The 72,089-nt window shown below is 39.2% G+C and overlaps 5 protein-coding genes across 5 annotated transcripts; all 5 read right to left on the reverse strand.

The window, feature by feature from the left end:
- Positions 1-299: 299 nt before the first annotated feature.
- On the reverse strand, positions 300-8,243 carry LOC117719714 (protocadherin beta-4-like). The gene has a single exon (XM_034517926.2). It carries the CDS (start codon positions 5,129-5,131, stop codon positions 2,738-2,740), a length of 2,394 nt encoding a protein of 797 aa, XP_034373817.1. The 5' UTR covers positions 5,132-8,243; the 3' UTR covers positions 300-2,737.
- A 2,225-nt stretch (positions 8,244-10,468) lies between these two features.
- On the reverse strand, positions 10,469-14,440 carry LOC117719716 (protocadherin beta-6-like). Its single transcript, XM_034517928.2, has one exon. It carries the CDS (start codon positions 13,540-13,542, stop codon positions 11,188-11,190), a length of 2,355 nt encoding a protein of 784 aa, XP_034373819.1. The 5' UTR covers positions 13,543-14,440; the 3' UTR covers positions 10,469-11,187.
- A 2,805-nt stretch (positions 14,441-17,245) lies between these two features.
- LOC117719715 (protocadherin beta-3-like) lies at positions 17,246-23,630 on the reverse strand. Its single transcript, XM_034517927.2, is given in 2 exon segments — positions 17,246-17,911; positions 17,913-23,630. Coding segments are annotated over 2 exon segments (2,394 nt in total). The 5' UTR covers positions 20,259-23,630; the 3' UTR covers positions 17,246-17,863.
- A 29-nt stretch (positions 23,631-23,659) lies between these two features.
- Positions 23,660-27,296, reverse strand: LOC117719717 (protocadherin beta-2-like). Its single transcript, XM_034517929.2, has one exon. It carries the CDS (start codon positions 26,063-26,065, stop codon positions 23,666-23,668), a length of 2,400 nt encoding a protein of 799 aa, XP_034373820.1. The 5' UTR covers positions 26,066-27,296; the 3' UTR covers positions 23,660-23,665.
- Positions 27,297-47,339: 20,043 nt separating this feature from the next.
- Pcdhb1 (protocadherin beta 1) lies at positions 47,340-53,057 on the reverse strand. The gene has a single exon (XM_034517930.2). The coding sequence runs from the start codon at positions 52,870-52,872 to the stop codon at positions 50,416-50,418; it is 2,457 nt and encodes an 818-aa protein (XP_034373821.1). The 5' UTR covers positions 52,873-53,057; the 3' UTR covers positions 47,340-50,415.
- Between the last annotated feature and the right edge of the window lie 19,032 nt (positions 53,058-72,089).

Raw genomic sequence — 72,089 nt, forward strand, 5'->3', positions numbered from 1 at the left:
AGAAAGCTAGAAATAAATTATCATTGAAACCAAATTTATAAATATAACTCTTAGATACTTGTACATCTTTGTTGATTGAAAGACTTCAGGTAAGTTGAGGTTTCATAGATAGAGACAATCGGCTGGCATAATAAAGAGAAATAAAAATTAAAGGGTTATGAAGAATAGACTGAGAACCTCAAAAAATAAAGTTTCTAGAAAGAAATAATAAAGAGAATGGACAAACAAGAAACAGTTCCTTTTTTCTAAAAACAGACTTAATTTCTATATAAAATATCCCTAAGAAATACTTACTGAAATAGGAAAGAGTAACGACATATGTAATATAAGTTTGTGAGCATAATGATATTTCAAAGAAAGGGAAAATCTTAAGAGGCTTCCAAAGGAAAATCAAAGTATCATTTTAAAAAGTGCACGAAATAAAGATCAGAAGAAAAGTGAGTGAGACTAATAGATAATTGTGACAGTCTTTTCTGAGACAGAGTCTCACTATGTAGCCCTCACTGGCCATGTATACACAGTCACTACATAGGTCACATTGACCTAATCAAATCGGCAATCCTCCTGCCTCTGCCGCCTTAGAGCTGCCAAGCCCAGCTTCTTTAATTTTTAAAAGGTTCCACATCTTCTCTCCATTTTCTTTCCATCTGTTCCTCTGCCTTTGCATTATTGTGTTTCCTGAACTTTAAGAAGCCGCCATCCTCACTTTCCACAGACAACACCTGGTCAGTATTCACTTGTAACCTTTATGTTACTTTGTACTTCTCCACACAGTTCTGAAATCCCTTTGGGATTGTTTTTCTTCTGCCTAATAGATTCCACTAAGTATTTCTCTTGGTGCATATGTGATTCAATTACTTCTCTTAGTCTTTGCCCAGCTTTACCTTTGAAGGTTCCATAACCTTCAAATAGATTTATAGTTGGGAATGCATTTTCCAGAAATTTAAAGACATTATCTTTGCTTCCATGATAGGGTTTAAAAATCAGCTCTTGGCTTTACTGATGCCCCTTTAACATCATCTCATGGACTTGCTTTAATATTCCTCCTGCCCTGGACCTTGTGTTGAGCAATGTCCCTATGATACGCCTAAGTGTGGTTTGTTTCTTACAGACTCTGGTTAGGTTTCTCTGAATATTCCTCACATTCAAAGACTCACCAGTGGCACCAAGTGTCAGTCATTATCTCTCCAGATATTGGTTAGCTGCTTCCTACACCCTCAATTCTCCTCTCTCTCATCCCATCCCTCTTCTGCCTAAGCCCCTCTTCCAACAGGTCTCATTCCTACTTTCAGGTCTCTTGTGTGTGGTTCACTGGCATTTGGGGGTTTAGGTATTACATTGTAAAAAATAAACTGATGACTAAAGTCTACATTTGAAGAAAAACTCAAACTGCCCGTAATTTGCCTTTTAACTGTTATTTGGCTTTGGTGGCAGTGGGGTGATTTGGGTACAGTACAACTACTTCATTTCCAGTACAATGACCATAAGATTTAATAATAAATAGTAGAATATAAATGATGTTTTTCAATTGCTTGTTTTTCTGCCAAAAGTTCAAGAAATTTTGATATAGTCTTACCTACATACATATAAGGAGTTAGGTATCAACCAGGTCACCAGGCTTATTAAAACAACAGAATGCCACGATTACAAGTCAATAAATACGCTGCTGCTCCAATGTATTAACAAACAAAATAATATTCACTGTTTCTCATCAGTTCAACTCAAAGTAATTGAAGGGTACACTAAACAACAGAATTAAATGGTTTAACACCAAAATTAGTTTTTGTTGGTTAATACACTCTATCCAAAGACACCAAGTCATGCCAAGTGGAAGGTTTTGAAACCTGCTAATGAACAGAATCAAACAGAATACTTAAACTATGAGAGAAATTTTTTAATTTGAAAGGTGGGAGAAGGTCTGGAACACACACACACACACACACACACACACACACACACACACTACACCATAAATGGTCTTCTTTGTATGGGGAAGAAAGAAAAGGATACATGTGACACACTCAATGATTCTGAATTTTTCTTTCCAGAAGAATGGGACATAATTCTGATTCTGAGATTTTTAAAAGAGATTATGTCAAAGCAATGATTTAACAGTTTTATTTAATAAATGGGATGAGAAACTACACATTCTCTTTATTTTTGTCAAATAAAAATTCAAAACTGTAACAACAGTACTTCTAGAACATGCACAACCAAGTGATAGGACTACTAGCATGCATGGTGCTCACAAACGAAAAGTATCACAACCTTTGTGTAAATTGATACACACTTTAAATCTTACCAGTTGGCTACTCAGGGCACTTAAACTGGAAATGAACATAACACAACACTACTTTCTACCCACACAGAAAAATCCAGGCAACATAAGTAATTTAAACAATCTACTTTTGAAAAAATGAAATTGCATGGAAAGAGATTCGCAATTACATCCAAAAATGCAAGGGTTTTTTGAGATAATTTTATATTCAAAAATTTCATATTATTCGGTTTATATATGCTTGTGGAAGTGTTAATAACTAAGAGATATTCATATGTGGAGAAAAGTATGAAATGTACTTAGTACAACTAAAAGCCTAATATGTTCATACCAATAAAAAAAAAAGAAACTATCAGCACTGTTAAAGGTATAAGCAGATTAAACTAGTGGAAAACTTCATATTAAACAAGACCATTTCTTAAAAGAAAACATTTGTACATTCCTTGAGGAAATACATACTTAGCTGAATAAGAAACTATCCCTGCAGTGAAGATTTTCCGTAATTTCTCTCCCAGTATCCTGAACCATTAGGTTGGGGACCATGGGTTTGAGGAATTTGAACTCACCAATCCCAGAGTCTCCTGTTAGACACACCTCATACTGGTAGCTCTGAGACAGAGTACCAGTTCCGCTAACATCCACCAGGTGGCCAGGAAAGTGGCCCTCAGGCACAGAGCAGCCACCCAGGGAGGCTGCCCTCGCCCTCCTGCACAGCCTTACCCCTATGAACAGCAGCACAGACAACAAAAAGAGAGAAGACACAGAGGCCAAGGCAATGACCAGGTAGAGGGTGAGCAAGTCGCCATCATCCTGCGCAGGGTCGTGAGCCACCTCAGGCAGTGACAGATAGGGCTGCGAGAAGCCATCCACTAGCACCACGTGCAATGTGATGCTGGCAGAACGTGGAGGCTCTCCATTGTCCTTGACCAGCAGCAGCAGCCTGTGCTTGGGCACATCTCGCTCACTTAGCAGCCTAGTTGTACGCACCTCGCCATTGTGCGCCCACACACTGAACAACCCCGGCTCTGTGGCCTTGAGCAGCTGGAACGACAGCCAGGCATTCTGGCCAGAGTCGCAGTCCACAGCCACCATCTTGGTGACCAGGTAGCCAGGCTCTGCTGCTCTGGGCAGTAGTTCGGTGCAGGGTGCTGAGGCATTCTGCAATGGGTAGAGCACAAAGGGAGCATTGTCATTGTCATCGATTACCTGCACATGCACCAGAGCCTGGCTGCTGAGTGCAGGCGAGCCTTCATCTGTGGCAGCCACGTGGAACTTGAAAGACTGCAGGGCTTCATAGTCTAGCGCCCTGAGCAGGAACAGCTGCCCATTGTCAGCATTAATGGAGATGAGCGAGGCGAGAGACAGCTGCTGGTCATGGGACGGCAGCAGCGAGTAGGTGATGTGGGCATTGGAGCCTGAGTCTGAGTCTGTGGCACTGATGGTGCCTATGTGCAGGGCAGGGCTGTTGTTCTCATGGACGAACATGGTGTAGGAGGTTTGGGTGAAGGCGGGGGCGTTGTCGTTGATGTCGGACACCTGCACTGTTATGGTGTGCTGGGTTGTGAGCCTGGGTGTGCCCATGTCTGAGACAGTGATGGTGATGTTGTACTCAGCTCTGCTCTCTCTGTCCAGAGGGCTGTCTGTCACCAGAGTGTAGAAATTCTTGTAAGAGGGTTTTAAAATGAATGGCACATGATCTGAAATAGAACAAATCATCTTCCCGTTCTCTCCTGAATCTCTATCCCGTATTCGAATGATAGCAACCACAGTTTCTGGAGCATTTTCTGGGACTGAGCTTGCCAGTGAAGATATGATCAGCTCTGGGGCGTTGTCGTTCACATCCAACACCTCGACCAATACAGAGCCCTTTCCAGAAAGCCCTCCTCCATCCGTGGCCTCAACTTCTACACGATAAGATTCAGTTTTTTCAAAATCTAATTCCTTTTTCAGTCGTATTTCTCCTGTGACTTCGTTTATCGAGAAAGTTTTCTGGATTTCATCTGATGCTTGGAACAAGCCATAGGAAACTCTTCCAAAGTTGCCAGCATCTGCATCCTGTGCTAAGACAGTCAGGACTGGGGAGTTGGGGGGACTGCTCTCTAGGACCTGCACCTCATAGGGACTGTTCACAAACTCAGGAGCATTGTCATTGATGTCCATGATCAGGATTCGAACCAGGGCTGTTCCTGACCTCGGTGGAAACCCACCATCCAGAGCTGTGAGGGTTAAGCTCAGCTCTGCCTGCTCCTCTCTGTCCAGGGCTCTGTCCTGCACCAACTCTGGGTATTTCTTGCCTTCACTGTTATTTCGAGTGAGGACATGAAAATGAGAGTTGGGGCTGACTGTGTATTGTTGAAGCCCATTGCTGCCCACATCCAAATCCTGGGCTAAGTTCAATGAAAACTGTGTTCCTGGCTGGCTGTTTTCCAGTATTTTCAAGTGTAATTCTTTATCTGGGAATTCTGGCGAGTTGTCATTTATATCCTGGATCAATAATTCTCCTTGAAAAAACTGCACTGGCTTTTCTAGGAACACCTGGAAATGCAGGACACAGGGATCCACAGGGCCACACAGCTCTTCCCTGTCTATTTTCCCCCTCAGAAGCAAATCTCCAGTCTCAGGATCCAGAATCAATTGCTGTTTGTCATAGTCAGACACCACCCATGCAGACCTGGCAGCCAGCTCCCCAGATCCCAGGCCCAGATCCTTGGCCAGGTGGGCTACAAAGGAGCCACTCTCTGATTCCTCCAAGACAGAGTACCGAGTAGGCACCATGAGAACCCGATCCCCAAGCAGCATAAAAAGGAAAAGAATCACTTGCCTGTTTAGATGATTTCTCTCCAGCTTCTCCATGGTGGAAACACGAGTGTGTATATCCAATTGTTCAGCAGCCTCTGAATGCCTTGAATGCTAAATTCTATTTTCTTAGCTGGAGAAATCTTTGTTCATGTAGTATACCCCGGCCCAAACCCATTCAGGGCCCGGTATTCCTTCAGATGTTCCCTGTTTCTGTGTGTTTTTGATTCTGTCTTGCAACACAAAGGACCAGGAAGCTTTTAGCGACAAATCTTAGCCTGCAGCGCCACCCTGCGTTCATATTGAAAATTTGACAGTATTTTCAAATCGGAAACCTTTTGAAAATTTCCAGATGAACAGTTAGAAATGCTTGTACTTACTATGTTTACAGGTGTTGTTCTTGATTTAAGTTGTATAATTGGCAGTTATTTCATCGTTGGGCATGTGCCAGAAGAATTTGTAGGACGAAAGAAGGAAGTTAACTCAATTTTCCACATGGCCAATTGGTGGGAATTGACAATACTTTTGTATTTTGCATAATCTAACCAAATTAATTAAATTCTTAATTTTGAATTCACTTCATAATAGTTAGATGAGTTTGCTTCTGAAGTAAAAACTTTTGACCAATGCGAAACTTTTCAAGTAATCTGTACCACATTATTCCTAAAAAAGACATTATTTTTCTAAATATAGCTTCTATTTTTCTACACTGGTGTGAAAATTGCAGAAATTCATCTTTTGTCTTTCTTATGCAGGACTTTCTGTGCTTTTGGACTTCATTTCCTTAAGTTATTGGATTGATTTGTAATTTATTTTAAATAAGTTTTTCCTAAAATACATCAGTGCTCTCTCATTCTGGAACTGGAAAACAGATTGTAGTAAGCATTGAACAAGCATCAGTTGAATAAATAAATGTATTAAATTAATTCCACTTATACCTGCAGAGGCACCGACTTCAAATACAGTAAAAATATAAAAATAAATATAGAAGAGGATAAGCACAAAGGATCTGTCTTTTTAAAAAACGAAGGGAAGTCTCCTGAGCAAAACAAATAGAAACGTTCCTAACATAGTAGGCAGGTTCTAGTTAGGCTTAAAGAGCTCAGAAAAAAATGACTCCAGTTCTACATGTTGATGAAGAGTTTTTGAGATCACTGATTTCCAGTTCCTTTTTAAATTCAAAAACAAATAGAATCTTAGTAATACTAACAATATACGTCACCATATGGGAAGAATTATTAATATTTTACATATTAATTCATTTCCTCTCCTATCAACTCTGTGAAATTGGTCTTCACATTGTACATGCTTTATAGATGAAGAAATTGAGATTTGGCTTAAATGATTTTCCCAATGTCACATGCCATGTGAAACAGAAAAGTAGAGTTAGAAGTTGCATAGTAGTTACACAATCTCTCATTTGCCCAAGTAGAATTAGAAGGGCAAATAATTTGTACAAGATTGTCAGTAAATCCAAATTTCAGCCTTGTTTTGTGTGTTTGTGTACATGCATGTGAGGGGTAGCATATAGTCTATACTCGTTTTTAGCTATGATTAGATTTTTAAAAATTCTTTATCTGTTATCAGAAGTAATCACCAGCCAGGAGGAATATCGACCAACTTAGAAATCAGTAATTTTGTTGGTAAGACACTACAGTTGATCATTCTCAGTCTTGGTATATTAAAAAAAAATCTATATGTGGGTATTTTTAAATGATATTAGATCCAACAAATGTTCCAAGTTATAATCAAACATCAAGAAACGTTCTCTAACATGTTTGCTCTGGATTATTTCTCTAAGTTTATCAGAAAATATATATTTCTGGAAATTAATATGATGTGTGCCAGCTGTTTTGTATGTCAGCTTGATACAAACTATAGTCATACTAAGAGAAGAGAGCCTCGATTGAGAAAATGCCTTTGTAAGATCTGGTTGTAGACAAGACTGTTAGGACTTTTCTTAATTAGTTATTGATAGGGGTAGAGCCCATTTTGGGTGATGCCACCCCTGGCCTGGTGGTCCTCTTCTCTATAAGAAAGTAGTCCAAGCAAACCAAGAAAAGCAAGGTAGTAAGCAGCATCCCTCCATGGACTCTGCATCAGCTCCTGTGACAGGTTCCTGCCCTGCTTGAGTTCCTGTCTTGACTTCGTTCAATGATGAACAGTGATGTGGAGGTAAATGAACCCTTCTCTTTGCTTGCTTTCGGTCATAATATTTCATCACAGCAACAGAAACCCTAGCTAAGACAATAAGTATAAATCACCTAAAAACTGTTTCTGAGTCCGGTAAGGTATATTGATTGCTACAGTGAAAGATTTTTATGGTCGATTATATCATAAGTGATTAAATAAAAGATGATGCTTGAAATATTTCTGTAACATAAATATACAAAGAGAGATGGACTAGGATTCATGGAGTTAAATGGCACTTTAACTTCTCTCTGGTATTGTGTATGCAAGAGCCTTAAGCATAACTGAGAAGATATAAAGGTCTCTTAACAGTTTTATTAAATAGTGGTATATGCTAGATAAACTGTATTACTTACGTGTGTAATAAGTCACATATTCAAATGTCTAATCCCTACTTTAGAATGTTCTTTAAATCAAGAGTTATGACTTTGTTTTTATATATCAGGATTCCTTTAATTTTCATATGAATTTTAGAGCTGGCTGGCAATTTCTGTAAAACGTTAACTAGAATTTTGTAGTGAGTGTTGATCATTGAACATACAGCCATTTGTGCAGAATTAAATCTTCTGGTCCATGAACACATTGTAATTACTTAAGCCTTTTAACAATCCTTTCAGGAACTCCCTCCAGTGCTTGCTATAACATCTCCTACTTCTTTAGTGAAGTCTGAATTTTTTTTCATTTCATTTTTGGATAATGATCTTTGTCCTGCAAACTTGCTGAGCTTTTAGAGTCTCTCTTTTGTAAATCCCCTGCCATTTTGTTTAAATAAGACAGCATCATATGCGATTATTTGTTCAGCTCTCAACCTGAATAATTTTGTTCCTTTTACTTTCCTATGTGCAATGGCTAGAATTTCCAGTACAGTGTTAAATAGAAGCAGTGAAATCAAACTATTTTGTATTTTGTATTTTTTCACTGTTACAGAGGGCGTTATGTGTGGGGTTTTGTAGCAGCATTTTTAGCAGATGAAGGAGTTTTCATTTTCATTCTGCTCCCACCTCTTGGGTGTGCTTTATTATCATGGAAAAATGCTGCGTTTTCTAAAGAGCTTTTCTCCATCTATCGAAATAGTTGTGGGTTTTATCCATTATTTTGATAAGGTATATTGCATTGATTTAATTTAAATATGAACAGATGATTTAGTCCTAGGGTAATCTTTCTTGAACATGATATATAATCTTGTTATATGCCAATTGAATTAATATCCCAGTATTTAGTTGAGAAGTTTTGAAGACACTCCTAAAGATTAGTATTTCGGGGTTTTTGTGTGTGTGTGTGTGTATTGTATCTGTCTATTTTGTTACAATGGAGTTACTACTGTCTTCGTGAATTGATAAGTAGTTTCTGACCCTCTATTTTATGAAAAATTTTTAAGTATTGGTGTTAATTCCTTAATATTTGGTAGAATTTGCATAAGAAGTTATCTTGTTCTCGAACTTGGTGAAAATTTTTTACTATTAACAAGAACTCATTACAGGTCTGTTCTCACTTCTTTCTATTGTATTCTATTTCTTCTCTAGTCAATTTTAGCAGTGTGTTTCTAGGAATTTTCTTTTTGTTAATCTTGTTTTTATAACTAGTTTCCTTGAAACATAAGAGGATTCTCTTATAATCTCTCTGTTCTGTGTAGGTTACAATGCCCCTCTATTACCCCACATTTTGGTAATTTGAATCTTTTGTTTCTGGGTAATTTGTCAGTTTTCTTGATTGTGGCAGTAAGCTAACCTTTGCTTCGGTTGATTTGCACTTCTGAAGTTTTTTATTTTCTAATTCATTGATTCCATCCACTCTGCTGTTCTTTTGCCATTGGTACTTAGAATGTTATCATTATTCAATGTTTTCTTTTTTTCCTTTATTTGAGACTGGTTCAATATAACCCTTCTGGGTTTCTTTTCCCCACTCTGCTTTTATACCATTTTAATTACATGCGAGTATTAAGGTCAGTTCTAGGTTGAGGAACTAGCAATACAATAGATGCAAATAGTCAAGAAACAAGCAAGAGAATAAACACAAATAGTCAAAGAACAAGCAAGGCAATAAACAAAGTCCCATGAACACTCCTGTGATCACTGTTTCTAAGGGCTTACCAGGATGACCGAAGTATCTGAGCCTACTTCCCTGTCCTAGCCCGAAGTCATTTTTATGTCTGAAGCCCACGTCTTTGTTCCAGCCTGAAATTACTTCTTTGTTCTAGCCTAATGTCAGATTCCTGCCTGAAGCCCATTGCTCTCTTAATTTTGATAGTGTATTTCTTGATAGAAAGCTTTCTTCTTGCCTTGTTCATGGTGTTTTATCACAGCAGTAGAAAACTAAGACACATTTCATTCAAACTGGTCATATTATTTGGAGTTGTGGTTTCTAATAGCTTTAACACCAAGTTGTAGTCAACTTAACCTTTATCAGTGTTGTTGTTCTGTAATTCCAATTTTGTACATTTTTTTAATTACAAAGATGGAGGGAGAATATGGATCAAAGTTATTACCTGAGCAAGATTCTGAGCAATTCTAAATCATGTCAGACCACAATCTGAAGGAACCTTGAAGGAAGCTAAGAAAATATTTCCTCCTAAGTCACCATATATATGAGAAATTGGTATTAGTAAGCAGTAGTACTTAACAGAACACTGTCTTTATTATAGTACTTTTAAAAACTATCCCATGGGTTTTTAAAACTCAAAATTTATAAACTAAAGTAGCATCTAACAATAGACCTCACCAAATAATATGAAAAAACTGCTCAATAGTTTTAAAAGACATATGTTTAATTTATTCCTGTTATTTGAATATGCTTTTTAACAATCCTGAAGACTGAAAGCTTAAAAGTAATCCAGTGAATTTATCAATGTTTTTACCCTTTAGTCTATATTTTAAAAATAAAATATTGAGTATTAATTGCTGTTGGGTGCAGTGGTGCATGCCCTTAATCCCCATACTCAGGACATAGAAGCAGGTGGATCTCTGTGAGACCAACTCAGTCTAAATAGTGAGTTCCAGGACAGCCAGAACTAGTAGAGATCCCTTGTCTCAAAAATGTTAGTAACAAGTGTCAATAAAGAGACAGATTAAGTCTGTTGTTTTTTAAAGTTCAAACTGTTGTATTTCTTAAAGAAAACATCTATAGTTAACATTTTACTTAACTATTGAAGAAACAGTTTAAGATTATTGTAATGGATGAATAAAGAAAATGTACTTATTTGTAAAATGTAGTTGTGGTTTTTTATTGTTTGTTTTTTGTTTTGAAAGACAGAGACTCATATAACACAGATGAGTTTAACTTGCCATGATGCTGGCAGTCAAACACAGGATGTTGTGCATGCTAAGCGAACAGGCTACCAACTGAGCTATACCTACAATCCACACAGTGTAATTTTACTAATCCATTAAGAAGAATGAAACTAAATTGTTTGCAGGAAAATGAATGGAACAATAGCCACACAGAATGACAATAGAAAATCATTTTCACTTCTAGGTGGTATTGTGAAACTACAGGGAGAGGCTGACAGTCAGGGCTGAGTAGGAACAAGGTACACTATCTACATGTATGCAAACATCACAGCAAACCCACCACATTGTATAGTTAGTATATGTCCTAAGAAAATCAAAAAAAAATCTGTTACAGATAAATTTTGAAAAATGTTTGGCATTCTGCATTGCTTGTCAAATACACTACATTAGATTAGATTTTAAAACTATTTCAGTTATCACCAGTAAAGTGAAGATTCTATATACAGTTGAGTGACAGAATGTATACCCTAAGATTGCAGTTGAAGAAAAGAGGCAGTTGAAGCATTAACTGATTATGTGAAAAATAAAAGCACATAGAAATAAAATGTAATCTCAAGGAAATATTACTAACTACCAGAAAAATATCGACATCCAACTTACCCTTCTTTTAATGACACCTAAGAATTTTCTGTAATTTTAACTACTCAACATATAATTGTCTGAAATCAGACTGTTGGGAATGCTGGGCTTCAGGAACTTAAAATCTGTTGTCCCAGATTCTCCCATCAGACACACCTCATACTGGTAGCTCTGGGACAGTGTTCCCATACCGCTGACGTCCACTAAGTGGCCAGGAAAGTGTCCCTCAGGCACAGAGCAGCCTCCCAGAGAGGCCGCCCTGGCCCTCCTGCACAGTCTCACCCCCACAAACAGCAGCACAGAAAAGAGGAAGAGAGAAGACACAGATGCCAAGGCAATGACAAGATACAATGTGAGATTATCTTCGTCCTGTGTAGGATCCAGCGCCACCTCTGGCAGAGGAAGGTAAGGCTGAGAGAAGCCATCCACCAGCAGCACCTGCAGAGTGACACTGGCAGAGCGCTGAGGCTCTCCATTGTCCTTGACCAGTAACAACAGCCTGTGATTGGGTACATCGCGCTCACTCAGTAGCCTGGTGGTGCGCACCTCGCCATTGTGCGCCCACACTATAAACAGCCCGGGCTCTGTGGCCTTGAGCAGCTGGAACGACAGCCAGGCGTTCTGGCCAGAGTCAGAGTCCACTGCCACCACCTTGGTGACCAGGTATCCAGGCTCTGCCGCCCTGGGCACCAGCTCAGTGCAGGGTGCAGAGGCGTTCTGAAGTGGGTAGAGCACGAAGGGCGCATTGTCATTGTCATCCAGCACCACCACGCGCACCAGAGCCTGGCTGCTGAGCGTGGGCGAGCCTCCATCTGTGGCTCCCACGCGGAACTCAAAGGCCTGCAGGGCCTCATAGTCTAATGCCCTGAGCGCAAACAGTTGCCCATTTTCAGCATTAATGGAGATGAGCGAGGCGAGAGCCAGTAGCGGGTCTTGGGATGGCAGCAACGAGTAGGTGATGTGGGCATTGGAGCCTGAGTCTGAGTCTATGGCACTAATGGTGCCTATGTGCAGGGCAGGGCTGTTGTTCTCGTGGACAAACAGGGTGTAGGAGGTTTGGGTGAAGGCAGGAGCGTTATCGTTGATGTCAGAGACCTGCACTGTTATGGTGTGCTGGGTTGTGAGCCTGGGTGTGCCCATGTCTGAGACAGTGATGGTGATGTTGTACTCAGCTTTGCTCTCTCTGTCCAGTGGCCTCTCTGTCGCTAAAGTATAATAGTTCTCAAATGTGGACTTTAAAAGAAATGGAAGTTCATTCTGAATAGAGCACACCATCCTTCCATTGTCCCCGGAATCTGGATCAAAAATACCAAAAACAGCAACTACAGTCTCTGGGGAGTTTTCAGGGATAGGGCTTGAGAGCGTGGAGATGGCCAACTCTGGGGCGTTATCATTCACATCCAACACCTGTACAGCCACAATACATTTTCCTGAAAGGCCCCCTCCATCCTTGGCTGCGATTTCCATATTATAGTATGGAGTTACCTCAAAATCCAACTTTTTGCTTAGGCGGATTTCTCCTGTGATTTCATCTATTACAAATGGTTGAGAATCTCCATCACCTTGAAACAGAGAGTAGGCTATATTTCCATATATTCCAGCATCTAAATCCCTGGCAGAGACCGTGACAACTAAGGCATCAAGGGGGATATTCTCAGGAATCTGCACCTCATAGAGCGATTGTACAAACTGGGGAGCATTATCGTTGATGTCCACGACTTCAATTCGAACCGTGGTAGTCCCAGATCTGTGTGGAGCACCCCCATCCAGAGCAGTGAGGATTAAAGTGAGCTCAGGCTGCTCCTCCCTGTCCAGGGCTCTGTCCAGCACCAGCTCTGGGTATTTCCTGCCATCTGAGCGACTGTTAGTAACGACATGGAAATGAAGGTTGGAACTGACTGTGTAGTTCTGAACAGCGTTGCTCCCTATGTCAGGGTCCTGAGCTGCCTTCAGAGGAAACACAGTCCCTGGCTGGGCACTCTCAGGGATTGTTAAAAGCATTTCTGTGTCAAGGAACTCTGGAGAGTGGTCGTTTATATCTGTGAGCTGCAGTTCAGTTTGGAAGAACTGCACAGGGTTTTTCAGTATGATCTGGAAGTGCAGCACACAGGGCTCTGTCGCCCCGCACAGCACCTCACGGTCTAGTTTTTCCTTCAGGAACAGATTTCCTTTCTCTGCATCCAGCTGCAAGAGCTCTTTGTTTTCTCTGTGATGGATTCCTGCCCCTCTAGTGGCCAGTTCTCCGACCCTGAGCCTCAGATCTTTTGCTAGGTTTGCCACCAAGTAGCCACTCTCTGTTTCTTCTGGCACAGAGTATCTAATTGCCTCAGAACCAGACTCCCACAAAAGCAACAACATAGTAAGAAAAACAACTTGCCTTTGCTGTGCCGTTTTTGTTAGCGCTGTCTCCATTGTTCACCCTAGATCCAGAAAGTTCTGTGTCTTTAAAGTGTTAGAATCCACACACGTGTTTCAATGAAATAGCAGAACTAAATTTTACTCTCTGGCTTCCTGCTGGAGCTATGCGTTCTCTGGAGATTGCTTCCTTAGATCCAAAGTGAACGATACCTTCTTTTAGGGAGTGGTGTAAGTTCTGATTCTCAGTTATGGCTTCCAGGGCATCTGCAGAGCTCCTTGTTATTCATACACTTAGCCTGCAGCGCCACCAAGCGTCCTTATTCACTATTGCATGTACCTTTTTCCATTATGTTCGTTTTTCATTCCCTTGTTAAAATCCATTTATTTCACTTTTTATTTGTTTTAACAGCTGATATTCAAAGTGTTAGAGACCTCCTTGAAAAAATACTAAAACTTCTCATTTGGGGGCTCTACTTCCAAAGAACATACAAAAGTTATTGTGACTGTTATCTTAAATTCGATTACTAACTCGCCTGACTTCAAAAATTACAATACCAATTTTGTTAAAATATAAATTTACTTTGTAATATTTGTGGATCTAACTGACAAATTCATTCATCTTTGCCAATAGCCATAGGAACAGATAGATACTGATGGCCTAGTCACAACAAAATGTGACCTTCAAAAAATGTTAGGTGAATCACAACAAAAGTATAGATTTCTCATCCACTTGTTCCAGGAAAGAGGAAGAAATGAAGCTCTTTTTTGACGTTGGTTCCTCAGTGGAAATGAAAAAGGACTTTAAAGCATTTTGAAATAGTGAGAGTTCTTGGTAAGTAATATGTGCACTGAGCAGATCTAATGAAGTGTCCTGGGATTGTTCTCTGTCTTGATTATTTTGGTGAGATAATTCCCAGGCTTATATTTCTTTCAAAAGATTTGTTTGTTTTTGTTTGTTTGAGACAGTTTTCTCTGTAGCCCCAGGTGTCCTGGAATTCACTGTGTAGACCAGGCTGGCCTCAAACTCAAAAAAAGAAAAAAAAACCTTTCAGTCTATGATACCAAGTTCTGGAGATTAAAGACATACATCAGACACTCAGCCAGAAGATCTCTTATGATGTTAGAACTGGAATTACTTATGAATCAGATTGCTGAGAGGAGAATATCAATACAACTAGGACAACCATTGATCTCTAGAGCGCTGACTGCTGGGGGAGAGGAGAGTCAAGCTTTGATTAAGCAAAGTGCCTTGTTACCACGACCACATCTGGGAAGTCCATGTTCCCAACTTCTTGTTCTATGTGCACTGATAACATGTACAATGATAGCTTCTCTGTGGGTTCATCTGTGTCATTACTTCGGCTTTTGATATTCTTCCAGTTTTCTTTCTACAATTCCTTCTGGTCCTTTTTTGGTAAATGTTACCTATTTTCCTTTCAATCTGTTCCTTTGTAAAAGCCATGATGTTTTCATTGTGTCTCCTTACTTTGAGGCACATTTTGGTCTTCTCCATGTTTTTAGTGTATTGCAGTATTTCGGCAGCTGATTTGAGGTGCAAAGCATCACTTTGGGCATGGCACATGTGTACATGTTCCTGCTGCCTTTGAACTATCTGCTGCTTGTTTTCCTGAAGAGATAACCCTTACCAGTTTAGCTTTTCCTTTAAATCAGTCAGAAAGTGAGTTTTACACAGGTTGGTGCAGCAGCTTCCTTTTATGGGCAGAACTAGGGCTCCTTTTCTAGATGCATATGGAAGAGACTTTCAGTAATCCTTATAAACAGGATGAGTCCATGTAGCATCCAGTTTCAGGATAGATATAAGAGGAGACACAGGATGGTTTGCATCTAAGGAACCAGAAACCATCTTTGCTACAAAATATGTCTCTTTAGCCTCTGCAGAAGTGCTTGGCTCTATTTGGGGGTTGAATTTCCTGTCATTTTACTTTACCAACAACTCTGATAAAGACCCCTGACAAGAAATGTGTCCATTTAACCTGTTCCTTGATTAACAGGAAGAGTGTTTGATGACTTTAGCAGCAGGTACAGGTGGTGACTCTAAAACTGCCCATGGAGAATGTGTGCAACATGCATGCTTTTCACTGGTCTACAAAGTGGCTATTTCTCAAGTCTGGTTTTGTGATTGCCATACAACAGGTCATTGCCTTTCTATCTAATGAATTACACAAAAACCATTTCTTTTGGTGCTGATTAAAATTGCTTAATTCTCTGTTGAAAAACATTCTTGAAGGATGCATGCACTGATAATATAATTATAGGTTTAAAATAACTTATGAGACTTTAAAGACTTGATCTTTAGCTTCATAATTTATGCTTAAAACAGCTGCCCATTTTGTAGAATCTCTTTTAAAAATAATTTTATCATATTCATGCGGTTGCTTTAAGATATTTTTCCCTATTTGACTTGGTATTTAACAACCTTCCTGTGACACAGCTACTCGCTTTGTCCTTTATTTATTCTGTCTCTCACTAATATTCTCTAATGATGCAGGACTTTTTTTTCTACCAGTTTAGTAATTGTTGCTCATTGTCCTTTTTTAAATTCTCTCATCCTCTCTAGGATTACAGTCGTGTGATTACAACTTGTTGTATTACAATTTGTACGATCACAATTCTACAGTGGTAGGATTACAGTTAGAGGACTTCATTATGTCCCAAATGTTACCAATGTTCTTTTCTATATTTTAATCATGTTTTCTTTCTATTTCTATTTGGATGTTTCATCTGGAGTCATCTTGCATCCACTTTCCCTACATTTTATAGCTATTGTATTAAACAGCTTAGTTCTTTGTCATTTTTTTTCAGCTGCAGAATCTACAGTTTGAGATTTTGATTTGATGGTAAAATTCCCTTTTATCTATTTTATACACTTTCTTATTTTAACATAATAGATATACATTAAAAACTATTTGGCATTTTAATTTCTAATATCTGGATCTTTTGGCCATATGTTTTTATTTTTGTTTTAGATTTTGGATTTTTGTTTTGTGGACATATGCCTTAAATTTTCTATGGAAATTTGTAAAATTATATAAAAGCTATTTTGAATCATGATTCTATTGTCTTTCTCTAAGAGAAAAAGATAGCTTCATAATATTTTAAAATCAATATTAGTTTATAAAGGTTTTAAATGGCTCATTTTTTCTGTCAAAAATATTCAAGGCATTTTATAGTCAGAACAATATAAGTTTACTTATAAATTACATAACAGCTTCACTAGGCTTGCTGAACATGACAAACAATTATTATTCAGACAAGTGAGATATTGTTCTTGGGTATTCATGCTCAAAATAAAATATACTTCATACAAATAAAACTTTTCTAATCTAAAAACTAAGGTAATTTATAATAACTGAAGGCTACATTAGGCAACAAAAGTGAAATTAAACACCAAAAATTATTTTAATGATCAAAAAACTTACCATCACTATCAAGCACTATAAAGTAAAAATCTGAGATTAGCCAATAATCAGTATCAAACATGAGAGCCAAACATCAGAAGGAATTTCCTTTTTTGAAAGGAAGAAACAAAGAGATCCCAAGAAAATACAGTCTGTTAACTATACTTAGACTTCCACCCATGTGGTAAAAGAATGAAGGAGAAAGTTGATACCCTCAAGAGTCCTCAACTAACTTACAGAAAGTTGGTTCATAATTCTGTTTCTGATATGTTTTTGAAAGGATTGTGTCCAACCAATGGTTTAACAGACTGGCTTCACAAAAAAGATCAAGCATATCATATTTTCTCCTTAACTTTTATTGTATAATAATTATTTGAGGAGTTTAATCTTACTACTTATGGCATGCCTTTGAACAAATGCACGTAACAATCTTTTGGATACACAGTGCTCAGAACAGAAGAGGACACAACTTCCATGCACTGATGCTTTAATAAAGTATGTGTTTGCATACAATTAGGAGAAAGAAGTGTAGTAGATTTTACAGCTTTCAGATTGCTTAACCTAAAAAGGCCAAGAACTCAATAAACTCCAAACAACATAGCCTAAAAATACATAAAGCTATATGGTAAAGATATGTACCACAAACACACATAATTTTAATTATTCTTAAGTGCATTGAAAAGTTCCATACTGTTGTAAAGACATTCATTTAATTAACTGTTATGATAATAATCACTCAGACATGCCTAAACATATAGAAAACGGATATATAAGTAGGCACAACTACAAAATCCTAAAAAATTAGTATTAATAAGAATGTAACAAGTTTAAAGCTATTTGAGATACCATGGGTTAAATTACTGGTAAAGAAAATTTATAGATAGTACAACATCTTAAAAGAATAATTAGAATAAGAAGTTTACCAGAACTGAGAGATGATGAGCCATTTACAGTCCTTAGCTGACTACAAAGCTACTCCTACAGTAGGGACTTTCCTCAACTTCTCTCAGATTCTTCCAGAAACAGGTTTGGAACCACTGGATTCAGGAATTTGAACTCACCGGTCCTAGAATCTCCTGTCAGACACACCTCATACTGGTAGCTCTGAGACAGGGTCCCCATACCGCCGACGTCTACCAGGTGGCCAGGAAAGTGTCCCTCAGACACAGAGCAGCCACTCATAGAAGCTGCCCTGGCCCTCCTGCACAGTCTCACCCCAACAAACAGCACCACAGACAAGAGGAAGAGCGAAGACACAGATGCCAAGGCGATGACTAAGTACAATGTGAGCAAGTCCACGTCGTTTTGCATGGAGTCTCGCGCCACTTCAGGCAAGGGCAGATAGGGTTGAGAGAAGCCGTCTACCAGCAGCACATTAAGAGTGACACTGGCAGAGCGTGGAGGATCACCATTGTCCTTGACCAGCAGCAGTAGCCTGTGCTTGGGCACATCGCGCTCACTCAGTAGCCTGGTGGTGCGCACTTCGCCATTGTGTGCCCATACACTGAACAGCCCGGGCTCCGTGGCCTTGAGCAGCTGGAACGACAGCCAGGCATTCTGGCCAGAGTCGCGGTCCACTGCCACCACCTTGGTGACCAGGTAGCCAGGTTCCGCAGCCCTGGGCAGCAGCTCAGTGCAGGGCGCAGAGGCGTTCTGCAGCGGGTAGAGTACAAAGGGCGAATTGTCATTGTCATCCAGCACCACCACACGCACCAGAGCCTGGCTGCTGAGCGCGGGTGAGCCTCGGTCCGTGGCGCCCACGCGGAACTCGAAAGCCTGCAGGGTCTCATAGTCCAGTGCCCTGAGCGCAAACAACTGTCCGTTGTCGGAGTTGATGGAGACCAGCGAGTCGAGGGCCAGATGTGGGTCGTGAGGCGGCAGCAGCGAGTAGGTGATGAGGGCATTGGAGCCTGAGTCTGAGTCTGTGGCACTGATGGTGCCTATGTGCAGGGCAGGGCTGTTGTTCTCGCGGATGAACATGGTGTAGGAGGTTTGGGTGAAGACAGGGGCGTTGTCGTTGATGTCAGACACCTGCACTGTTATGGTGTGCTGGGTTGTGAGTCTGGGTGTGCCCAGGTCTGAGACCGTGATGGTGATGTTGTACTCAGCTCTGCTCTCTCTGTCCAAAACTCCTTCAGATGCTAGAGTATAGAAGTTCTCTACAGACGGCTTCAGGATGAAGGGGAGATCGTTCTGGATGAAACATATCACTCTTCCATTATCTCCAGAGTCTGAATCGGAAACACTGAATACAGCCACCACAGTCTCTGCCGAATTCTCGGGGATAAGACTGTTAACTGATGACAGTGTCAGTTCTGGTGGGTTATCGTTCACATCAAGTACCTGAACTATAACTGTGCATTTCCCTGAAAGGCCTCCACCATCCTTGGCCTCTATGTCAACCTCATAAGTATTAATTGTTTCATAATCCAAACCCTTAAGTAGTTGTATATTACCAGTAGTGGGGTTTAGTTGAAACGTTTTGAGAATTTCTTCAGAAGCATGAAAAAATTCGTATGATATCGCACCAAAATTTTCCATATCTAAGTCAGAAGCAGAGACAGTGGTAATGACAGAGCCAACAGGGCTTTTCTCTAAAATTTGAACCTCATAGAGTGACTGTGTAAACTCTGGGGCATTATCATTGATGTCTAAGACCAGGATGTGGACCTGGGTAGTTCCAGAACGAGGCGGGGATCCTCCATCCAGCGCTGTGAGAGTTAAGCTGAGCTCCGGCTGCTCTTCCCGATCCAGAGCTCTGTCTAGAACTAGCTCTGGATACTTTCTTCCATCTCTACGATGACGGGTGTGAACACGAAAATGTGACTTGGGAAAGATCGTGTAGTTCTGGAGTCCGTTTCTTCCCACATCCAAGTCTACAGCATTTCCCAAAGGAATCACTGTCCCAGGCGGGGAGCTTTCTAGGACTTTCAGCTGCATTGCGTTTTCAAAGAACTCCGGGGCATGGTCATTTACATCTATGACCTCGAGCTCATTTGTAATAAACTGCAAAGGATTATGCAGCAATATCTGAAAGTGCAGCACACAAGGCTCTGTCGAGCCGCAAAGCTCCTCCCTGTCCAATCTCTCAACCAAGAGCAAATCTCCAGTCTGATGACTGAGCTGAAAATACTGTATGTTCCCTTTGGAGATAGCTTGAGCTCTCCTTTTAGCCAGTTCTTCTACACTAAGCCCCAGATCCTTCTCTAGATTGGCTATTACAAAGCCCCTCTCTTTTTCCTCGGCCACAGAATAGCGCTTAGACCCGGACCCAGCAAGAGACCCACCCAGAAAAACAAAGAGAAGCAAGACTTGCCTTTGTTTAAGAAAGCGTTCTTCTCTGGCCTCCATTGTATTTCTGCGCTGTATTTCCAAGGGCTTGTAACCAAGAAAGGCCTTTGCTTTGAAAAGCAAAGTCTTTTGGAGACAGCGAATCAACTAATGTTTTTCAGGGATTCCGATTTTCGTGCTTAAAAATCTACCCAGGTTTACACAAGCAGTGGTTTTACGTCATCAAATTGCTCTGTGAGTCTCTTGAGTATTGAGTTCACAACATCTTAGTCAACAGCGCCACCATGCGTTCGTTCGCAGTTTTAAATTCTTAGAAAAGATAAGTTCTGTTCTGGTTCTGTTACTGGTTTTGATTTATGTGGGGTTTTTTTTCCCCCTTATCAAATCTCTTGACCCCGCTGAAGGAGATTCTTGTGCCACACAAATTAAACATAAACTAGGCCAGTATAAGGCACTAAATGGACTTACTGACTCCAGTAAAACTCCTTATTTACATGATTTACATTACAAGTGCACACATGTTAGGGTACTACCCTCATCCGTAATTACTACCTACAAGTTTTAAAAGAATTTAAGTGATAACATACTTATTTCTCCTTTTATGTTTTTTATTTTACATTATTTGTAAAATGTTTGAGTTGCAGTAATAGTAGGAGAAACATTATGAAAAGGGAAGGCAGTAAAATGTGGCACTTTATCAGATGGCTGAGAATGCATAATTGCTTCCATATTTTCATGCCCATGAAATACTTAAGAATGTTTCTTCTTCTTCCACAGAAACATAATAACTATTAGCTTACCCTGTATTAGCTTATTACTAGACAGTTATTTAATCTGTAGAAGTTATGCATATAATGGTTGCAAGATTGGATCTACAAATTTTATAGGTCCGCATCTAATAGGGTGTGCAATTTTTAAACACTCTCACACAGTGTGAAATGTACTGTGCGCCAAACTTAACGGGGAGTAGTTATGAAAATCCTTGCCTTGAATGTGGACTGTGAAGGATCAAAGCATAACAGATGACACAACCATCTGAAGAGCCTGAGAGAGTAAGTATAGGTAATTTAGATAATAAAGGACAGTCTACCAGGGTGTAGTGTCTCAAGAGCTACAGAGATCAGTAAAGTAAAACCCAGGAGAAATGACAAGTACTTGTATTTTATTCTAAGAGCAAAGAGAGGCTATTGTAAGGCTGAAGCAATGCAGATAAGATGTGTTCAATCTAGCTCTCTATGTGAGTATAATGAGTATTGTACACCGGCTCATTACTGAGTTTATTCTGAATATGAGTGACATTAAAACAAATAGGAGCAATATTTCTATAATGCTATGTTATGCTATTTGACTTGATAATAACAGCAAGATAGTTGATAGTCATTAAAACAGTTGATGTCACTAGAGGTCACTTAACCAAGATCCCATATGTGATGAAATGATTAACTAGAGATTTTTGATACTAAGATGGTCCTTTCTGCCAGTGCCAATCTCAAAACAAGATATTCAAATTCCATAAGTTTAAAAGTATATTTCACTCAAATATACAAAAAATTATGCAAAAATAAATAATATGTTGGAAAACATTAAGAATTAAATTTTCTACATGAGGTGTGTCCAAAATTCAACTACAAGAAGTGAAGGAAGTTAGGTGAGTAACTTCAAAAACATAGAAGCATATTTAAATTATAAAATTAAATACCAGAAATTCTGCATTCATTAAGCCAGTGGACAATAGAGAAAACTTGAATTAAGCATTAAGAGAAAAAAAAGGAAAGATGTGTTGAAAAATAGTGATAACTGAATAATTTTTAATAACTATAGCAAGATCAGATTACTCAGTGTATGTCAGAGTATTTGGTTCCAGCAAAAGTTCTGTTCATTAAGCATCTTGCCATATTTAATTATCAGTATGTCACAACTAAAACAACTCTTCAATTTGTCAAAAAATATTAGGAACTTAATATATCCTGGTGTCTATGCTAATCATGAAATAAGTGGAAGCTACCTGTAAACATAACTCAAAAACTTAAATTTTTAAACACTGCTTGTGTGTGAGTGTGTGTGTGTTTTTAAATCAGAGCACAGCTTTGAGGAGTTGGTTTTATACCTCCATCATGTGTGTCTAGGGATGAAACTCAGTTTTCTGATTTGTTGACCAACTCATTTAGCCCATAACAACCTTTTAAAAAAAATAATAAGCATTGAAAAGTCTATGGTACAAAAGAGAGGGAAATAGAACAAGTCTGTCCAGAAAATTAATAAAAAGAATAATGGACACTGCTTGTGGACTTCTGGGTACACACACATTGTTCATCCATGGACTTATGGAGACACATACATTTCTCATGGACTTATTCCCAATTGAATCTTTAATTCCCCCCAAAATTTTTGAGAATGGAAAGCCTAGCTACATAAAAAAGTACTAAGTTGGTAAAAGATAAAAGCATAGGCTCTTTTGTATAGTGTATAGATAGTTCACTTATAGTGAAGTTCCCAGCAGGTTAATTAACTAGGAATGCCTGTGCAATGCCTATGATCCCAGCACTCTGGATGTGGGAAGAACCTGTCACAAGTTCAAGACTATAAGATCTTGTCTCAATAAAATCCCTAAGAAGTATTGAGTTTCAGCAGAAGAATTTTGAAAAATTATTTGAAATAAAACATTAAAAAATCACCATGCCCTTGAAAACCACTATGCATGTATTCATTGGCTACCCTTTCAATACCAATATATGATTTTATCTGAATTTGTTTTGCATTTATAATTTGAAGAATTTATTAAATCCAGCAATTAGGATTTCCACAATCTTTAAAGGAACATGGGTTTTGTCTGCTGACACTTTGAAATATGCAGGTAGATAAACATGGGAAGAGCGCTATGCTACTCACACTCATGTAAAAATTTACCATCAGCTCCCAAGATAAAAGTTACATTATCAAGAGACTAAATAAACACAAATAGTTTTGCCTGCAAAATATTACAGCTCGAGTAATGAGATGAATTATTTTTAGACAGCATTTAAGAATAATCCAGAACTAAAGAAGTTAAACTTAGGTGATGATGCACTAACTTATTTTTGCAGGGCATAGTGCCAGCAAAATCCAGCCCTCTGGAAGCAGAGGCAGGGGGATCTTTGTGAGTTAGAGACCAGCCTGGTCTGCATAGTGAGTTCCAGGACAGCCAGGGATACAAAGTGAGGACCCCCCCCACCCAAATTCTTTTTGAAAAGACAATTTTCACCTTCACATTATAAGTCAAATAAAATTACAAGATTAAAATTGGAATTCAAGCACCATTTATATTCCTTCTTCCACATACCTTACTATTTTTAAAAATACCAGAAACATGCAAAAGATTGGAGTAAGATCGTTACTCTTAAAGAAGAGAAACCTTCAGTTGTTAAAGTAGTACAATCAGACCTCTCAGGGTTTAGCTGAGACTAGACTCAGTATTTACTCACCAATATTTAACTGAATTCAAAACTATTCCTGTAACTAGGGTTTGTATCATTCTCTCTCTCTGAATTCTGAAGAAGAAAATTGGGGATAATTGGTTTCAAGAACTTGAAATCTGGGGTCCCAGTATCTCCATTCAAGCACACCTCATATTGGTAACTGTGGGATAAGGTCCCCGCGCCGCCAACATCCACTAGGTGGCCAGGAAAGTGGCCTTCAGGCATAGAGCAGTCACCCAGCGAGGTGGTTCTGGCTCTCCTGCACAACCTCACCCCCACGAACAGCAGTACAGACAGGAGGAAGAGAGAAGACACAGAGGCCAAGGCGATGACCAGGTAGAGTGTTAGCATGTCCTCATCCTGCGAAGAGTCGCGTGCCACCTCTGGTAGAGGCAGGTAGGGCTGAGAGAAGCCATCCACCAGCAGCACCTGCAGCGTGACGCTGGCAGAGCGCGGAGGATCACCATTGTCCTTGACCAGCAGCAGTAGCCTGTGCTTGGGCACATCGCGCTCGTTCAGCAGCCTGGTGGTGCGCACCTCGCCATTGTGAGCCCACAGGCTGAACAGCCCGGGTTCCGTGGCTTTGAGCAACTGGAATGACAGCCAGGCATTTTGGCCAGAGTCGCGGTCCACTGCCACCACCTTGGTGACCAGGTAGCCAGGTTCCGCAGCCCTGGGCAGCAGCTCAGTGCAGGGCGCAGAGGCGTTCTGCAGCGGGTAGAGCACGAAGGGCGAATTGTCATTGTCATCCAGCACCACCACACGCACCAGAGCCTGGCTGCTGAGCGCGGGTGAGCCTCGGTCCGTGGCGCCCACGCGGAACTCGAAAGCCTGCAGGGTCTCATAGTCCAGTGCCCTGAGCGCAAACAACTGTCCGTTGTCGGAGTTGATGGAGACCAGCGAGTCGAGGGCCAGCTGTGGGTCGTGGGGCAGCAGCAACGAGTAGGTGATGTGGGCATTGGAGCCAGAGTCTGAGTCTGTGGCACTGATGGTGCCTATGTGCAGGGCAGGGCTGTTGTTCTCGCGGATGAGCATGGTGTAGGAGGTTTGGGTGAAGGCGGGAGCATTGTCGTTGACGTCAGACACCTGTACTGTTATGGTGTGCTGGGTTGTGAGCCTGGGTGTGCCCAGGTCTGAGACAGTGATGGTGATGTTGTATTGTGATCTGGTCTCTCGATCCAGAGCTGTGTTTGTCATAAGCGTGTAAAAGTTCTCAACTGAGGGTTTTAGAATAAAAGGAAGATGTTCTTGGATGGAGCAAACCATTTTTCCATTGTCTCCAGAGTCAGGATCTGCAACACTGAACACAGCAATTACAGTTTCCGGGGCGTTTTCTGGGATGTGATTGGTAAATGTGGACATAGTCAGTTCTGGAGGGTTATCATTCAAATCCATTACTTGAACAAACACCACGCTGCTTCCAGAAAGTCCCCCACCATCTGTAGCCTGAACATATACTGTATACGTCTGGATGGATTCAAAATCCAGTGTCTTTACTAAAAGGATTTCTCCGGATGTTGCATTCATTCGAAACGTTTTCCGAATGTCTTCAGAGGCTTGAGAAATCGAATAAGCTATTTGTCCATGGTCCCCAATGTCTAAATCCCTAGCAAAGACAGTAGCAACCCGGGATCCAACAGGACTGTTCTCTGGAACCTGAACCTCATAGCGAAGCTTTGAAAACGCGGGGGCATTGTCATTGATGTCTAAGACTTCAATAAGGATTTGGACTGTGCCAGACCTGGGTGGATTCCCACCATCTATCGCTGTGAGTATTAATCTGATTTCAGATCGTTCCTCCCTATCCAGAACTTTGTCCAGAACCAGCTGTGGAAATACTGTGCCATCAGGACTGTCTTGTAGATTAAGATGGAAATAGACATTGGGGCTGATTGTGTAAGTTTGGAGACTGTTGCTTCCTACATCTAAGTCTTGAGCACGTTCTATTAGGAAAGTGGCACCGGAAGCAGTACTTTCTGAAATTTTCAAAATGATTTCTTTGTCCAGAAAAATGGGAGAATGATCATTTATGTCCCTAATCTGTAGCTCAGCCTGAAAAATCTGCAAAGGATTTCCCAGTAACACCTGGAAAGGTACTACACAGGGTTCAGCAGGGCCACACAGCTCCTCCCGGTCCAGTTTCTCCTTTAACAACAAATCTCCTGTTTGCCTATTGAATTCTAAGTTCAATTTTTTCCCTTTGGAAATGACTTGCGGTCCCCGCGCAGCGAGTTCCTCTACCTCCAGCCCCAGGTCCTTTAACAAATTTGCCACAAAAAAACCGTATTCTGCTTCCTCCTCCACTGAATAGCGCCTAATTGTGGACCCAGCCTGAGCTATGCCCAGCAAAACAAAGAACAGGAGGACTTGCCTTTTTTTCAGGATTTGCTCCATTTCTTCTCCAGCCTCCATCACTTTCTGCGCTCCCAACAAACTCGCTCCAGTCTTGGTTCACGTTGTCACTGACTCGCTCTGCAAATACCTTGCAGACACTGGGACAAGTCCACAACCCCCAGGCCTAAGACTTTCCGGAACAAATGCCTTAGAAGGCTTCCTCACCCCAACTCCTCCCTTTAGTGGTCTGGCTTCTGGAAGGGCTGCGCTCCGGTTCCTTCTATTTCTGAGTCTGAAGCGCCACCCTGCGGTCTTTCCAGGCATTGTTTTCTCCAAAGCATTAAGAATTAGCGTTCATGTTTAATGGCCATCTAAATAGCAGATTTTCAATATATCAATGTCTTCTTCGTGATTTAAAAGCTTTCATTGCTTCTACAGCGGTATGTAAGGCGTGGGCAAGGTACTTAATTTTTTTTCATAGGAGGGTTTGGGGGAAATCAACTTTATGCCTGAGAGGGTGAGTAGAGTGCCATAGATTTTAACTAGAACGTTCCCAGTATTTCTTCAGAACTTGAGTATGTCCACATTTAAATTGTGCTTAGGTTACTACTCTCACATCAAACTCAGCTGTAAAGACTCAACAGAAGACCAAGAAAAACACAGAACTTAATGAGAATGTCCTAGTGGGCATAGACGTATCCTCGTGTATGCTTCCTCTGTGCACTGCTTGCTTGAGACCCACATTTCCCCGAAATGGGATGTGACCAAGTCTCACAAAACACTCCGTGATCAGCTCATTTCTACTTGTCAGTGTCTGTGTTTTTTATTTTCTTTTCTAGCAGATAAGAAGACTTTGATACATCTATAATTAAAGTGCTGCATCTATCAAAGTTAATAAGCTCACAATCACAAATGCATAGTAAATATTTTAAAATCCTTAATTATCTTTTTAAAAGTCTTTAAGAGATGATTTATTAAGCCAGAATTCGAAGTTTGTAAGTTGAAACTTATTGCTAAGTTTAAAAGTTCAGTTAGAGAGAAGTGAACATTCTAGCCTGGATTGCAAGCGGGTCATGAGTTCCCCATCTCTCCGAAGCTATGGGCAGTTGATGGCTTCTGGGGAGAGAGAGTCGGTTTTCTTTAAGAGTGTAGCTCCTGGTAGCCAGATAATGCTTCAGTGGATGGATCACAAGCAGGTGTGGATGTGCAGCACAAATTGGAGTGGATGGGTTATTGAATACGAACAACAGTGTGCAAAGTTGAAGAAGGTAAGGAGATGGGGATGGATCTGGGAAAGGTTACAGAGAGGAGTGAGGTTGAATATGATAAAAAATACACTGCATAAAATTCTCAAAAGAATAAACATGTTTTAAAAAAGAAAGACAATATTGTTTAACTGTATAATATTCTGGAAAAACAAAATTATAAAAACATTGAAAATATGCTGGTTACCAGGGGAAGAGGAAAATGAGTATAAACAGCTAAAACAGAGAACTGTTCAGGCAATAAAAATTTCCTTAATTATACTATAATGGTAGATACATGACAGTATGCATTTGTAAAAAAAATAATAATAATAGATTTCTACAACAAAAGTCAACCTTAATGTGAACTTTGAACTTTAGTGAACAAGAATGTATCAATAGTAGGACAGCAGTGTTACCAAATGTACTATGCTAAAGGATGATATTAATAATGGAGGATATGGTGGAAAGAGAGAGTAGAAGACAACTCTAGGTACTGTCTAACTTTCTGTAAGAGCTAGAATTGCTGCAAAAAATAAAGTTTATTACAGTAATTACAGCAATCTTTGCTTTAGTCATGCAAGTATCTGTGACAGGAAATTAGAAGTCTAATTAGAAAAAGGAGTAGAAGGAAATTAATAATAATAATATCAAAAGTAAAAGGAAAGGATTTGAATGGAGATGTGGAAGAATATGCTTCAAATGGATTATATATGTATTAAAATTGTCCTTATGAAACCTACTACCAGATCAGGCAGTGGTAGTGCACACCCTTAATCCCAGCACTTGGGAGGCAGAAGCAGAGGCAGAGAGATCTTTATCAATTAAGGCCAGCCTGGTATACAGCATGAGTTCTTGGAGATCCAAGTCTACATGAAAAAAAACCTGTCTCAAAAAACAGAGGGCAAATGAAAGAAATAAGAAAGAAAGAAAGAGAGAGAGAGAGAGAGAGAGAGAGAGAGAGAGAGAGAGAGAGAGAAAGATGGAAAGAACCCCACCATCATATACAGTGATCACATTATAGAAAAAAAGAAAAACTACTTATATAAAGAAAATACTTATGTGTAAAAGGTTAAAAGAAATATACAATAATCACAACTTTACCTTCCATCAAAGCAAAATAGCTGTTTTCATGTGACAAGTTATATACACATTGTCCTTGTTAGTTTTATGTCAACTTGGAACAAGCCAGAGTCCTTTAGGAAGAGGGAACTTCAACTGATACCAGAATCAAGTAAAGTCTAAGGATGGAGAAAATTATGTGCCATCTCAGTGCCCTAATTAATAATCATAACCTTATCTAAATTACTATCTCTAACAAAAAAAAATTGTTCTGAAACTTTCCTGTCTATAGATAACATGCTTTAAAAACAGGTTGAATAAAATCTTTGAGTACCTGATAGAACATGAAGGCCTTTAAAATCCTAGTCTCCTCCCACAGCATGTACTGCTTTCTGCATCAGATATAGTAGGAAGGATGGGTTACTATACTCAAAACCCAGCACTCATGCTAATACCACACCACTTTTGTCAGTGCAGTGGCTCCATGTTTTCTTCACATGGAACTGGACATTTATTTGTAGCCTTTCAAGTCATGGATTTAAGGACAAGCAATTTCTTTGTTAGTTTTGATTGGAGTCTTGCATCTGTTGGGACACAAGTGGTGAGCGCATTACTTAAACAGTTATCCAAGTCTCTGCCCATAGCAGTATACTGCTGAAGTATGTGTACCCTGAAGCTACCTTCTTATTAGGGACAAACAGAAGATAATTTGGTGAGAGTGAAGACACGGTTATATCATGTTTTATTTACATCTTGGAGAAAGTCCATTTTTTTTTTTTTACTGTGGTGATAGTATATTTAGCTCAAAAATTGTCTATTTCTATAAAAATTTTAAGAGATTTGGTACTATAAAAACCATCATTATACTGGCTATTTTTTGTCAATTTTATACAAAGTAGGGTCACTTGGGGAGAGGGAGCCTCAGCTGAGAAAATATCTCCATTGTTCTGTCCCAGAGACAACTACGTGGGAGCATTTCTTATTTTATTGATTGATGTTGGAGGGTCCTGATGGACCTAATCCACTTTAGGTAGTGATATCCTTGGGTAATCCCTAGGTCCCGAGCTGTATTTTAGAAAGCAAAGCAAGCAAGCCAGGAATAGCAAGTCAGTAAGCAACATCCCTCAATGGCCTATGGTTCAATTTCTGTCTCAAGGTGTCATGTATGACTTCCCTTTGAGGGACTGTAAGCTGTTAGCTGAAATAAACCCCTTCCTCTTGAGTTAGCTTTGTTTTTGCTGTTTTACAAGATAAAAAGTAAACTAGAAGGACCACGAAGCAAGCAGTTTTTGTTTACCATATGCTCCCGTAATAAAATTCAGCCTCGCCTCAAGATCACAACAAAGAGGCCAGCTGACCACGAATCACAATTTCTGGAACCATGAGCTTAATGAATCCTACTTCTGTAAGTTAAGCCAGTCATTTGGTCACAGTAATGATTGAAGTAAATTTTTCTGGTTGTGTCATGTGATGCAGACTCACATGATGTTTTGTTGAAGCAGGTTCACATGATGTTTTGCTGAAGCAGACTCAACAGACACTGGTTGTGTGCTTGCAGAGCTAGCCTTGCAATGCTTCGTTTGTCTTGCATCTTCACTGATCTTCACTTCATTGAGAGAGGCACAACAGAGAACTCCTGGCATTCCAGCTGGTCCTGATCACCCCCACTGACTCTTGACTATCTGATGGAGGCCTGGCAGTTTCTACTGGATCATGCTGTTGGTGATTCATGTTTGATGACACTTTTGAACTAGACTATTGGTATCCTGACACTACTGAACTGAACTGCTAGTAATTTAACAATGGATATTGGCATTGTCTCCAAAGAACTACTTCTAAACAGGTCTACATTACCTTGTCCTATTTACCACCTTTTCTCCATTACCTTTGGACGGTGGCCTAGAAGGGGTTTCAAAGCAATTGAGAACTCTTATTAAAGTGCGCTTTGAAAAATCTAAGCTTACAGGTGGTGACTAATATGGGTTAGGCATAATGGGTAATTCTGCTTTGAATATGGTAGAAGAAAGGTCAGGTTATGAGGGATTAGAAATATTCTTTAAGGAGAATGACAAAATAGCAAATACAGCTCCTAAATAGTTTTCTACCTTGTTCCCAGAAGGGGTTTTGTTTTTGTTTTGTGGCTTTCATGTACACTCTTTTGAAAAATATTGGAGGTGCCAGGCGGTGGTGGTGCACACCTTTAATCCCAGCATTTGGGAGGCAGAGGCAGGCAGATTTCTGAGTTCGAGGCCAGCCTGGTCTACAGAGTGAGCTCTAGGACAGCCAGGGCTACACACAGAAACCCTGTCTCAAAAAAACAAAAAACAAAAAAAAGAAAGAAAGAAAGAAAAAAGAAAAAGAAAAAAATATTGGAGGTAAAGCTGACAATTCTCTTTTGTTAGAGAAGATTCCAGAGTTGGCTAAGCATGTAGAGAGTTTGTGAATAGAGGTAGAAGTGCTTGGGGAGCAATAAGAGCCAGGGGTGGGAGAACAACAGGGATCAGGATTGATGTCTGAGACCAGGAATGTACTGCACGATGAAAAGGGGAAGCACAATAGGCTGGATAGTTAATTGCCGCCTTGCCCTGTTCCATGCACTTTTACTGCCAGATACCCAGAGCACCTCTGTGAAGCTAGGGATTGGGAAGAGCAGCAGATGGTACAAGTAGAACCAGATAGTGTTCATCTGAGTGCACCACCAGAGGATTTGCTTGGGTCTACACAGCCATCTTCAGCTTTCCCAATCTTTGTGCAGCATATGCCTGCTAATGATGGTGGTCCTACCTAAAATGAGTTGACTTTGAGTCTGATAGAAATGCTAGATCTAAAGTATTTTTAAAAGGCTATCATGTTGTATGGCTTGTACTCTCCATTTGTTAATGAAATGTTACACACTTAGGCTACACAGAATTGGACAGCAAATAGCAAATAAGGGGAGATAAGTTCTTGGGGAAAGTATTGATAATGGACAAAGCTGTGTCCATTGCCCAAACACAGAACATCACAGGAATTGTATTTCAAAATTTATAAGAGTGACCACTGCTGACATACCAACAGCTTGTCCCCAAAATGGTTATCAAACAAACCTGTATGGCAAGAGCAGTGGCCCATAATGAAAGAAAAGTTGCAGGCACTTGAACAACTGGTAAAGAACAGCTGGAGTCTCAACATATAAAAGAGTCTACCTGCCCATGGAATTCCTCTGTGTTTGATGTAAAAAAGAAATCAGAAAAATGGATGATAATAGATTTAAGAGCAGTTAACAAATTAATTCAGCCAATGGGTCTTTACAGCCTGAATTTTCTTTGCCAAATGTTACCGAAATCGTGCCCTATAATAATAATAATAATATTATTATAATATAATCTTAAAAGATTGCTTAAGGTTGCTTTTTCACAATACCCTTGCATGAGCATGATAGGGGAAGGTTTGCTTTCTTAATAACTATTCTGAAAAAAGTCCATCCACTAAAAAGATACCACTGGAAGATACTTCCAGAGGGAATGTTAAATAGTCCAACGTTATGTCAGTATTTTGTGCAACAACCATTAGAAATCATTTGGAAGCAATTGCCTCAATCTATCATTTATCCTTATATGGATGATACCTTGTTGGTTGATTCTGACAAAAAAGTTTAGAGAACATGTTTAAGGTAATACAAAGAACTCTATCATGCTAAGAATTACAGGTTACTCCAGAAAAAAATACAAAGAGGAGATTCACTGAGTTATTTGAGTTATTCAATCAACAAAAATTCAACCAAAAAAGGTACCATAGGGACTAATTGAAAACACTTAATGATTTTCAAAAATTAATGGGAGATATTAACTGGCTGAGGCCTACAATTGGATTAAGTATATATGAGTTAAACAATTTGTTTCAAACATTACAATGAGATTTAAATTTAAGCAGTCCAAGATGTCTAACAGATGAAGCAGAAAAGAGTTAATTCTTGTAGAACAAAGACTGCAAGATGCATATGTGGGTTAAATTAATCCTAAACTTGATTGTATTTTGGTCATTTTGCCTTAAACTAATTCTCCTACTGGGCTCATTAACCAAAAGGAAGATAGTACCATGGAATTGATTTTTTTTTAGCTCATAAACAAAATACAAATTTGAAGATTATATATAGAAAAAATTTCTGAATTAAGACTGCTGAATTTGTACCTGATAAATCAGAATTAACTTTATTATTTATACAGTTGCAACAGGCCATCAGAAATAAAAACCATTCATTATGTATTACTCATATTCATTCTCATACAGGTTTGCCATGTTCGTTAGCTCAAGAGAATGATGAAATTGGCTAATTACTAATAGGAAATGTGTTAGAAGCCTCAATTTTCATGAAAACATCATATTAATAGAAGAGGTTTAAAGAAAAAATCTATCTCTTGAGAACAAGCCAAAGGGAAAAAATGTCTTATGTTTTCTCTAAACAACTAAATTCAGTTACCTTCTAGTAGTGACCCTAGGGATACCAAAAGAAATGATATCTGGCAGATGGATGTTTTCCATTTTGCTGAATTTGGAAAACAAAGGTATATATACCATCCTATTGTTATATACATGTACTCAGTGTTTCAATGGGTAACCTCTTTATGTTCTGAAAATTAAGTTCTGTAATTCACTGTGTAATTACACACTTAAGGACAAATACCCCTTACCTTTGTCCCTTCTCTCTTTTCTCTTCTCTCCCTCGTTCCCTTCCCCTTCCCATTCTCTCTCTTCCTCTATCTCTCATCTTTGTCCTTTATCCCAGCCCCATGTCCTTCTGAGACAAATAAATCTCCTTTGTGCTGAGAACCTAGTCTTAGGGTGTTTTGAGATGACTTTGAGGTCCCCTACAGTCATAAAGAAAAATAAACCAAACAAAACAAAACAAAACCAAATAAAACAAACCTTCCATCTATCTCACCATTTAGGGAAAGGAGAAGGGAGGTTTTATCTCTGAAGTCCCAAAGGAAGATCTTTACATTTCTGAACACCAGTACCCTCACCCACGGTTATTTTTCTTTGGTTAAAAATTGTTTGTGCATACATGTGTATGCATGCATGAAGTGCTGGGAATCTAACTCTGTAAAATTAGTAATCTAAAAAAATCAAAGCAATATACTCACCCTGCTGAAATCACTACAGTGACTCCTTTTTGCTTTACTTTGTTTGTTTGTTTGTTTGTTTGTTTGAGATAGGATCTCACTGTGTAGTTCAAGATTGCCTCAAAGTCAAGATTGTCTTGTCTTCCCTATGGAATGCAGGTATTACAGGCATATACCACACTTCAAATGCCATTGCTTTTGTCTAATTTTACACATTCCATTTAGACTTCTAAACAAATGGCGTCTATCCACATTAAACTTCTCTTTAGTTTTCAGAGCTTTCTGAATTCCTAATGGTTCAGGTGTTGTTGTTTTGTTGTTTTTACATGACTGTGTTTTCATGTTATCAACTCTTGATTTCCCTTGAACACCAGTTTGACTACTGATTTTCCACTAACATGTTATATTATGTAGACATACATGTATATATGATTGATATATTGCCTTTTCCAGGATAATGTAAATAGGTACTGTGATATTCTCCTAATTCATATTCCCATAATTCAGTCTCAGAAAGTTTTAGAAAAAAGATAACTATATTTTACTTATAGAAATCTGAGTCACAGAGATCAGACTGATATCTCTCTATATACACTGCATTATTTCCAACTTCACTTTTAATCTGCAAATTTTGCAGTAATCTATAGCCCTTACCCTTTGAAGTATCAGCATTTTCCAACATTCATTTATTTAACAAACCTACTGAGAGCTTTCTCCACATAAGAAACTGAGGAAGCCTTTGAGGAGAAGAAATTACAAACAAACCAAATAGTGTCTCATCTTCAGTAGCTGGGAGTGAGAAGAAAAAATTTAATAATACTTCTTCAAATTGCTGAAGTATCCTAAGAGTTTGTCTAAATACCACAAGTAAATAATCCAATGGCTCCTTGACTCTAAAAAATAGATTTTGGGGTATGGAGAGATGGCTTGGTGAGGACCATGTTTCAGTACCCAGCACCCACATGGCAGTTACCAACTGTCAGTAAGTGTGGTTCCAAGAGATTCAAGACCCTCTCTGAGCTCTACTAGGGCACCTGCACCCATGAGCTGCACATAAACTCATGCAGGCACACACACACACATACACATAAATAAGATAAATCTTAAAAACTGGAGTTTTATCTAGTTACAGTAGTTAGGAAAGACTTCTCTGATTAAATTATAAGAATGCACTGGCAAAGAAAGAACAAACAGCGATTATAAGTATGCACTGTGTAGTAAGTTATTTTTTAAAACAGAACTTTTTATATATAATATATGCATCATTCTCTCTCCTCTTTCTCCCTCTCTCCCTCCCTCCCTGCCTGCCTGCCTTTCCCTTTCTTCTTTTCCCTCCCTCTCCCTCCCTAGCTTTTTTCCTAAGGACTATATTTGTTCATAATTCTCCTAGACAAGGGAATAGTACTTAGGGTTCTACAGCCATAGGGTAGAATTATTTATAAATAAATATAGAAATATTTATATATTTATTTTATTATGTATATAAAAATAAAATTAATTTTTGCGATCATTTCTTTCTTAATTTTGGAAACAAGTGTCTAGTACAAGTAACTCCTAAAAATGTTATTTATTTATTTTAGAAACAGTGTCTCACTTTCCAATCAACACCAACGCTGATCTTGCAAGGCAAGATAGTGATTCAGAGGCTAAATTCCGTCCTCTAAAATCACATGACTTAAAGCGAGACGTCACTCCTGCAAACAGGAACTCCCGAATCCTCCGCAGTCTACCAGCTTCACTTCCGCTTTCTCCGGGTAGGACCGATTTTACTGACGGTCCGGAAGTGTTCGCCACAGCCACTTCCTGTTCTCTTGGTTCTTGTGCCTCTTTGGCTACTTAAAAAAAAAAAAAAAAAAAAAAAAAAAAGCAAACAGTTTACACCTAAATTAAGCTGATCTTTTAATCGAACTGAAATTGTTTTTTGCGCAATTGCGCTTCAGAAGGTGTTTTTGAAAGGGACCGAACATTTACCGTCTGAATTTCACAAGAAGTCGGAATTGTTTTTAAGTCAGCAAACCAGAACTTAAACGGAACGGAACTGGGAAAAGGAGCTTGTAAAGATTGGGCAATTTACCGACTTTAGGATTGAATTTTGCTTTGTGATTTCTGGCAAGTTACCAGGATAGATCGCTACATCGCTTTTTCTAGTGTTCTCTAGCTTTGATTTTTTTTCTTTTTATTAATTTTTTTTAATTGTCTGACCTCACTGGGAGAGGATGTGCCTAGTCCTGCAGTGATTTGACGGGGGGCGGGGGGGGGGAGCAGGGGGTGGACCCAAGGGAGCTCTTCCTTCTCAGAGGATAAGAGGAAGGGGAAGTAAAGGGAGGTTCTGAGTGATGGGGTACTGGGAAGGGGTGCTGATATTGGGATGTAAGGTGAATAAGTAAATATATAAATTTAAAAGAATAGACTGGAAGAGACTGGCATCAAACACTAAAGAGATATGAGAAGTATAGTGATAGAGGCGTATACTGACTTTAAGTTTGGGTGTAATACCAGCAGGGTGGGTCAGGTATTAACAGAATGCATTGTCACTTAGAGGTTTTTAAAGGGAACACCAATGATGGCTCTCCTTGGCTGGAAGTCTCTTTTCAGAAGAAGATTAATTCTCTTAAATCTATTTGGAGACTTGTTAAGGACATAAACACTTCTGTTACAGTTAAGACCGTGTTCACAGTTTGATGACTTAGTATGAACTGAAGTGTCTTTCTATTAGTATATCAGTAGAAATAGGAATGTTTGGAAGTAAAGGAAAAAGTACAGACATAAAAGTAAAGAAAGAAACCAAAATTGGCGAGAACAAATCTGGATCACATGCTTATGTATTATTTGGATGCCAAAAGTGTAGCCCAATGAAATGAAGGCTGATGCTAAAGGTACAATCATTCTTAAGCAGGGTATAAGGCTCCATCCAATGAAAGCAGGCCCTCCTGATTGTAAATCGTGAACTGATTCTTCCAGCATGATTGAGAACATAAGGATCAGGGTTAAAAGATTGGGATAAGAAACAGCAACTTGTATCCTCAGAAGATCATAGTAGATAAAAGAATCCTCCACATCGGACATCATCCAGTGTGAAAATGGGTACAATTGACACATGTGCTGGAACAATTCAGAATAAAGTTTGTCTGAGGGGAGCCTAGCATATCTGTACCTCCTGAGAGGCTTCACCTAACAGCAGATAGAAACAGAGGCTGAGACCCATAGACAAACATCAGGGGAATCTGGGGAATCCCGTTTAAGAGTGGGGTACAGGGATTAAGAGAGCCAAAGAGGTCAAAGGATACCAAAAGAAGACATATAGTCAACTAACCTGGGACCATGGAGGCTCTCAGAGACAGAACCACCAACGAAACAGTGAGCAGGGGCTGGACCTAGACCCCCTACACATTTGTACAGCTTGGTCTGTGTTGGTTCCCTAACAACTGGAACAGGGAATATCTCTGACTGTGTTGCCTGCCATTGGGTCCCCTTTCTCTAGCTGGACTGGCTGGTCAGGCCTCAGTGGGAGAGAATTTGCTTAGTCCTGCTGTAACTTGATGGCCCAGGGCTGATGGTTAGCAAAGAGGGGCATACCATTATCTGAAGAGAAGAGGAAGGGTTAGTGGGGGAAGGGATTCGTGAGTGTGGGGCTGGGAGGAGAAGGAAGGGGTGCTACTGGGATGTAAAGTGAATAAATTAATAAATGAAAAAAGCATTGAAAAAACCAACTAAAACCAAACTATAACTAAATAAATGGATAAATGAATGAATATTAAAATGCACAGAAACAAACCAAACTATACAACTCAATGAACTTTTATACAGTTCTCTATAGGTAGAGTAGCCCTGAAAGCTGTGAACCTTCACATTGGATCATGTACTTTGGGGGGGGGCAGGGCTTCAGCTTATTTTTGAACAAAAGCAATCTTCAGATTTAAAAAAAAAGACCCATTTTTAATAATGACATTCAGTTTCTAAAGGACTGGGGGAAGAAAGGGACCCCAGAAACCAGATCAGGGCTCAGTGCTCAAGTTCTCATAGAGTACACTGGGTACTATATTAGGCAGCTGTCAAAAAACCATATATAATTAGGAAAGAGTTTGAATTCTCACATATCTGCTCACACGTGTTTGTATTATTTCAATTCTACTCCTGCAGTAGGCAAAATTATCCTCCACTTTAATGACTGGCAGCAGTCCATTTACAGACACACTACATAGTAGGGGTTTTTTTTTTGGAGCACTGCCTGGCACGTCCAGTACCTATACTCAGGGAGTTCAAGTGCTTCTGGCAGCCAATGCTTCTTAAGTCCTGCAGTTCAGTTCCACTCCTGCCTTTCTGAACTACACTGTAGCACACAGGAAGAACAGGTCTAGGCAGAATGCTCGAAGTTAATATTAGTTAATATTGTTCTAACTTAAGAGGTGGAAGAGCTCATTGATTCTTCTTATGTAGACTCTGAAGGAAGGAGGGGCTGGGGGGATAATCACACTTGCTGACCCCACCTCAGCCTTTGGCAATTACTTACTTCCTCAGCTGGATCCTAATACTAGCCCTTCAAGATCAAGCCAGGACAGCTAACTAAAAGCCTCAAATTATTTAATCAACCTATTGGAAGATGGCAAATTGTTTAAAAGACTTTCAAACCTAGAAGAGCAATTTCTTTTCTCATTTTGTATTTTTTGTTGTTGCTTGAGCCAAGTTCTTGCTATGCAAACCTGGTTGTCCTGAAACTCGCTATGTAGACTGGGCTGGTCTTGAACTTGTGGTAATCCTTTGCCAGGAACTCCCAAGTTCTGGAATTACAGGTATGTGCCACAATGTTCAGTCTAGTAGTTTCTTTTTTAAGAAAATAAAAACAGGAGATAGGAAGATGGCTTGGTGAATAAGAGCACTTGCTGTGAAGGCAAGTGAATCTGAGTTAAAATTCCCAGCACCCACCTTAAAGATTGCTGTATTGTTACTAAAATTAACGTTATTAAAATTTCTAATGGATGATATTGGAAGAGTCCTATGGAGTTAGCTATTTACTAGATTGACATAGAGATGCCACCTTAATTCATAAACATCAATGAGCACTTATTCAGCATGTGCCACATGGTGGAACTTAGCTAAGACACATTTTGTTTTGCCTATGTGATACCTCACTGTATTAATTGTGAAGCCAGGAATTCCTCACTGCCTGCACTCTTGATCTTGGACTTCCAACCCTCAGCACTTAATGGTTCTTCTTTCTGGACTTCCCTCCATGGGAATTCCTGAAGTAGACATGTGGTCTCTATTTACAAGGTCAGGTTCTAGCCAGTATGCACTTGATAATGTGAGCAGTCTTTTCAAGATGGGTTATCATCCAATGAGGTCTAGGTGTGCAATATTAGAAGCACAACAGAGTCAAGCATTAAGAGAACTCTGCTAATGACATACAAAGCTGACAAAAGAAGGCCTGATCTCACAGTCTGAGAATTACCAGAAGGAGAAACTAGAGGCTCAAGAGAGGGAGGAAGATGAATTAATTAATGAAAACCCAGTATCACAGAAGGAAAAACAAGAAAGATTAATGAATGAGGGAGGGAAAAGGGGAGAGGAAGAAAGGAGAGAGAGAAAAAGAGACACACAAAGACAGAGAGACAGAGGTGAGAGAGAGGGAGGAGAGAGAGAGAAAGAGAGAGAGAAGAGAGAGAGAGAGAGAGAGAGAGAGAGAGAGAGAGAGAGAGAGAGAGAGAGCTCACTGCGTTTCTAGATCTAATTTGGTTCCATGATTTAAGTAGTGCTTCAGTGAACATTTATGATTAGAGCTTCAGTGAACATTGATATCCAAGTATTTGTGTGATATTGGGGATATTCTGTGTCTTTGGAGTAAATACCAAGGAGTGATATACCAGGGTCATATAAAAGATCTACTTTTTAGTTTCTAAGACCTTGTATTGTGACTTGCCCAGTGACTGGACTATTTATATTCTAACCACCAGCATATAATTCCTTTTTGTCTACATCCTTACCAACATCTGTTGTCATTTATTTTCTTGATGAGTGGCTTTATGGGTGCTCTAAGATGGAATCTCATTGTCATTTATATTTGTATTTTTCTGATACCTAGTGTATTGTCCAGCTTGATGTCAACTTGACACAAGCTACAGTTACCTGGAAGGAGGGAACCTCAAATGAGAAAATGTTAAGATCCAGTTATAGAACATTTTCTTAATCAATGATTGATGGAGGAGGGTATAGCCCAATGTGGATGGTGCCATTATGGGCTCTGCATTGGTTCCTGCCTCAAGGTTCCTGTACTGTTTGCCTCCCTGTCCTATCTTTCTTGGATGATAAATAGTAACATGAGAGTGTAAGTCAAATAAACCTTTTCCTCCCCAAGTTGTTTTGTTCATGGTGTTTCATCACAGCAATAGTAACTCCAACTAAGATATTTATAGTTGTTGAACATTTTTCATAAGTTTATCAGCCACTTATACTTCATCTTTTTATTTATTATTGTTGTGGGAAGTGGCATATTCCATAGTATATTGTGAAGATCAGGAGAAGACACTGTGGACATGGTTCTCTGCGTTCACCTTTACAATGGTTTCTGGAGATGAAACCCCAATTGTCCAGCCTGGATGGTAAGCACCTTTGCCCCACTGAGTTATCTCACTTGCCCCCAGTGTACTTCATTCTGGAGAACTGTCTGCTCATTTAATTATTCACTTATAGATTGGGTTTTTTGATCAAGGCAGCTTTAATTTGTATTTTCTCTTATAGCTAAGGATATTTAATACTTCTCACATTTACTGGGCATTTGTGTTTCTTATAGGAGCTGTTAATTTCAGTTATTAGCCTATTTATTAGCTAGATGATCTTAGAGATATTTAATTTTCGCAGTTCTTTTAAAAACCCTTGAGATTAAACTCATTTTTGACATGTGGTTGGTAAAATTTTTTATCAGTCTGGAGGCTACTTGTATGCTTATAGTTTTCAAACCCTATATTTAATAAGGATTTTACATTGCTTTAACCTCCCTCCTAGCCCACCACCCACCAGAGGTAGTGGAAAGGAAAGGTTAATAGGGCAAAGGAGGATGCGGACCTGTTAAGAAATAGTTCTTTTGAGAGAATCTAATCTGTGTTGCCAGGTTATCAGCAGCTCAGTTTACATGAATCAGCAACAGTAACTCTTGCTAACACCATTCATGAATCAGCAATGACAATTTGATCCAGAAGTAACTGAGAGACTCTGCCAATCTGCCTAAGTCAACAGAAGTGTCAAAAAGCTGACAGAACACCATCAGAAATTGTTTGGTGTGTTTCTATGAATCCACAACAAATGATGACCCTCAAAGGATGGTAAGGCAAACCAATACTATCCAGTGTTGTCAGCAAAGACCAACATTAGTGAAGCCCAAGGATGACCAACAATAATAGTAAGGCACATCAGTACCACACAGCATCATCCACTGCCTGTTGGGTTATGTTTATAACTTTTCCAAACATCATGTGTTGCTCAAGTTCCCACCTTAATAAAACATCACACGACCTTTATCAAGGCTACTTCCAGAAAAACACCATGAATTTGTTCTCAGCAAAACATCCTCCCACATGTCTGTTTCAGCAAAAACATCCTCTCATAAGACAGTTTCCAGAAAAACATCACATGAAACAACTGAGTCTCCAAAGAAACCAGAAATTTCCACTTCAGCTATTTCCTTCCTTTAGTAATTATTTCCTTTACTGTGCAGAAACTTCTAACTCTTCTTCAGCTTTCTGACTCTTCTTCAGAAAATTATTACCTATACTTATATCTTGAAATGTTTTTATCTAGCAGTTTCAAAGTCTTGGATTTTACATTTAATATTTTTGACACATTTTGAATTAATCTTTATTCAGTGTGAAAGACATGGGTGTGGTTTCATTCTACTTAAGGAAATCCAATTTTCCTATTTATTGAAAAGGCCATTTTTTTACAGTAAATTTTTGACAGATTTGTCAAAAATTGGGTCTCTTTAAGCTGTGTGGCTTATTTTAGGGCCATCTATTTTATTCCATTTGTGTACATGTCTTGTTCTGCCAGAACTATGCTATTTTATCACTATGTTTCCATATTTAAGATCATTGCTCTTTCTACTTTAGTTATTTGAAGTCTTGTATGCTTCTAAATGAATCTTAGGCTTTTTTTAGTTCTGTGAAGAATGTCATTATTATTTCAATGTGTATTGTGTTGATTCTGTAGGTTACTTTTTGTAATATAACTATTTTCATGCTGTTAATTCTCCAGCTCATGAGCATGGCACATCTTTCCACCCACTAGGTCTTCAATTTCTTTCTTTGGTGTCTTAATTTTTTACTGTAGAGGTCTTTTGCATCCTTGGTTACATTTATTGCTAGGTATTTTTAAAATTTGCCTTTAGGTTTTGAGACAAGATTTCATGTAGCCAGGATAGAGTCCTGTGGTTGCAGGAATGCACCACAATACCTGGATTTTTATGTGATGCCGAAGATTGGAGCCAGGTCTTAGTGTGTTCTATGTGAACACTATACCGAAGGAGAGACATCTGCTGCTCAGCCTTTTAGTTTTTTAAAGCTACTACCAATGAGATTTCACCACTGTGACCACCCAATTTCTTCCTTTCTTAATACATTTAGTTTGGGTATATATACAAGCTACTATTTTGTGTTCGTTATTATGTTAGTTTGCTTACAGAATTTGGTTAGGTTTAACAGCTTTTGAGTGAGGTCTTTTGGCATTTATTTACTTATTTACTTATTTATTTAGGTTTTTAAGACAGGGTCATTCTATACAGTTCTGGATGTCTTAGAACTATGTAAACCAAGCTGGCATCACACTCAATGAAATCTGCTTGCTTCTCCCCCCCCCCCCAAGTGCTGGATTTAAAGGTATGTCCTACCACACCTGGCCTATCTTTAGGGTCTTTAAAGTATGAAGCCAAATCATCTGAAAATTGGGACAATTTGACTTCTATCCTATTTATGTACCCTTTATTGCTTTCTTTTGTTACTCTAGCTAACACTTCAATTACTGCATTGAGTAAATGCATAGACTGGGCATTTTTTCTCTCATTCTCGGTTTTGTTTTTGTTGGTGGTGGTGGTTGTAATTTGTTTTTTCCGTTTGTTTTGTGTTTTGTGTCTTCTTGGCTTGACTGGGTTGTTGGTTATTTTTTACTACCATTATCCTTTATTATCGTTAAAGGTTTGTTGGTTTATTGTGTAGAACACAATAAGGTCTTTACTGGTTCTCCTTTTCAGCTTCTCCTTTCATGAAATTTATCCGTGAATTTATCAGTTTGGAGAATTCTATGGAAATTGTAGGTTTCTTTTGCTAAGTTAGCCTATATCACTTATCAGGTTTACAGTTTTCTCCAAAATGATTCTATGACTATTTTGTTTATTCTATTCTATAGATTTTGTTACTGTGAGGTATATTACTTTACATACTATTATTTAGCTGGACATTACTGTTGATTCTAATGAATTTCTTCAAAATGATTATTTTATCCTCATATACCATTGTTCTTATTTTTTCCACACCTTACACAACTAAGGTTTTTTCCACTGAGGGACATCTGGGTTGTTTCCAGATTCTGGCTACTAAAAATAACACTGCTATGTACATAGTAGAGCACATGTCCCTGCTATATGTTGGAGTATCTTTTGGGTATATGCCCAGTAGTGGTATAGCTGGGTTTTCAGGTAGAACTATTTCCAATTTTCTGAGGAACTACCAGATTGAATTTCAAAGTGGTTGTACCAGATTACAATTCCGCCAGCAAGGAAGGAGTGTTCCTCTTTTCTCCAAATCCTTGCCAGTATCTGCTGTTACCTGAGTTTTTGATCTTAACCATTCTGATTGGTATAAGATGGCATCTCAGGGTTGTTTTCATTTGTATTTCCCTGATGACTGAGGATGTTGAGCATTTCTTTAGGTGCTTCTTGGCCAATTGAGATTCCTCAGTTGATAATTCTTTGTTTGGCTCTGTACCCCATTTTTAAATGGGGTTATTTGGATTTTTGTAATCTAACTTCTTGAGTTCTTTGCATATTTTGGACATTGTCCCTCTATCGGATGTACTGTTGGTAAAGATCTTTTCCCAATCTTTGTGTTGCCATTTTGACCTATTGACAGTGTCCTTTGCCTTATAGAAGCTTTTCAGTATCATGAGGTCCCATTTGTCAATTGTTGATCTTACAGTCTGAGTCATTGGTGTTCTGTTCAGGAAAATTTCCCTGTGCTGATGTGTTCAAGGTTCTTTACCACTTTCTCTTCTATTAGATTCAGCACACCTGGTCTTTTGTGGGGGTCCTTGATCCACTTGGAATTGGGCTTTGTACAAAGTGATAAAAATAGATAATTTTGCATTCGTCTACATACAGACTGCCATTGTATTGGGTATTAGAATGGCTACTACAGCTTGTTTCTTGGGAGCATTTGCTTGGAAGCTTTTTTCCCAGCCTTTTAGTCTGAGGTAGTGTCTGTCTTTGTCACTGCTGTGTACTTCCTGTATACAGCAAAATGCTGGGCCCTGTTTATGGATCCAGTCTATTAGCCTATGTCTTTTCATTAGTGAATTGAGTCCATTGATTTTGAGAGATATTAAAGACCAATGGTTGTTGATTCCTGTTATTTTTGTTGTTAGTTGTGTGGTTCTCTTTTTGGGGGTTGTTGTGAGAAAATTAATTTTTTTTTTTTTTTTGTGTAGTTCCCTTCTTGTATTGGAGTTTCACTTCTAATATCCTCTGTAGGGCTGGATTAATGGAAAGGTACTGTTTAAATTTGGTTTTGCCATGGAATGTCTTGGTTTCTCCATCTATGGTGATTGAGAATTTTGCTAGTTATAGTACCTGGACTGGCATTTCCGTTCTCTTTGGGTCTGCATGACATCTGTCTGAGATCTTCTGTCTTTTAGAGTCTCTATTAAGAAGTCTGGTATAATTCTAATAGGTCTACCTTTATATGTTACTTGGCCTTTTTCCGTACTGCTTTTAATATTCTTTCTTTGTTCTGGTTACTTAGTGTTTTGATTATTATATGATGGGGTAATTTCTTCTATGGTCCTATCTATTTGGTGTTCTATAGGCTTCTTGTATGTTTATGATCATTTATTTCTTTGGGTTAGAGAGGTTTTCTTCTATGACTTTGTTGAAGATGTTTCCTGGCCCTTTGCATTGGGAATTTTTACTCTGTTCTATACTTATTATTCTTAGGTTTGGATTTCTCATTTTGTGTCCTGATTTCCTGGATGTTTTGGGTTAGGAGCATTTGCACTTTGTATTTTCTTTGGCTGTTGTGTCAATATCTTCTATGGTCTCTTCTACGCCTGATATTCTCTCTTCTATCTCTTGTATTCTGTTGGTGATCTTGCATCTATGACTCCTGATCTCTTTCCTAGGTTTTCTATCTCCAGATAGATTTCTTTATTGTTTCTATTTCCATTTTTAGATCCTTGATGGTTTTGTTCAATTCCTTCACCTGTTTGATTGTGTTTTCTTATATTTCTTTAAGGGAGTTATTTACATCTTTCTTGAGGTTCTCTATCATCTTCATGAGATGAGATTTTAGGTCCAAATATTGCTTTTCAGGTGTGTCAGGGTATCCAGGGTTTTCTGTGGTGGGAGTACTGGGTTCTGATGGTGCCAAGTGGTGTTGGTTTCTGTTGCTTATATTCTTGGACTTATGTCTCGACGTCTGTTTATGTCAGGTGTTAACTGGCCTCACTGTCTCTCACTGTCCTGTGCCTCCTGTGAGCCTGGTTATGATGGACCTCCCTGAGTTAGGCTGTCTCTGTGAGCATGGTTATGATGGACCTCATGGGATTCAAGCTGTCTCTGGGTGTGGCATAGGGGAATGTGGGTATGTGGGTGTGTGGGTGTGGGGAGTGGGCTGGAGCACCTGATCTGCTTCTGGCTGCAGTTAGCTAGAAGGAAGATATGTCTCTGGCAGGGCAGGGCAGGGCAGATAGGGGTGGGGGCCCCAGTTAGGCCAGGTATTAGGGCAGGGGTGTCTCACCTGTGAACCTGGTTGTGACAGACCTTTTGGGAGTCAAACTGTCTTTGAGTGTGGGAGAGGGCTGGAATGCCAGCTCTGCCGCAGGCTGAGTTGCAGCCCAGAAGGAAGGTCACATTTCTGTTTTCTAAGCATCTATTTATCTCATTATCTTGATGGAAGAATGCTTTGTTTGTCACTTCTTTTGTGATTTTTTTGTTTTAGTTTTTTAAAAAGATTTATTTTATTTATATGAGTACACTGTAGCTGTTTACAGACACACCAGAAGAGTGGCATCAAATCTCTTTACAGATGGCTGTGAACCACCAAGTGATTGCTAGAAATTGAACTCAGGACCTCTGGAAGAGCAATCAGTACTCTAAACCTCTGAGTCATCTCTCTAACCCTGTTTTGTCACTTCTTTACATATTTCAATGCTTCAACATAACTAATAATAACATAGTGTTTTCAGAAAGCAATACACAGATTGGGAAATTAAGTTAAACTTTTGATTGAAGAATATGCAAATTAGTCACATGCTTTGAAGATATTAATTTTACAGAGGACATTTATATGAGAAGTTATATGTAGTTGGTTCTATGTCTAGAAAGGAGACAAATTTCATTCTTACAGAAAAAAAACAAAAACAAAAAACACACAGACATGAGGAAGTCATTTATTTATTAATTTAGTTTTAAAAGCAGTACACAAAACTATATGAAACAATTTCTTTTATATATGTATGTTTCATTTCAGCATATAAACCTATTTTAAATTATACATCTATTATATAGCTTATAAATATATAGATGAATATATATAATAAATGTTATGCTTAATATCTATTTTATATGTATAATTAAAACTTTAAATAATGTCAATGTATTTCCTTTATAGTTAAAATACTCTTCACAAATAAACCTGCAAGGTAAAAGAAGTTAATGCTTGATTAAAAGAATCTAATATATAGGAGTAAAATACTAATTTTAGTCAAAATGTGTTCTGTATGGGTAATTCCATTGTTAAATACTAACCAAAGCCAGCTTGTTAAACAAAAGAATAGATAATGATGTCATTGAGTTTTAATTTATTAATGTAAGTATTCATAACAAAAATAAGTATATAGAAGTAACAAGTATTTCTTATCAAGACTAAAAGAATTGTAGAAATAGAAAGTAATTTGGAATACCATGATATTGTCTCTGCAAATATCCAGCATGGGATACTAAAGTTAATTGAAGCTGAAGCATGACATGTATAATTTCAAAGTATCCTTCTCTAAGTATTAGTTATAAATGAAAAAATGCTTTAAATGGAGACACTTGGCTAACACAATAAGGATCACCATCACCTTGACACCACTGAACTGTGTGCACTGCTTAGTGACAAATGTAGTAAATTTTACATTTTGTATCCTTAACAGTAGTGTCATGACATCTACATCATGTGCTTGCTGATACCCTGATGCCCTGGAGAGTGAGCGGCAGCATTTCTGTGGTTTTCTTCTCAACTGATGAATAACCTCAATCTAATCATGAAAAATAAGAACAATCTCAAATGCAGAGGTTTCTTCCTAACTGGAACCCTTCAAAATGTCAAAGCCATGAGACATTGGCAAAGGCTAAGGAACCACCACACATATTAGGGATAAAGAACACATAACAACTAAATGCATATTGGGATCCTGTGTTAGATTTTCCTCTGTGACTTAAAGCTTAATGCAGATTTATAAATGCAAAATTAAAGAGATAACAGAAGCAGTTTGCCTAAATCAGCTACATAGTTTTAATTTCTAAGGTATGTACTAAGACCTTTTTGCACATGACACACTTTAAAGTTTTTGAGTTACATCTACAAATGCATGTGAGTGTTTTTGAAATTAATGTGTTGGAAAGAGAAATTGTCTTAATTATTTACATTCTTTATCTTTCTTTCTTTTTTAAGTTTTTGTTTTGTTTTGGTTTGGGTTTTTTTTTTTTTAGCCCTGGCTGTCCTGGAACTCACTCTGTAGACCAGGCTGGCCTTGAACTCAGAAATCCTCCTGCCTCTGCCTCCCAAGGTCTGGGATCAAAGGCGTGCACCACCACTGCCCCGCTTTATCTTACTTCCTGACAGAACCTTAGACTTAATCTCAACTGATGTACAAATTCTGTTTAAATATAGATAGTTTGCAGCCTGGGATAATAAAAAAAATGTCCTTAGTTTTTAATTTACCAGGTACAGCTGGCATTCTCATGAGAACTTGAAGCCAAACTAAAAAATAGAGTAAATAATCATTTAATCCAGCAGGTCATAAACCAGCAGTTAGTAACAATATTTTCACTGGCCTAAGACAAAAATAAGGAAGTTAACATCTTCAAACCCATTTACTGTAGCACTACTTACAATAACCAAGTTATAGCATTACCCTAAGAACCTACCAGAGGATGAATAGATAAAAAAATTTGGCATAAATCTACAATGAGACTTTATTAAGCCATCAAGAAGAACAAAATTATATTATTTGTAGGATAGTAGATAAAACTGGAGGTCATCATATTAAATAGAAAAACTAGTCTCACAAAGATGAGTTATCATGTGTTTTCTCATACATGGGGAAATTAGTGGGGAAAGGCATGAAAATAAAGAGGAATGTGGAAGGAAAAGTGGGAAGGAGGATGATTAAGGGTAACAGAGAGTGGTGACAATGATCCAATATATTATATGCATGCTGAGAAAAAAACAGTCTCATTACTTTGTACAATGAATGGGCATTAATCTTTAAAAAGGGAGAGGGTCTGAGGCGGACCTGTCACTCAGTCCCACAGACAATCCCAGACTTCTTATGGTTCAAACTAACAGTTCTTTTACTTTATGATGGAATATAAAGCAATATCAAAAGAAAATTGTTTACAAATTCCCCATTAAACCATATTTTAACTTGAAAAGTAGTTTCTTTCAAGACCTTGACTCGCCATTTTTTATCAAAATATCTTTTCCCTTGTGAAATAATCATGATACAAAGTGGTAGGTTTTTCTTTCATTTAATGCAGAACCAAGTTGACAAATCTAGGTCTCCTCTCCATTGTCTCTGTTCATGTGTGTAGGCAAATGTGAATATTGTGAAATATACTGAAGAATCTTCTTATTTGTGCAAAAAAGATATGTACCTCAAATAATAACTCAACTCATGGAACATATTTAGTATAATAAAGGAATTCATTATTTATATTTACTTTATTCTCAAAATAGGAGATAATATATTGAAGACCCTCATGAGTTATAACAGCTCAACTCAGAGCATTTTAAAAGCACCGTTAAGGTTTAGTATATTTCTTGGCCACTTTTAGCATCAAGATGGCATCACAAGGTATCAGTCAGAAAAGAATCTATCAGTAAATAGGATATGGTATACTAAGAAGTATTTTTGAGAACTACTCCTCTACGCTTACAATTCCAGAAATAAGTGTTGTGCCTCAGCCAGGTGTGGTGGCACACACCTTTAATTCCAGTACTAAGACTGAGACATGTGGATCTCTGATTTAGAGGCCAACCTGATCCACAGAGCAAGTTCCAGGATAGACAAGGCTATACAGAGAAATTCTGTCTCAAAGACAAACGTTGTGCCTCTTGTATAAAAGGAATTAGGAGGACTTCAGTGAGTCTAAATTGAGACACATTTGTTTTAAAAAGGGGGGAACTGTTACAGCCTCATTAAAGCAAACTGACTTCAAAGGTATAGTTAGTAGTTTTATTGGCTTCCACAAACTAAAATTATGTTTCAGAGTCAGTTTTCTTTTTAACTTTAAAATAAGAGCACCTAGAAAAGCTTGTGAGGGTTAAGAATTATCTTTAAGTAATCTAATTTGGTTCCCCACCCCAACTCATTTTATGCCTGATTTATTTGAAATAGAACTTCTCTTATACTTACAATGCTATAGTAATAGCTTGGGACACTCAGAGAGGAGGGGCTTACCACCAAATCAAGTACTACCTGAATGTGCATCTCTTTCGGAAATTTAACTGATATTAATGGGCATCTTTATTTGGTGCCTTATTTTATAGTTGTTCTACAAATTACAAAATTGTTTAAAAGTGTAAAATTTCTACAGCATTTAGCACAAAATAATTTAAATTAAGTATTCTATAACTAATTAACGATAGCAAAAATACTCTATTTGTATCCTATCACGCCCTTAATTCACTATATTCACTAACTACTGTTTGATAAGGCAAGGGTATCTATATATGAGAAACAGTTGAGATATGCATAAGATCCCAAATAAGGCTTAAGAAGCTATATCTAACAATTCTGGAAAATATTTCTTTGCTGAACTCTAGCTATATATATGCTTTTACATTTAAAAATAAATAAAATCATTTTCTTATCTTAATCTCCATCTGCCACCATGAGTAAGAATCATCACTTTTACTGGGCATTTTCATGATTATAAATGATGGCATGCAAGTTGATTCAGAGATGATTCCTATTTGTAAGGTACAAAATATAAAATTTCTGAATAATAAACTAAACAGGGTCTCACTATTTCTGGCTTGCCTGGACCTCAAAGAGATCCACCTCTACCTCCTGAGTGTTGGGGTTAGAGGAATTCACCATTACGCTCAGGCAAACTTAATTTTTAATCAGAGAGCTGAGAGTCAGTTCTCTTTCCTATGCAGGAATAACTTTCTACTGGGAAATTATTTAGAGGTAAAATAAACAGCTTTCTCTCTCTATGAAACTAAGTACTTCTCAGGTCAGGACCAGTGAAATGCCATGGGAAACATGGGGAAAAGGTGGCTTGTTCGTTTCTTGCTTAGCATACAAGAGAGAGGAAAGCAGAATTATACATAGTAACATTTCTTTAAAAGAATTACAGATGCATATATAACCTAGGGATTCAGATACTCTGATTTACACTAAGCCAAGCCTCAGTCTGAGTGTCCTATTTTCATCAAACTACATACTCCTGTTTCCATCAGAATTGCAGTCTACTGCTTCCATGAGGATGACTCTTTGAAGATGGACTCTAACATCCTGTTTCTTTTCTCATGAGAGATGGTAGCCAGAATTACATATACTCATCTCCTATCCGGGCATGACCTTCTGAACCCCGAGACCGATTTCTATTAGAACCTGGGGGCAAACTGGACTCATCCTCTGTTTTCACCTCGCCAGTAGCATGGGGGAATGGAAAATTGGGCATAAATCGCTTAAGAAAACGGAACTCACTATTCCCAGTTCCAGTGGCTGAGCACATATCATATGGACAAGGCTGGGATAAAGAACCATTGCCTCTTCCTTGCACCAAGTTGTTAGGGAAATTACAGTCATCATAGAAGTGCTCTTGAACTGTGAATTTGTCTCTATGTTTAATCTTCTGGTAGAGGTGTATAATAAAGATCACAGTGACAGACAGGAGAAAAAGAAAAGAAAGCACAGCCAGAGAAATGACCAAATATTTTGTGGTTGGATTTACCTTTCTAGAGTGCTTAGATGGATCCTGGAATTGCAAGTAAGGCTCTGAAAAGCCATCTACCAGCAGGATGTTAAGTGAGGCAGTAGTGGAGAGAGCTGGTTGGCCATGATCCTGAACAAGAATGACCAGTTTCTGCATCATAGGGTCTCTCTCAGATATCTGCCTCAGTGTACGTATTTCCCCATTTTGTCTTTGAACAGAAAATAACCCAAGATCTGTGGCTTTAAGAAGATGGTATGAAAGCCAAGAATTCTGCCCAGAGTCACCATCAACAGCCACTACTTTGGTCACCAGGTATCCTGCCTCTGCAGACCTTGGCACTAGGTCATTGCAGGGAAAAGTACCATTCTGCAGTGGGTACAAGATCATTGGACGATTGTCATTGTCATCCAGGACAACCACTCTGACAGTAACTTGGCTACTCAATGACAGAAAACCACCATCAGTTGCCTTTACTACAAACTGAAAGTCCTGAATGGCCTCATAATCCATGGTTCTTAGTGCATAGAGCTTTCCATTATCTGAATTTATGGAGATATAAGCAAAGACTGACAGATCGCCACTCTTTGGAGGCAGCAGGGAGTATGTTACTTGGGCATTTTCACCCAAATCTAGATCCTCGGCGTGGACTTTGCCAATAAAAACTGCAGGACTGTTGTTTTCACGAACAGTCAAAAGGTAGGAATCCTCCTGAAAGACTGGAGCATTGTCATTTATATCAGATATTACCACTTCAATCACAGTCTCTGTGGACAGATTGGGTGGTCCAGTATCCATGGCAACAAGGGTGATATTATAGTTGGAGACATCCTCCCTATCCAAGCTTCTGTCAGTAACCAGCGAGTAAGAATTCCGAAATGTGTGTTTGACTACAAAGGGCAAATCTTCTTTGAGGAAACAGGTAATTTTCCCACCAACTCGCACATCCCGGTCTCGGATAGTGAAGAGAGCCACTACAGTCTGGAGTGGAGAGTCCTCGGGAAGAGGGCTAGACACCGAAGAGATTGTCACTTCCGGAGGATTGTCATTTACATCCACCACTTCCACTAAGACTTTGCTGTGGGCAGAAAGACCCCCTCCATCTGTAGCTTGAATGTCAATGTCGTATGTTTCTATTGTTTCAAAATCTAGGGGCCCACGGAGTCGAACTTCTCCAGTTTGTGGGTCAACAAGAAATGTCCGCAGAACGGCTTCTGGATTTTCAGCTAAAGAGTAAGTTATCTGCTTGTTGGTGCCCTCATCAAGGTCAGTCGCAGTCACCACCACCACCAAAGAGCCATTGTCGCTGTTCTCAGGCACCTGAGCACGGTACACCAAGCGAGAGAACTGGGGCACGTGGTCATTGACATCCAGGACAACCACTCGAATGTTGGCGGTGCCAGACTTGGGAGGGGACCCACCATCCACCGCTGTAATGGTCAAGTTGACTTCAGGTTGCGCCTCTCTATCAAGGGGATTATCCAGCACAAGTTCTGCGTATTTGGGACCGTGGCTTCGGAAGCGTGTGTGCAGGTGGAAATAGGTGTTTGCACTCAGGCTGTAGTTTTGGAGACCATTGAGTCCCACGTCCAGATCCTGAGCACTCTGCAGTGGAAAGCGTGAGCCCAAGGGGGTGCTCTCTGGAATCTTTAAAAGAGGCTCTTTGTTTAGAAAAACTGGTGCATTGTCATTGATATCAAATACTCTGACTTCCACCCGGAAGGACTGCAGCGGCTCGGCCAGAATGATTTCAAAGTGCAGCACGCATGGGTCCAATTTGCCACAAAGTGCCTCGCGATCTAGTTTCTCTTTGACGAATAAATCTCCAGTCTTGCGGTGGAGCCGGAAATGCAACCTGTTGCCCTCGGCAACGAGCCGAGCCCCACGCTCTGCCAGCTTCCCCACCTCTAGCCCTAGGTCCTTAGCCACATTAGCCACAAACGAACCGCTCTCCATCTCCTCTGCCACTGAATAGCGGATAGTGGCCGCACCTCCCACAGACACACACCAGAGAAGGAGAAGGGAGCCCACCTGTCTGTTCTGCAAAGGCTTCCTGCGTGCCGCTCCCATGCTTCCTCAAAAATGCACTCCCTTCTGCTGTCGCCAGCTCTAGGGGCACACTGGTTTTCACTTTTGCCAATAGGTTGCACAAACACCAGCCTCTCCTATTACAACCTCAGTGCTGCCAGAGGCTGGCTCCTCCAGCCAGGTAAGCTGTTTTTGCACTTGAAAGAAAATCTGCATTGAGTAACTTAATTCCCCAGGCTATTGAACGTATTAATAGGTATGTGCTCATTCCTTAGAGTTGAGCAGAGGTTGGAAGTTTGTTGCTACAGCAACCGTAGGCTCCCTGTTAATTCCCTTTCAAGAAAAAAGTCCTTGGGAATTGAGCAACGGTGAGGATATGCGCTCATGCTGAGGTCCGTCTGTTTGTGGGCTACTGCAGCCATGAACAAACAATACGAATTAAAGCTACATTTTCACCATTCACCTAGTGTCCAAGGGAAAAGGAGAATGGATTCTGCATTGTCTTTCGAAGCCCAAATGAAACACATGGGGTGAAAATGAGGTGGGAAGAGCAGGTGGAAGGATTGAAGGATAGGTAACAGAAGAAAAGTGAGCAGACAGATATTCTTCAAGCACATGGGTTCCTATAGAAACACACATCTTGGTTTGCACAAAACCATTGTGTGACCTAGAGGAAGCACTCGACTGCTTGTCTCTTATGACTCTTACGACTGCTGTGTCAGAAAGCAACATTGAGCTGGCATCCCTTCTATGAACTGACACTGTGATAAGTGATTTGCATGCATTATCCAATGTAAGCTTGCAGCAACCTTATGAGAAAGACAATTTTTCTGTCTTAAAAGATGAGGAGACCTAACAGATTTTTTTTCACACTTTCAAGTTTCCCTACCTGGTAAACAGAAATATTTGTTATGCACTGTAGTTTTGCCTGACCCAAAATCTATGCACTTAGTTAATATATTGTTCTGTTTCTGGGTCATATAGTGGATAAATCAAGCAAAGATTAATTTAGGATTTTAGATTTCAAAATAGGAAGATGAGATCTGTTCCTCCTACATTTTTTTTATACAGATGAAACTAAAGTTCTGGGCTCTGAGGTTGGAGTTCAGTGGTACAGCCTTGCCTAGCATACACAAGGCCCTAGGTTCAATCCCCAGTGCTGCAAACAAGCAAACAAACAAACAGAAAGACAAATGTTCCAAATGGTGGAATATAAAATTAAACCTGTCCCTTGCTGATTACCATAAGTATTTGATTTTCCATTTGTGCTTAGCATTTTAAAACCTAGATGCGATAATAATGATGGCTATCATTTAAAAGAAGCCTAAACCATATTTTTCAGTGGGGACAAAGTGAATTAAAGCAGAAAGTATACAAACTATTAAGCTGAGCATTGAGTGGGGTATAACTGTAATTCTAGCTTTTGGGTGGCAGAGGCAAGAGGATCAGGACAACAAAGCCACCATTGACTGCTGTACATAGGGATTTCAAGGTCATACTGGGGTACATAAAAGCTTGTCTCAAAAAAATAAAACATATACAAAATGCTAATATCTTGGGACCATTAACAGTCCCTTCTATCTCTATTAAGTACCTCAACACCTGGTCCAAATGCACACACCGACCCCAAATTGTTTGTTTTCTCCTCCCCTTAAAACTATATCTAAAGTATATACTAGATAGTCCTCTGACTCTAGTTTTTTTACTATTTACCTGAATGTGAAATCAATGATATTTATTGACTTCCATTATCCCTTTATAAAAATCTAGTACTGTTGGTAGCAACAGAAATTCTGCTGTTGCTAAATAAAGTTGCATTTACTGACTTATTGCAACAGTGAAAATTGAGCAGCCTTGGAGATATGGAGAATATCAGTAAAAAGTTATTACAAAGGACACATGATATGTAGCTTTGTATTGAGTAATTAGGAGAGATTTCAAGTAGGAATTTGATCTGAATTGGATGCTGTCATAGGTGAAGTTAATTACATGATGAGCAAATTAATAATTTCATGTGGAATATAAGAAATGTGTGAGGCTAATACTGTCATATTAGTAAACCAGTTACTAATATTTGCAGTCTAGAGAGGCATTTAGTCATTTTTTAAATGGACTGACTAATGTTCTTTTCTATCTGTGTGTATACTGGCTGTATTGCACTCTTTCCCCGACCAATCTCCATCACAGAGTAACCTTGTCTAAGTGTTCTATAAAATTGTTTTTATTCAACAAATTGTTATTATTCAATATCTCTAATTGTTCTCATGTATACACAAGGTATTTTCTTTCAGCAGTAGACCCATTTTTTGACACTGTGCAATAAAATACCAAGACTTTTTTCTTCTAGCTCACTGCCTAGAAAATAACCTTTCTACACCCCTCTTTGACATCTTATTTCATTAGTGTATGATGACACACTGTGGGAGGAGGAAAAGAAGAGTGAAAAGGGGGGACAGGATCAGGTATGAGGATGAGACAGGAGATTGGTCCAGAGGACCAGGGGAATGACTACAAACATGCAGCTGTCAGGGGTGGCATGTGGGGAGTGAGGGAAACCTCTGGAAAGTCCCAGAGACCTGAAATGAGAGAGGATACCAGGACCCAATGTTGGTGACCTTAGCTAAAATGCCCAATAGTAAGGATGTGGAACTTGAAGAGATTACCTCCAGTAGATAGACATGTCCCCGGTGGAGGGATAAGTATACAAACCCACCTATAAAACTTTCCACCCCAAAATGCTCCTGTCTAAAAGAAATGCAGGGACAAAAATGGAGCAGAGACTGAAGAAATGGCTGACCAGTGACTGACCCAACTAGGGATCCATCCCATGGACGTGCACCAAACTCTGACACTATTACTGATCCTATGCTGTGATTGCAGACACAGGCCTAGCATGACTGTCTTCTGAGAGGCTCTACCAGCAGCTGACTGAGACAGATGCAGGTACTCACAGACAAAAATTGGATAGAGGTTAGGGACCCCTATGGAAATTAGGGGATGGTTTGAAGGAACTGAAGGGGATAGCAACCTCATAGGAAGACCAACAGTGTCAACCAACCTGGACCCCCAGGAGCTCCAGAGACTGAGATACCAGCCAAAGAGCATACACAGGTTGGTCTGAGGCCTAGGTACATATGCACCAAATGACTGCCTTATCTGGCCTCAGAGGGAGAGGGTGTGCTGAATCCTGTGGAGACTTGATGTCCCAGTGTGGGAGAGTACCAGAAGGGCACCCTCTCAGAGGTGAAGAGGAAAGGGAGAAGAACTCTGAGAGGGTGGACTAAAAGGGGGACAACAGTTGAAGTGTAAATAGATAAAATAATTAATTTATGAAAGAAAACATTAAAAAAGAAACAAGACAATCATTTTCCCCCCAGAAACCCCTTATGCCATCTCCCCTCCTTCTGCCTCTATGAGGGTGTGTCCCCACTCATCCACCCACTCTTGCCTGCCCACCCTCAAATTCCCCCACACTGGGGCATCCAGCCTTTATGGGACCAAAGACCTCCTCTCCCACCGGTGCCCAACAAGACCATCCTCCACTACATATACAGCTGGAGCCATGGGTCCCTTCTTGTGTGTTCCCAGGCTGGTGGTTTAGACCCTGGGAGCTCTGGTTGGTTGGTATTGTTGCTATCCCATGGGGTGGCAAGCTCCTTTAGCTCCTCCAGTCTTCTCTCCAACTCCTCCACTGGGAACCCTGTGATCAGTTCAATGGTTAGCTTCGAGCATCCACCTCTGTATATGTCAGGCTCTGGCAGAGCCTCTCAGGAGACAGCTATATCAGCTCCATATTTGCTCCTGTATTTTGTTACTCCTTCTAAGAAAAACTGAAGCACCGACACTTTGGGTCTTTGTGTGGTTTATGTATGTGCATAATTGTGACTTCATAGAACAAATTTGGTAGTGTTTCTTCTGTTTTTATTTTGTGGAATAGTTTGAAGAGAATTGGTATTAGAGCTTCTTGGAAGGTCTGATAGAATTCTGCACTAAAACCATCTGGTCCTGGGATATTTTAGTGGGGAGACTTTTAATGACTGTTGCTATTTCTTTGGGGGTTATAGAACTGTTGGAGATGGTTTATCTGATCCTGATTTAACTTTGGTACCTGTTAGCTGTCTAGAAAATTGTCCATTGCATCCAGATTTTCCAGTTCTGTTGAGTATAGGCTTTTGTGTTAGGATCTGATGATGATTTTTTGAATTTCCTTGGTTTCTGTTGTTATGTCTCCCTTTTCAGTTCTGATTTTATTAATTTGGATGCTGTCTCTGTGCACTCTGGTTAGTCTGGCTAAGGGTTTATCAATCTTGGTAAAGAACCATCTCCTGGTTTTGTTGATTCTTTGTATAGTTCTTTTTGTTTCTACTTGGTTGATTTCAGGCTTGAGTTTGATTATTTCCTACTGTCTAACCTCTTAAGAGTATTTGCTTCTTTTCGTTCTAGAGCTTTCATGTGTACTGTCATGCTGCTAGTGTTTGCTCTCTCCAGTTTCTTATTGTAGGCAGTTAGAGCTGTGAGTTTTCCTCTTAGCACTGCTTTCATTGTGTCCCACAAGTTTTGGAATGATGTGCCTACATTTTCATCAAATTCTAAAAAGTCTTTAATTTCTTTCTTTATTTATTCCTTGACCAAGTTATCATTGAGTAGAGCACTGTTCAATTTTCACGTGTATATGGGCTTTCTATTGTTTTTTGTTGTTATTGAAGACGAGCCTTAGTCTGTGGTGATCTGATAGGATGCATGGGATTATTTCAATCTTCTTGTATTTACTGAGGCCTGTTTGGTGACCAATTATATTGTCTATTTTGCAGAAGGTACCATGAGGTGCTGAGAAGAAGGCACATTCTTTTGTTTTAGGATGAAATGTTCTATAGATAACTGTTAAATCCATTTGGTTCACAACTTCTGTTAGTTTCACTGTCTCTGTTTAATTTCTGTTTCAATAATCCATCCATTGGTGAGAGTGTGGTGTTAAAGTCTCCCACTATTATTGTGTGAAGTCCAATGTGTGCTTTGAGCTATAGTAAAGTTTCTTTTATGAATGTGGGTGTCCTTGCATTTGGAGCATAGATATTTAGAATTGGGAATTCATCCTGGTAGATTTTTCCTTTGACAAGAATGAAGTGTCCTTCCTTATCTTTTTGATAACTTTTGGTTGAAAGTCGATTTTATTCGATATTAGAATGGCTAGTCCAGCTTGTTTCTTGGGATCAATTTCTTGGAAAACTGTTTTCCAGCCTTTTACTCTGAGGTAGTGTCTGTCTTTGTCACTGAGGTGCATTTCCTGTATGCAGCAAAATCCTGGATCCTGTTTACATATTCAATCTGTTAGTCTATGTCTTTTTATTGGGGAATTGAGTTCGTTGATGTTAAGAGATATTAAGGAAAAGTGATTGTTGCTTTCTGTTGTTTTTGTTATTAGAGGTGGAATTATGTTTGTGTGGCTATTTTTTTGTGTTTGTTGAAAGAAGATTACTTTCTTGCCTTTTCTAGGGTGTAGTCTCTTTCCTTGTGTTGGAATTTTTCATCTATTATCCTTTGTAGGGCTGGGTTTCTGAAAAGATATTGTGTAAGTTTGGTTTTGTCATAAAATATCTTGGTTTTTCCATCTATGTTAATTGAGATTTTTGCTGCCTGGGCTTGGTAGCCTGAGGGTTTAGTAGCCTGGGCTGGCATTTGTGTTCTCTTAGAGTCTGTATGACATCTGTCCAGGATCTTCTGGCTTTTATAGTCTCTGGTGAGAAGTCTGGTGTAATTCTTATAGATCTGCCTTTAAATGTTACTTGACCTTTTTCCTCTACTGCTTTTAATATTCTTTCTTTGTTTTGTGCATTTGGTATTTTGATTATTATGTGATGGGAGGAATTTCTTTTCTGGTCTAGTCTATTTGGAGTTCTGTAGGCTTCTTTTATGTTCATTGGCATCTTTTTCTTTAGGTTAGGGAAGTTTCCTTTTGTAATTTTGTTAAAGATATTTACTTGCCCTTTAAGTTGGAATCATCCCTCTCTTCTATACCTATTTTCCTTATGTTTGGTCTTCTCATTGTGTCCTGAATTTCCTGGATGTTTTTGGATTAGGAGCTTTTTGCATTTTGCAGTTTCTTTGATTGTTGTGTCAATGTTTTCTATGGTCTCTTCTGCACCTGAGATTCTTCTATCTTTTGTATTCTGTTGGTGATCTTTCATCTAAGTCTCCTGATCTCTTTTTTAGGTTTTCCATCTCCAGGGTAGTCTCCCTTTGTGATTTCTTAATTATTTCTACTTCCATTTTTAGATCCTAGATGGTTATGTTCAATTTCTTCACCTGTTTGGTTGTATTTCCTTGTAATTTTAAAGGGATTTTTGTGTTTCCTCTTTAAGGGCTTCTACCTGTTTACCTGTGTTCTCCTGTATTTCTTTTTATTTTTTATTTTTTATTTTTATTTTTTATTAGATATTTTATTTACACTTCAGATGCCATCCCCTTACCCCATTCCCCCCCTTAGAAAACCCCTACCCCATGCCCCCTTTTCCTTTTTGCATTTATACATTTTTTTAAAATAATGTTAATCATAAGCTTTATAAGTTTGGAATTGTTCAATCAGAGGTGTAACCCACTGACCAACCTAGATGTAACAACTATCTTTGACTGGTGGAGATACATGAATATCTGCCTCCCTGTCTCCCCCCTCTTTCTCTCTTTCATCACCTAGCTTCTCCTATCCTTCTTCTCCTCCTCTTCTTACTCCTTTTCTTCCTCTCAGTACTCCTCCTACCTTAGCTCCTCCTACACATCACCCTTCCTGTTAAAATGAAACTTTTCTCTCAAAATACAATTAGAGCATAATTATGCCAATTTGTACCAGTGAGGTCCAAGATAGTCCTAATACCCAGCCCATCATTTTGTTGACTAACCAGCACCTCTGTCATCTATCCTAACTAAAACATTTAGTTCTAAACCTGGCTTTAGGATGAATGTCAGCTGATGACCATCCACTCAAATCTTTTCTCTTATGGTAAATAGCTATAAGTTTTCAACCCCGTCAGAAATCCAGAATGACTGAGTTAACTATAATTGTGGGAAGCACAAAGCATAGCTTCTAAAACTTAGCCAATTTATAGAGACCTCTGAACACCTGAAAAGCCCCTATACTACTGAACGTTGGAGCATCAAATCTTCAGCCTTCTGGCCCAGAATCATCTGACAGACCTTGGTGATGCAGGATTATTAAGGACTGATTACTCTGTCTAGGCAGATATAATCAGTCGACTATTCTGCATGTGTGTCCTTTTCTGGACAGTAATTTGTCTGTAGATGGAGAGAGGCAATTCTTGCCTAGTGGCTGTTACCACACAACTGGAGTAACTCCAAGGATGCTCAATTTCTTCTTAGAATCCATGACAGGAAGCTGTCAGGAGCAGACAGGTCTCTAATCAATATGAACATTAATATATAAATATTTGTAGCATCAGTTCTATGGACTTCTGATGTTTTGAAAACCAACTATCCATGTAAGGTAACCTGGACTGTTTTCCGTTAACTCCTCTCAGCTATTTCTAAGTAAAATATGGAAAACACCCTAACAATAAACTCAAAAATATGAATTTGCTATAGTCCCTTAACTCATAGGTTAACCGTCCCAAGTCAGTTAAAAAAGTTAAAAAAGGGCTGGGTCTAGGCATTGTATTTCTAAATGTGTTATACAGGCACAATGCCCATGAGTGTATCAATATTCATCTCATTTTTATATTACTAAGAGGCTCGTACCAATGAAAACCTTAAATTTGAGATCAAAGTAAATTTTGTACCATTTAAGAAATTATAACTTCATCTTGATAATAATTATACAGATTTCTACCAGTAGGTTATGGCTATGCAGTAAGTCCTAGCTAATCCCCCCTGTTCCAACAAAACCACTACTTGTCCCTAGAAAGACAGACCATTATTAACCACATTAGTCCCCAAGCTCAGGGAATAGGGGCGCTGACTCCTCTTTAACTTCTTCAAGCTGATTAAGGGCGTTGAGATTTTAGAAGAGGGGTGGGGGGGAGAGTAAGTTGATAAGCCTCTGACGCTGTGTCTTCACTGCATCCAGATGGAATTCCAGGACATCAGAGGTTTGGGCAAGGTCTGCTCAGTATGCTTGATGAGTAGATACACCAAGGCTGTGTATTCTGCAATATACAATTCTCAGAACAAGTTTTAGTATCAAGAAAAAAAATTTCCCACCCCCAGGGGGCTGACATTTTTTTTTAAAGATGTTGGTTCTGAAGACTTTTTTTTCCCGCTTGTTAAAATTGGTTGTAGTATTTACGTTTCAGATTTTATCCCCTTAGCCTACTTCCTCCCACCACCCAGAAACCTATCCCATCCCCCTCCTCATGCTTCTATGAGGCAATGACCACACCTACCCCCCTCACTATCCCCTCCCCGCCCTCACATCCCCCCCACTGTGTGTTCATTCATTCATTTTTCATTCATTTTTTTATGGGACAGGGCCATCCTCCCCTACATATACCTCTGGAGTCTTGGGTCCCTCCCTATGTGTTCCCAGGCTGGTGGTTTAGACCCTGGGGGGCTCTGGTTGTTTGGTATTGTTGCTTTCCACCTGGGGTCAATAACAGATTAGGTGGCTGTACATGGGGTGAATACCCAGGTGGAAAGGTCTTCTGATGGCCCCTCCTTCAGTTTCTGTTCCATGTTTTGTTTCCCTATTTGCTCCCTTGAGCATTTTTATTTCTCGTTCTAAGTAGAACTGAGGCATCCCCTCTTGGTCGTCCTTCTTCATGAGCTTCATGTGGTCTGTGGGTTGAGTCTTCGCTAATCCAAGCTTTTGGGCTAACATCCGTGGAGATATGTTTGTGTAACTATCTTCTTTTGGGGTTTTTGGAAGATTACTTTCTTGACTTTTCTAGGTTGTAGTTTCCCTCCTTGTGTTGGAGTTTTCCACCAATTATTCTTTGAAGTGCTGGATTTGTGTTGAGATACTGTGTAAATTTGGATTTGTCATGGAATATTTTGGTTTCTCCATCAATAATGATTGACAGTTTTGCTGGGTATAGTAGTCTGGGCTGGCATTTGTATTCTCTTAGGGTCTGTATGATATCGGTCCAGGATCTTCTGGCTTTTATGGTCTCTGGTGAGAAGTCTGGTGTAATTCTTATAGGTCTGCCTTTATATGTTACTTTGCCTTTTTCCCTTACTGCTTTTAGTATTTTTTCTTTGTTTTGTACATTTGATGTTTTGACTATTATATGGCGGGAAGTATTTCTTTTCTAGTCTAAACTATTTGGAGTTCTGTAAGCTTTTTGTATATTTATGGACATCTCTTTCTTTAGGTTAGGGAAGTTTTCCTCTATAATTTTGTTGAGGATATTTACTGGTCCTTTTAGTTGGGAGTCTTCCCCCTCATCTATACCTATTATCCTTAGGTTTGGCCTTCTCATTGTGTCTTGGATTTCTTGTATATTTTGGGTTAGTAGCTTTTTGTATTTTGCATTTTCTTTGACAGTTGTGTCAATGTTTTCCATGGTATCTTCTGCACATGAGATTCTCTCTTCCATCTCTTGTATTCTGTTGGTGATACTTGTGTCTATGACTCCTGATCTTTTTTTTTAGGTTTTCTATCTCCAGGGTATTGTCCCTTTGTGATTTCTTTATTGTTTCTACTTCCATTTTTAGATCCTGCATGGTTCTGTTTAATTCCTTTTCCCGTTTGGTTGCATTTTCTTGAAATTCCTTAAGGGATTTTTGTGTTTCCTCTTTAAGGGTTTCTATCTGTCTACCAGTGCTCTCCTTAAGTTCTTTGAGAGTGTTATTTATGTCTTTCTTAAAGCCCTCTATCATCATCATGAGAAGTGATTTTAATTCTGATTCCTGCTTTTCTGGTGTGATGGGGTGTTCAGGGCTTGCTCTGATGGGGGAGCTGGGTTCTGATGATGCCATGTAACTTTGGTTTCTGTTGCTTACATTCTTGCTCTTGCCTTTTGCCATCTGGTTAACTCTAGTGCTGCCTGTACTTGCTGTCTCTGACTGAAGCCTGTCTTTCTAGTTATCTAGCTTGTGTCTGATCTCCTAGGGGTCCAGATGTCTCTGTGATCTTTTCCAGCTGCACTGATTACAGTGGTACCTCTAGGATGCCTCAGGATATGGTGCCTCCAAGGTAGTAGTCCAGCTAGGTGTCTGCTGTTCTGGGTGCAGTGTCTCCTCTAGAATATCTCAGGATATGTTGTCTGAAGCTCTGAGTTCATTTGTTCCTCTGTGGCTCTGGATTGAGTGGACCTTCCAGTATGTCTCAGGTGGAATCCGGGGTCCACACAACAGCAGACCTGGCAGAGCTCTGATCTAGGCCTCAGATCTGAGAACTAGTTTCTAAGACACTGTCCAAGTTAGAGCGCCTGGGATCCCTGCTTCTTCTGGGTTCTTGGAGGTTGGGGACAGAGCTGCCACCCAAGATCTGCTCAGTGCTCTGGCCCAGACCGGAAGGAACCAGTGTTCCGGGCCGGGAGTGACTTCCTGGGTCCTTTTGGTTCCCAGTTACTCCCTGTTTAGGGCGGGCCCTGCTGTCTGCTTACCTAGGATACTGCCTGAGTTCGAGTGCCTGGGATCCCTGCTTCCTCTGGGTTCTTGGATGTTGGGGGCAGAGCTGCCACCCAAGATCTGCTCAGTGCTCTGGCCCAGACCCCTCCTGTATTTCTTTAAGGGAGTTATTTATGTCCTTCTTAAAGTCTCTATTATCATTATGAGAAGTGATTTTAAATCTGAATCTTGCTTTTCCAGTGTCATGAGGTATCCAGACCTTGCTATGGTGAGAGAATTGGGTTCTGATGATGCCAAGTAACCTTGGTTTCTGTTGCTTATGTTCTTGCTCTTGCCTTTCACCATCTGGTTATCTCTAGTTCTACTTGCAACTCAGTATCTCTGATTGGAGCCTGTCTTTCCTGTTATCTTGCTTGTGTCAGAACTCCTCAAAGTCCAGATGTCTCCATAATCCTGTGATCCTAAGATCCTGAGTGTTAGAGCTCCTGAGAGTCCAGCTTCCTCTGGGTGTTGTGGGATTGGTTGCAGAGCTAGAACCCAAGGTCTGCTCAGAGCACTAGTTTAGACGGGAAGGAACCCATGCCAATGGGTCAGAATATGGTGTCTTTACAGGAACAGACCAGCTAAGAGTCTGCCATAGCAGAAAGGATCAGGTGGACAGGGCAGAAGGGGAGGGGTATTTGGGAGGGTGGGGGTTTGGTGGGTGATGTGTCCTGAGTGTGCTGGACTCCCAGCTGCAGCTCTGGGACTTCAGGTTGTGGGGGAGGGTTCTTACCAACTGCTCTGAGTACAGTGGATTCTCTAGGATGGATCAGAAAATGGTGTATTCATGAGAGCAGTCCAGCTAGCAGTCCACCCCAACAGAAAGGACCAGGCAGAAAGGCAATAACTTCTTAAAAGTCTTAGCCTGCCCCCATTTTATAACAGCTCATAATAGGGATTAAATATCAGCATGAGTTTTAGAGTGAACAAACTGTACTTAAACTTGAGTACTTTGTATTACTAGTCTTCTAAAATTTTATCATGCTGGTTATGTGTATGTGTTCATATCTCATTGCTTAAGTTTTATTTCTCTGTTTATTAACCTAATTTTTACAGTACTTTGCATATACCAAAAAAATCATTCCACCATGGAGCCTCATTGTTGACTTGACTGATGACTATTTAATATATTTTCAGTCATCTGAGTTTCTTTGGGGAGGGGGAGTTTTGTTCAGTTCTCTTGCCCTTTTACTTTTGTAGTAGTGAATTTGAATTTTTACATATGATTAACTTGAATCCTGAATAATCAAAAGAGACACATTTAGGCCTAATCAATATAAGAACCTCCAATTTTCAGAAAAATTTCTGAGAAAATCCTCAATTCTTATAGAGCAAATAAGAAAACATGTAATTTAGCATCCTCTAAAAAAAGAAAAGTTTACTGCATTTTTCTAAATGTTATTTGACTATAAATCTTCAGAGTAAAGATTAATAAACGCAAACAGAATAAATACAGTATACTTGTTGTCCTTTTTGCTTTCTATTTGTGTGATAAAATATTTTGACCAAAAACAACTTGGGGAGGAAAGGCTTTATTTGGCTTACACTTCCACACCATAGTCCATCATTTGGGGAAGTTAGGCCTGGAACTCAAGGCAGGAACCTGAAGGCAGGAAAAGAAGCACATAGATGGGGGGATGCTACTTATTGGCTCACTCATTATGGCTTTCTCAGCTTGGTTTTTTATACAATGTAAGTGCACTTACCCAGGTGTGGCACTGTTCACAGTAGACTGGACCCTCCTCCCACATCAATTACTAATCAATAAAATTCTCCCACAGATTTGACTACAAGCCAGTCCGATGATATAGGCATTTTCTCAGTTAAGGTTCCCTCTTCCCAGATGACCTTAGCTTGTGTCAAGGTGACAAAAACTAATTAGCACAGCCATATAAAACCAATCACTGCATTGTTTAGGAATGTATATGTATATGTCAAAACCAATAAATATCAAAGGCAATATCTACCAAACTTCAAGTTAGTGGTCACTTCTGAGGATCTTAGCTTCATACATATCATTGAATTATCTTATTGATTTGACTTAATGGGTAAATAAATATTTGTAACTATTTAAATTACATATACCCAAAAGTTTTTACATGTATGATAGATATCACAATAAACATAAAATAAATAAAATTTATCCATTCTATTTCTGCTACTTATAATAACACAAGCCATTTCTTTTTTACTAAATCTACCTTCTGATTCATTGTAATTGTCAGACTCTCAATTATAGAAGTTAGAGTCACGAGTCACTACACTATTCAATTCACAAGGCTGGATGTCTCAGCTAGTTTTCAGATTGTTGGAGTAGCTGGACCACAGTGTGTAAGCTACTCTAGTAAATCCCCTTTTACTATAAACAGATTGAGTCTCTCAGTTCTCAAGAACTATTCATTTAAAGAATCATGGTGCCTAATACAGACATATAGCTGGCAAAGATTTTCTCTCATTCTATAGACTGTCTCTTCATTTCCTGTGAAGGTCTTTTAATATATTATCATTCAGTCTCATTTGTCAATTCTTGGGAACTGTTTCCACTGCTGTTGGAAATTCCTCTATTTTTACATGTTTTTCTTATGTCTTTTTTCTAGCAGTTTTATTGTTTTAGCTCTTACATTCAGGTCTATAATCCATTTTGAATTTGATTTATATAGGGTGAGAGATAGGAATCTGATTTAATCTTTCTACATGTGTTTGCCCAGTTTCCCAGCATTATTTAAAGAGGCTTTCTTTTCTTCAAGAGGCTGTAATTGTGTGCTTATTTCTGTGTTCTTTATTTTCTTCAGTTGATCTTCTGTGACTCTGTAGTATGGCTGAAAGTCAAATATTGCATTACCTCCAGCATTATTCTTTCTGCTCAGGATTGTTTTGGTAATTCCTGGCCTTTTGTTCTTCCATATAAAATTTAGAATTAAAATTATCTGTTTCTATGATTAGTAGGAATGGAATTTTGATAATTACACTGAATCTATTGGTTACTTTTGGTAACATACTTTTACAATAGTCATTTTGCCAATCCATGAACAAGAGAGGGAAACCGAGTTCTTCAATGGCTAAAAGTTTTCATTGTAGAGGTCTTCTATCCCTTTGATTATGTATACTCAAGGGATTTGGAGCTTCATTTTTGAGACTATTTTTTCAAATAATAGTTTTGTTAATTCTTCAAGAACTTCATACAACATATTTTGAACATATTTGCCCCTAACTTCTCTAATAACTACCCTCTCAAACTTTCACTCCCGTCATTCCCAACTTTGAATTTTTTCTTTCAATTTTCCCCCAGTTCAGTTTATGTTGTCAAGCTAGTTTAGCATGGAGCCAACCTACTAGGAGTCATATCAATAAATAAAATTGATTCTCTTTCTCCCAGTAGCTATCAAATGTCAATAGCTACTCTGCTGTTGGTAGGGTTTCATGTCCACTTTCCTCAATTTATGCTGGAATTTTGTCTGGTTAGAGCTTGCACAGGTCTTATGTATGCTGTCATAACCACTGTGAGGCCATGTGTGAGCTTCATGTCCAGAAGACACTGTTTCCTTGGTGTTATCCACCACCTCTGGCTCATAAAATTTTTCTGTCCCTTTCCATGATATTTCCTTAGGGAAGGGGGCATGATATGTATGCCTCACAGTCTCTTTTCTCTGCACATTGACCAGTTGGGAGTCTCTGTGTTAACTACTATCTACTATGACAAGAAAAGCAATCTAGGAGTAAGTAATACACATGCATATCACCTTCTAGCATAATGAATGTTAGTCAGTAGGCATAAGGCTTCAAGGTGAGTGCCACTTTGATATCTACATGTTCTGTGTCTTCAGCAAAAGAGTCTTACTGTCAAGTTCTTGAGGTAACCAAGAGTATTGGCAATAACCTGTAACATTTGGATGTCTGTGTGAACCATTTGTCAGCAACTCAAAATGTGGTTCCTAGCATTGAAGTTTTTATTTATTATCATGAGAGTGTATTACTGCCCTATTATTTTGTAGCTCTATTTAATACACACACACACTGTACATATATGTTAGATGAATAGATAGATAGATAGATAGATAGATAGATAGATGATAGATTTTATAGTAATAGTAGTAGTGGTAGTGGTAGTAGTACTAGTAGGCATTTCAAGGGGTTTTTAGTGTTAATTATTCTTCCTCAAATTCTCTCCTCTACTTTGCTCTCTCATCTCTCACCCCAGTTTAACCTTTACTGTTGCAATATTCCTTTTTAATCCTCTGAGGTAGTCTCTGTCTTTGACACTGAGGTGTGTTTCCTGTATGCAGCAAAATGCTGGTTCCTGTTTATGTATTCAGATTTTTTATTGGTTATTTTATTTATTTACATTTCAAATGTTGTCCCCCTTCCTAGTCTCCCTTCTGCAAATCCCTCATCCTATCCCTGCTCCCCTTTGCCTCTAAGAGGGTGCTCCTCCACCCACCCACCTACTCCTGACTCACTTCTCTAGCATCCCCCTAGGATGGGGCATCAAGTCTCCACAGGACCAACAGCTCCCTCTCAATACCAGATAAGGCAATCCTCTCCTACATATGAGTGGGAGCCATAGACTGGCTCATGTATACTCTTTGGTTGGTGATTTAGTCCCCGGGAGCTCTGAGGGGTCTGGTTAGTTGATACTGTTGTTTTTTCTATGGGGTTGCAATACCCTTAGCTCCTTCAGTCCTTCCCCTAACTCTTTCACTGGGGTCCTCAGGCTCAGTCTGATGGTTGACTGTGAGTATCTGCATATGTATTAGTCAGATGCTGCCAGAGCCTCTCAGGAGACATCTATACCAGGCTACTGCCAGCAAGCACTTCATGGAACCAGCAATAGTGTTGGGTTTTATATCTGTAGATGGGATGGATCAAGGTAGGGCAGTCTCTGGATGGCCTGCTGTATTAACTGTGAGAAATACAGTACTTTGCACCAGAAAAGTGAACAATCCATTTCTAGTGACAATGGTTTTTCTAAATATAAACTAGAAAGAAGCTCTAGGCCTCTGGGGGTGTGCATGTGATGTGGTAAAGGTTGTCACTGGACCAATAAATGTAGGTTCAAGAGAGATATTTGAGGCAATTTATTATCATTGAGAAATGGTTTGGAGTGGTTTGGGGTCAAGGCTCCAAAGCAAAAATTACAAGCCATTTCAGACAAGACCAGCCAAGAGTCACCAGATTTAGAAGAAATAAAACCTGTGGGATTAAATCAACTCATATACTATAAGGATATGTTAACATTGGAATGGAATCCTTAAAGGTTTTGCATTGGGAACACAGGTTTGCTTATGTTTCCACAGGAAATGAAAAGCTGTGAATTGACAAAGAGTAGAACTAAACACAAGAGGTCTTTTGGAAACCATAGCCACTGATCTGAAAAATGTTTAGTTCGTTGAAAATGTCTCTATTTATAATTTCTCACTAAACACAGCAATTAGTGGCTTTAAACAGAAATGGAGAAATGCAGTGAGAATTTTGATCTCTTTAAAAAACACAAAAATATTATAGGAATATGTTTTTGTTTTAATCTCAGGTGTGAGATGTGGAGCTGCTTTAAAGTGTCCACAGAAGCTGACTATGGCTTGCCTAGATTTCTAACAGGGATGTGATTTTACCAGCTACAGATAGTTTCTGCAGGTGTATGACTTTTGGAATTCTGGGGACTCTTGGAAGGGTACATAAATGCTAGAGCCCTGAGAAGGGCTGTAGTTGTAGCTGCTGCTTCTCCTCATGCTTCTGGTGATGATGGTGGTCCTAGTTGGCCAGCTGTTGTTTGTATGTGGTTTCTTGCAGTTTTTCAAGTGACCATACACAACAAAGAAATTGGGTGCCAAAGGCCAAACTTGCCCCCAAAGAACTTAATGCTCCTAATCATCAGAAAATAGTCTAACAATATCAATGCCCCTTTTCTCCTCTAGTCTTCTTTCTCTTCTACCTAGTGTCATGGTGTTGGAATGTTGGAATACGGGTAGAGAAGGGTATCTACTGTGTGGGTGTGAGTCTCTGCATCTCTTTACATTGGCTGTTGGGTGGAGCCTCTCAGTTATGTCTGCAAGCATAACTGAATATCACTAATGGTATGGGGTACTGGTTCTTGCTCATGGAATGGGTCTCAATTGGGGGCAGTCATTGGTTGGCCTTTCCCTCAGACTCTGCTGTATCTTTGTCCCTACACATCCTGTAGACAGGACCCATTGTGTGTTGAAGGCTTTGTGGGCAGGTTGCTATATCCTTCTACTGGGAGTCCTGCCTGGCTATAAGTAGTGGCTACTTCAGGATCCATATCCCTCACTGCTATGAACTCATCTAGAGTTGCCCCTTAGACTCTCTAGGGCCTCTCCCCACCCCAGTTCTCTGGCATGTCTTAGAGATTGCCCTCATCACCCAGACAATATTCCTTCTCTCTCCCCTGCTCTCCCTACATATGAATCCCCCTTCCCCTTCCCATCCCCTCTTCCACCCAGTTTTCTTCTTCCATTGATTTATGGTATCTGTTTTGTTTCCCCATCTGAGAAAGATTCAATCATCCTCCCCTGTGCTCTCAATGTTATTTGGCTGCTTTGAGTCTGTTGATTATAGCATGGTTATCCTGTACTTTATGTCTAATAAGCACTTATAAGCGAGTATATACCATGTATGTCTGGGTTAACTCACTCAGGATGATATTTTCTAATTCTATCCATTTGCCTGTGAAATTTATAATGTCCTTGTTTTTTGTTTTGTTTTGCTTTTTTAATTTATTTTTTATTAGATATTTTATTTACACTTCAGATGCCATCCCCTTTCCCCATTCCCCCCCTTAGAAAATCCCTACCCCATGCCCCCTTTTCCTTTTTGCATTTATACTTTTTTTTTAAAATAATGTTAATCATAAGCTTTATAAGTTTGGAATTGTTCAATCAGAGGTGTAACCCACTGACCAACCTAGATATAACAACTATCTTTGACTGGTGGAGATACATGAATATCTGCCTCCCTGTCTCCCCCCTCTTTCTCTCTTTCATCACCTAGCTTCTCCTCTCCTTCTTCTCCTCTTCTTACTCCTTTTCTTCCTTTCAGTACTCCTCCTACCTTAGCTCCTCCTACACATCACCCTTCCTGTTAAAATGAAACTTTTCTCTCAAAATACAATTAGAGCATAATTATGCCAATTTGTACCAGTGAGGTACAAGATAGTCCTAATACCCAGCCCATCCTTTTGTTGACTAACCAGAACCTCTGTCACCTATCCTAACTAAAACATTTAGTTCTGAACCTGGCTTTAGGATGAATGTCAGCTGACGACCATCCACTCAAATCTTTTCTCTTAAGGTAAATAGCTAATGTCCTTGTTTTTAATAGCTGAGTCCATTGTGTAGATATACCACATTTTCTGTATCCATTCTTCAGTTGATATATATATATATATATATATATATATATATATATATATATATATATATTCCAGTTTCTGCCTTTTATGAATAAAGCTGCTATGAACATAGTTGTAAGTGTCCTTGTGGGATGGTGGACCATCTTCTTTTGGGTATATTCTCAGGAGTGGTATAGCTGTGTCTTGAGGTAGAACTATTCCCAATCTTCTGAGAAACTGCCAAATTGATTTCCAGAGTGGTTGTACAAGTTTGAACGCCCACCAGCAATAGGACTTAGTACTATTAAACATGGCTTTTAGAACTGCCTTCCCTTGTCACATAGACTTGGGTATGTTGTGTTTTCACTTTAATTCAATTCTGTCTTGATCCATTAGGATAATGTATATCTTTGATGATAAGGTGTGTTTAGTAGAAAGGTACATCCTATCTTCTGTCCAATCTGTGTCTTTTGGGAGAATTGGGAGCATTAATAATAAGAGTTATTAAGCCAGGTAGTGGTGGCCCATGCCTTTAATCTCAGCGCTTGGGAGGCAGAAGTAGGTGAATCTCTGTGAGTTTGAGGTCAGCTTGGTCTACAGAGCTCTTCTAGGACAGCCAAAACTATACAAAGAAACCCTGTTTCAAAAAAAAAAAAGAAAAGAAAAGAAAACCATATATTTAAAAGTTATTAATAAGCAGTAGTAAACATTAAGAGTTATGTATCAATTTCTCTTATTTTTTGTGGTTGTATGAATATTTTCCCCATTTTTATTTTACTGTTTTTGGATTACTTATTCCTTGCGTCTTCTCATAAGGAGTGGATTCTTTTGTCTTTTGTCTTTTGTCTTTTGTCTTTTGTCTTTTGTCTTACAATAGGGATGCTGGCTCCTCGAGAAGTCATACTATCTTGGCTGCTCAGGTTTTTGGTTTTTTTGTCCCCCTCTGGGATCTAGGCATCTTGGGTTATAATGTTTGAAATGGTTTTGGTGTCAGTATAAGGTGTAATTAATCTCTTTAGACAGAACTTTTCTTCTATTACCTTCTGTGAAGCTAGAATGGTAGATGAAAAATGCTTAAATTTGGTTTTATCATGGGGTGCTTTCCTTTCTCCGTCATTGATAGTTTTGCTGGGTATAATACTCTGAGACTACTGTTTGCATTCTCTTAAAGTTTGTAGATGGCAAATAAATCAAATAATAAAAAAATAAAATGAAATAAAACAAGCAAAGTTTGTTGATCATCTGTTCAAGCCCTTCTGGCTTTTAGAGTCTCCATTAAAAAGTGAGGTTTTATTTTAATAGGTTTGCTTTTAAATGCTATTTGATCTTCTTTCTTTCCAGCATTTAATATCCC

This window comes from Arvicanthis niloticus, chromosome 14 (assembly GCF_011762505.2).
Source record: "Arvicanthis niloticus isolate mArvNil1 chromosome 14, mArvNil1.pat.X, whole genome shotgun sequence".
NCBI lineage: Eukaryota > Metazoa > Chordata > Mammalia > Rodentia > Muridae > Arvicanthis > Arvicanthis niloticus.

What these genes read in the sequence shown, in the direction of transcription:
- LOC117719716 (XM_034517928.2), bottom strand. Translation starts at nt 13,542, where the DNA reads ATGGAGACAGCGCTAACAAAAACGGCACAGCAAAGGCAAGTTGTTTTT.
- Pcdhb1 (XM_034517930.2), bottom strand. Translation starts at nt 52,872, where the DNA reads ATGGGAGCGGCACGCAGGAAGCCTTTGCAGAACAGACAGGTGGGCTCC.
- LOC117719717 (XM_034517929.2), bottom strand. Translation starts at nt 26,065, where the DNA reads ATGGAGGCTGGAGAAGAAATGGAGCAAATCCTGAAAAAAAGGCAAGTC.
- LOC117719714 (XM_034517926.2), bottom strand. Translation starts at nt 5,131, where the DNA reads ATGGAGAAGCTGGAGAGAAATCATCTAAACAGGCAAGTGATTCTTTTC.